Below are 72,089 nucleotides of genomic sequence, written 5' to 3'. Positions count from 1 at the left end.
CAAAATAAAGTCGAGAATCGACGTTTTTCGACGTCGACGAAAATCGAAAATAAAACCATCAAAACGTAGGTAAAGATCTTACCTACTTAGATACGTGATCGAAAAGATGATCGACGCTCGTCTCGGTGCTCAAATCGGAGGTCAAAAGCTCCGTCCAAGTTTAAATGGAAAATGGCGTGTGTAGTGTGTGTTTTAGGTGTTGTGTGTGTGAATATGTGAGTTGTGTGTGTGGTGTGGGCTGATATAGCGTGAGTTAGTGAGGGGAAAGGGATTTTGGGAGGTTTGGGGGTGGTTAGGGGTAGGGTAGGTTAGATATTTAGGATATTAACCCGTTAGTCGTTAAATATCTCGTCTCGTCTCGTCTCGTTTTAACAACTAACAACTCATACTCTTTGTTACTCGCCCTCTCAACCTCTACTCACTTTCATTGCACTCGTAATTCTATATAAATATAGAAAACGCAAGCTCGTTCTCGAAATTCTGATAAACGAGCTCGGTTCGTTTATCGAGAAATCCCGATTTACTATTCACTCGTCGTCCAAAAATAAAAACTTTCATTATTGGACTCGTATCGAAAAACTAAGAATATTTCTCGACGACGTGCACGTAAGATTTTGAAAGTCGACAAAAAGACGAAATAGCCGTATTTTACTATTCATCGTCAAAAAGTCAAAAATTTCAAAAACGTCTTAACGGACTCAGATTTCACTTCCGAGTTCACCGTTCTCTAGAATTATTTGAATACTCAAACTCAAATACGGATATAAAATCCCACATCATTCTCACATCATCAAAAGAACATCTCAACATTTTTAAAATATAACAACAAAACTTCATATAACTCTTCATCTCTTTACAAAGTAAATCAAACAAGGGATCTAAACCCTAATTACTCAAATTCAATCAATTAAACACGTCATCAAAAGCCCGGGTATTACATAAACATACTTTTATGCATTTAAAAAAAATATTTCATTTTCTAAACAAATAAACTAATTTTCATTGTTAATAATTAGTAATTTTACTTTTAACTTTAGAATGGACTCAAATTCAACATTAAAAATTAAATAAGAAAAAAATAGGATAAAAATAACATAAATGTAACAAATCAATGTACAATGTCGAGCAATTAATATGGACGGTTGGGTATATTTTTTCTCCTATTTCTTATTTATTAACGATAACTAACTATCGTAATCCCAGTCATGATCTTAAATAATGACGGAATTCGTTTTATAATGACAAAAATTGCCATAGTTTAAAGTGCTCTTTTTTACAATGTTTATTTTATTAATATTATAAATCACATAAAAAAGCAATTGTACATATTAGTAATAGTATGGATATATTACAAATGAAAAAAAATATAATGATGGAGGTTGGAGGAGTTGGTGACAAAGGCCACTTAAAGAGACATTATGGTGTAACGAAAACTAAAGACATTACGGTGAAGAGCTCTGTCAAAGACCAAATTAATACAATATAGAATGGAGTCTTTTTTATATATGAAGAGAAAGTTAGTTCAAGAGAGCAAGTAAAACTACCAAATTATTACATATGCAATCAAAATTACTGAAGTGGTCTAATATATAAAATTCATGGAGTTTAAAGTATTTGTTTCGACCTAAATTTTTATTTGTGATTTAATTATCTTTTCTATTTGGTTTATAAATTGTTGCATAGATGTAGATATTTTTATTTAGTGTGCACCAAAAATAGCAACAACAGGTTTTCACGATATAAAAATATATATATAAAAGAAGAAAACAAATTCTTGGTAAACAAATTTTGTACTATAGACTCCGGTAAAAAACTTGTATACATTTTGAAGTAGTAAGCACCCACTTCATTAATATTGTATTGCTTCCAAAAGGAACTTGATAGAATTTTTTTTATTTGGCTTTGTACCTAATTTAGTACAATTTCGTGATACATATGTCCTTTTCATATGTATGTGTATCTACACAAAAACGTTAGCAAAGAAGTTGGCGTTCTTAAGAGAGATTCAAAAGGCAGACATCTTTTATGTAAAGGAAAAAAATATCTCGAATTTAATCAGTGCCATTCTTTTTTTAATTTTGAAATAAAGTAAACAAAAATAAAGAGAGAGGGAAAAAGAAAGAAAGAAGTTGGCCGGTGCCCCCACGTGGAAATAGAGCTGTCGTAGACGCGGCCCGAAAATATAAATTTTGAATAAACACTTTGGGCCGGGCCGGGCCGGGCCGGGCTAGCCTGATTTTCTCTTTTCGAAATGCAGCCACTTTTGATAGTTTTAGGTGGGGAGATATATATACTCCTTTGTTTACCATTTGGTTTACTGGATATTCTTTCAATATTCAAACTCAAATCAATTTGATAATAGTTTTCCAATATATTCGAGTTCAAGTTGTATTCGAAATTCAAGGTTCTTTTTCTTCTACTTCTTCCCATATCGTTTGGTTATATTGCGATATTGCGTGTATCTATACTATATAATTGAACACACCCACATTTTGTCGACATAGAGAAAATAACGTAAATACCTTATTAATTAAATATGTAATTAAAAAAATTAACTTAGGTTTTAACCGCAATGTATATTTCATTATATTAAAATATTTTCTGCATGATATACAAATATTTGTTTAAAAATATATACTTCTAAGTATGAATTAGAATATTCAAATATATACAAAACATTCAAGTTAATATTTACATCTATATTTGTCAAATATAAAAGAATATATGAATTACTATTTCTTAAACTCACAAACACACACTCTAATCCTCCAAGTGACTCAAATTCTCGATCTACTTATTAATTGACAGGGAAATAACATTTTAACAACTAAGTCGTACTTTGTAATCCTATTTAAATTAATTAATAGTAATTATTTAAATTATTATTAAATAGAACTTGGTATAAAATTTTGGGTAGTGAATTGATAAAAGTATTTGTAGCTAGAAATCCTAATTTGGGTATTGAAATCCACGTGTGTCTACCGATTACGACAGCACCGATAGCTTTGCGTGGCCTTTATATGCCGAATCTGGACCTAACCTTTATTTATGATTTATTAACCTATCGCCAAAAATATTATTTTAGCCATATAGGACTTTGGAAATCTTTGTACCCACTAACAAAAATATCCACGCTAAAATTAATTTTACTTTTGGCAGTAAAATGATTCATTTCACCCTTTCTTAAAGTATTGGTGTTTTCAGCGCTTACGGAAATGTTTTCATTTTTTGGTGCTCTTTGGATTAGTAGTAAAAAGAGTGTCGTTAATACGTGTAATTAATGGGAGGAAAAATGGAAAATCGACCCACTGATTTCATGGTGTGGCGTGGACACGAGGTCCATGAATAATTTACTTTTGACCGTTTTTCTGCTCTTCGATATTTTCTTATTCTGGTTAGAATGGATCAGATTGACTATTTTAATTTTAGATTCAGGTTTCATGATGATAGGTAGTTTATTTTGATTTATTTCTTCTTTGATGTTCTTTTCTTTGTCTACTGGGTGTGGTCACTTTGGAGCTATTCCTTTGATTGTCTGTAGCATGTTCATTATCTGGTTTTCCTTATTATTTCCTATGAATGTTGTCCCTTTTGGCCAGCATCATGTATGAGATACTGGTTGATAGTTATTTATAGGTTGGGGGATTGCAAAAAAAAAAAGTGAAATTAATGTTATTTTATTTATTAAAAATAAAAAATATAAATATAATATCTAATATATTTTTACTTTTTTAATTAGCAATAATTTGATTTATTTGATTCTATAATCATAATATATTTTTTTAAAAAATAATATTCAATAAATTAATAATATAATAAAATAATAATCTTTTAGAAAACCCTTTACAAATATATATGTCGTGATAATATTTGTATAAGTTAACCCTCCATCCCTCAAACATCTTCCTCTCTTTTCATTTTGGTTCGTCCCCAAAATATCTTCCTAACCTACTTTTGGAAATAATTTCACTCACTATTACTCGTACAATCTTCACTTTTTGTGGGACTCATTCTCCACTCATCCGATACACAACTAATTTTTATTAAAACTCGTGTTATCCTCCCTTAGGAAGATGTTTGAGGGACGAAATTGTTAAAATATTGCGATTACGAATACTATGATAACTTGTTAACATATGAACCATTGAACATATTGTTGAATTATCTTCGGCTTGACCATTATTAGGATATTCAGTAATATCAGTCACAATGAATTGATGGATACATGCATTTATTTAATTTAAATATGAATTATCTCTCATTTGTTTTTACACATTATAACTTGATGTAAAATTATTTCTGAAATTAAGAAAACACTATATATATTAAAAAGTTATTAATTTATCACGAATAACTTTTATTGATATATTAATAAATTATTAATTTATTGATAAAATTCTTAGGTTTCAAAGTTATTAATTCATAGAGGTTTTATTATACTCCTAAGAAATCTAGCGATCATATTGAATTTTCAAGCACATGCATATCAAGATATGATAATATTATACCCCCCGTCCACGAAAGAACTTTCTAGGAGGGAATAACCCAAATTTTAAGAAAAAGTTGCTGAGTGTATTGAGAGTGGTAAAAATGTGTTATAATTAGTATTAAGAGTAGTGAAAAAGTGAAAAGTTATAATCCAAAAATAAGTAAGAGTTATTTCATGGACAGATGGAGTACAATTTAGTGTATACGTGATATGTAACCTGTTATTTATTTATAGTTTAAAATTATTTAAGGCCACTATATATTTTAGGGTGGTTTGCAAAAATAGACCAATATTTTTCGAACTTGCAAAAATTAGCCAATTATTTTAAATTTCAGCATCTGTGAGCCACATTTGAGTCCAATCAGACTATTTTGGGCCACATTTTGACCAAAAAATGTGGCATATAAACACTTAATAGTGCCCAAATGTGGCCCAAGAACACCAAAAATCAAAATAATTGTCCTATTTTTGCAAGTCCAAAAGATATTAACCTATTTTTACAAAACCCCCAAGATAGTGGACTTAAATAATTTTAAACTCTATTTATTTATATAATAGTAAGTTATTGTTAATTTCATTAATCTAGTTAGTTAGGTAGTTAGATTATATAGGATATTTATCTTTTTCATGATTCTAAAAAAGGTCAAGATACATATTAAATAGATTTTAGATAAGGTTATGTAATTACTTATATCTAATGAATTAATATTCTCTTCTAAATATATTATTGATGAGGATGATTCCTCTGATTTGTATCATTTCTCTACTCTGCACATATTCTTTACCTATTGATTTCTGTGGATATAGGGAAAACAGGCCATTGTAAGCCAGAGCCGAATTGTTCTCAGCCAGGTATTTACAGTCTAAAGGCTGAGCTTTGTTTATAGCATTAAGGTGGGCTATAACCCCCAAATCAAAGGTGGAAGGGGGATCGGGAGAGGCCGGCTTATAGGTGGTGTGAGGGTTATGCCATTGCAGCTCCGAAACGAAATACTCGCGCCAAGAACCCGAAAGAGTACGCACATAACAGTATTGGAACATGAAGTTTTTGTCGTGAGAGTTTAGGGAGGAAAGAAAGGTGGTGGGATACTTCTTAAGGCTAGCAAAACTGTACAGAGGGTTGTTCTGCATACGAAGCGACTGGGTCTGGAAGAATAACTGGGCAGTATCTCCAACACCATGGAAGCGGCATAGAATGTGAAAAGCGTACAATCTCCGGATGGCAGAGGGAGTGAGCTGGTAAAAGGGGATACGGTAGTAATTGCAAACTTCGGCCAAGAAAGGAGGAAGAGGAAGTCTTAGACCAGCATCTATCTGGGCTTTCCAGATAGCCACTGTCTTATGATCATAGAGTTTTTCCGGAGGGGTCGACTCTTTGGAAAAGGCGATAAATTGTAAACCTAGGGGGCAGCGACACTTGCGTCGCATTTTGTCCATCTCTGCGACACTGAGGCGGGATTCAGGAATACACTTGGGGGGTTGGGGTGTCTTCTTACCCCTTCTTTTAGGCGGAGAAGAACTGGGAATAAGTGGAGAATCATAAGAGGCAGAGGGGGAAGGGAGGCTCTCGAGATCCTGGAGTTGGGGGGAGGAAGATGAAGAAGCTTGAGGGGAAGGGGAAGGCGAATGCGAGAACTGAGGAGCGGAAGTGGAGGCCATGGTCGGAAATGTCAATCTTAGGGTTTCTAGCACGCTCAATCAGAGCACCAATAATTATACCATTACACTACAACTAATCACAAAAATTAGGAGAAGGAAGGTACGCGAATTACCTAGGTCAAATAAAGATTGACTGTAAATACCGGAACGGAAGGGTCGCGGAAAAACACGCCGGAACAGGAGGGAAGATCGCCGGAAATTGCAGATAAAGGAGTTCGGAAACTTGGAGAAGAAGAATAGTGAAAAATGGAAGTTCGAATCGACTAAGTAAAATGTACGCGGGCAACTACCAATATGCGGGATGCCCGACACGTGGCATACGGAAATGAATCAACGGCCAAAAATCCCTACGGAAAGGCGAAAAGACGCAAAGGTTAAAAAGTAACCTCGGGGTACGGGAAAAAGCACTGTAGATCGGGCAGGCATTTAATGCAGGTGACGTCATCCATGCGGGCGAATCCTCTGACTAGTTGCACTATTCCAGAAGTGAACTAGCCAGACCAGGGGGTGGGAGTAACAAAAACACTAGAGAGCAACTTACAGGACTTACCTTTATTTTTGTGTAATATTAGAGTGTTTATATCTTCATGATTTGCAGGGATCAGGGAAAACCAGCATAGTGTTGATCTTCACAAAACTCTACTGGTTGAACGCGAAGACTACCCGGTTCAACCAGACTAGAGGGGGAGTGGTTGATGAGGAGTGATATGTGCAGAGTAGAGAAATGATACAAATCAGAGGAATCATCCTCATCAGAGGAGTCATACTGGTCAGAAGAATCATTCTCACCAGAGGGATTTCATCCACCAGAGACAACTCATTCGCTAGAGGAATGGTTCTTGCCAGAGGAGTTACGTTCGCCCGAGAAATCATCCTTCGCCAGAGAAGTCATCATCGCCAGAGAAATCTTCATCGCCAGAGAAATCATCATTCGCCAGAGAAGTCATCATCGCCAGAGGAATCACGTTCGTCAGAGAAGTCATCTTCGACAGAGAGATCATCATCGTCAGAGAAGTCATCCACGCCAGAGAGATCACCTCCATCAGTGAGATCGTCAGAAACGAGGGAGACTTCCCGCGTAAAGGCAAAATTACTGTTCTACCCTTCGACCACGCAAGGAGCATGCGTGGGCATTGATTTTACCTTTTTACCCTCAATTGTAATCTATAAATAGACCTCAACTCATGTATTACAATTACGTTATCTTACACTTTTGAATAGAACAACTATTTTCTCTCTAGTGCAAGGTTTCCGATCATTCACTTCGTCTTCTTCAGTCAATCGCACTAGGTATAGTTTATGATTTCACTTTGTAGTTTTAGGTGTTGGTTTCATAAAACACCAATTATATATATAAATTACCTTTAAAATTAAATTTGTATATAAGTCGTAAATGGGTTTGGGACATGGAATGGGACACGTTTTGGAGACAGAGGATCTGAACTTTTTTTTTTATCAGAAAAAAAATTGAATTGATAAAACGGGTACCAGAGGTACCAAAGTTCAGAAAGTCACATAGTACAGAGGATCTGAACTGGACAAAACAAATGGGATTCTCTGTCTCACTATTTTGTGTGTACCACACTTAATTTATCTATTTTATAATTATTTTTTATAAAAATAAAAATATTATTATATTATGAACTCTAATTAATATTTATAACTAAAAAATGAAAATTTTAAAAATTATATACCCTAACTTTGAATTAATGAATCCAAATAATCAATTATTAATTCAAATAAATATTAAAAATAATTATAAACTCTAATTGGATGAGTGAATCCTTGTTAATTATCTTTTTATAATAAATTAAGAGTGGTACACAGTGATACACACAAAATAGTGGGACAGAGGATCCCATAGGACAAAATAAACACTTCATCAAGCGGTGCCATGCCTCGATTAAGTAGCCAAACAAAAGCTCTGGTGATAAAATAAAAGTTATACAAACTGAAAATTTTAGGACATGATAAGCTCTAATGGTTGGAGATATTATTAATAAAATATATATATATATAATGAGATAAATTAAGAAGATTGGAATAAAATTCGTCTCTCTCTAATATTTTATTTTTTAAAATATAAAATTCGTCTCTCGAGTCTTGACTGAAAGAAAAAATATAATTACTTGACAATGTAAGTATTTATTTTATTATAATTTCAATCTAAAAACAATTAAAATGATGTCGCTTTATAATGCAAATGCAGATGTAAGCTTAATTTCTTCAAAATTTTGCAGCTGAATGGAATATGATCGGCCATATAATAGGGATCGGCGGTCAAACTATATATCTAGCTTTCCTCATTCGTTTTTCAAGACTATATAAACTGCAACCCTATATTTCGTGAAAAAAGAGAAAGCACTGACTTATGTTGATTTTATTTATTCAAACATGCATGTGTGAGTATATAAATTCTTTCGTAAAGTTAAATGTTGAAATAACTACAACGTAGGTGAAATAAGTCACTTTCAGTTAGCATTTTTATTCTACTCTTGGTTAGGTCTTGGAATGTGATATGTCTGCCGAAAAAAAAAATCGATGTGCATGTCTTCGCTGCTAAGCAAAGATTTTTTTTTTAATTATATATATCTGTGTTCAACTATTCAGCAATCTAGCTCCAACATGAACCCCACTAAAAGCCAAAACCCACTATCCCTACATAAATTTATGTTTCGTCAAAAGGGACCGATTTTATTTTACTAATACTTTCATAAATATCGTTTTAAAAATCCACATGAAGTCATAGAATGGTCCATTTACATATACAAATACATCTTTGCAGATTTAACTTACATATTTTCCAAAACTCTTAATTCACTGGAGATTTATTATTCTTGAGATCAATCCATCAATGGTGTTTAATGATCTTCGCTTTTCTTGATTCATACCACTATTAATTTTTAGATTAAGAACAAATAATTAATTAATTACAAATGAAGTGCATGCTTTCTTTAGTGAAATCCAAATCAGACCTGCAACATGCACGCCCAATATATAGCCTTTAACTGACGCCACATCCTTCATATATTCTCACGTCTGTTTCCACTTTATTTTTGTGGTGGGATTAATACGTCATTAATGTGATTAAAGTTGAAAAAGTAATTTTGACGAATTTTGAAAATTTACAGCAATATTAATTACTTCACTAACCCAGCTAGTATTAATTGATAGTATTATCATATCCGAGGCTGAGATCGATCGTTGAGGTGGCGAAGGAGTAAGTATTGGTCTCGAAATCTCTTCCAAGAAATACAATACTTAGTATACTATCATACTTGGATATATATATATCTAAGAATTGATATCTCAATCACTATATATTTGAGGATGATCACTAGCTAGCTAGAATAATTTCAGAATTTGCACATTAAATACATATGCACATTTATTCATATATTTGGAACTCAAAAACTATGTTTTCGTTTTATCTAGTAAAGTATAACATTTGGGGAAGAACTTAAGGTTGTACAAATATTAATTTAGCTCTAAATTACAAAAAGAAACAGCAACAATATTGATATATCAAGCTCTACTATGATCAACAACTTTAGCTTCAAACAATCTTTGCTTGTTAACTCTTGCAATGAAATCTTCAACTCTTTTGTTCAACATGTTGAGCTGTTGCTCCTCTTCTTCTTTGGCCACTGTTTTCCCCAATCTCACAATTTCACTTTCACTCCATATTTCACTTCTGCAACTCCTCATACCCATCTTCTTCTTCTCTTCATGATGGGTAAATTGCTCCTCTTTTTTACCTTTGCCTTTCTCACTTTCACCCCAAACTGCACTTCTGCAACTCCTCATCCCCATTTTCTTTTCTTCATCGTTCACACTTGTTTGTGTAAATATTTCCTCCTCTTTTTCACCCTCAGCTTTTTTACTACTCTCAACAATCTCACTTTCAACGACCCTAACTATTCCCATTTTCTTTTCTTCCTCCTTGACAAATTTCTCCTCTTTTTTACCCTTAGATTTCTCCAATTTCACCATCTCACTTTCACCCCAAACTGCACTCTTGCTACTCCTCATTCCGGTTTTGATCTTTTCCTGCTCCTCTTTTTTACCCTTGGTAATTTTTTCCATTTTCACCATCCCACTCTCACCCCAAACCGCACTTTTGCTACTCCTCATTGACTGCTCCTTCTTTTTACTACCCTTGGTAATTTTTTCCATTTTGAGCATCCCGCTTTCACCCCAAACCGCGCTTTTGCTACTCCTCATTCCGATTTTGATCTTCTCCTGCTCCTCTCTTTTAACCTTAGGTTTTTCAATTTTGGGCATCCCAACTTCACTTTTGACGACCTCCTCCTTGTTTTCCTCGTAAACAATTAGGGTTTTCTGGGATGCATTTACGGGGCCGCTGCTCCGACGACTCCTCGCAACGTATTCCTCATAGATATCTAATGACGAAGACGAAGAAGAAGACTGCTTTAGCTTGGACTCTCCAACGAGGATGAAGACGATGAGATTTCCCACGACGAAGAAGCATTTGGCATTGAAGCAAAATAAAACATTGGCTGGCAATGAGGAAAACACGAAATGGCTGGAGATGGATGGGAACCAAAAGGGAGAGGAAAAGAAGAAGCAAGTGATGATAGAGGTGAGTGTGTAGAGAACAAAGTTGTACACAATCTTAGCCCTCTTGTAGCTTTTCATGGCTTTAATTTTTTGGTTCTTGATGGGACAAGGCTCCATGGATGAATTCATATATGATGATGATGAGAAGAAGAAGAAGAAGAGTGAGTGGGAGATTTGTATAGTAGGTTATTCAATTCCCACATGTGTTTAAGGATGGAGAGAGAGGAAAGGGGTATATATAGGGTGTGAAGAAATTAAAGGATGAGTGATGTTGAAATTGAAGACACATGCTTCTTTTGCATGAATTATTTTAAGAAAAGTTGGTGCCTAAAAAAGACTACTTTTTTGAAAAGCAGTCCATATGTATAACAATGTTACGCGGCCATTGGGCTATTGTGGGAATCTGTATATGAATTTAGGTGCTTTGGTTTTGGCCTTGCCCAATGTCTTTCCCGCATCTGGTTTTGCAATTGCTTTTCATCTCTCTCTCTCTCTCTCTCTCTCTCCAATATATCATCATACATGCTACACGAATATTAATTAGTGATATGTCATAGTATATGTTTCGTGCTAATAAGAAATTGAAAATACAATATTTAGAGGGAGAATTATATTAAAATTTCAACTATGTACCGTGTATTTCAATTGTATACTAATGACCAATCGTATTTTATTCTGATCAATATATGTACCGTTTATAATATTCTAACCAACGATGTACATATAAATCAACTGTACGTTCAATGATTTACATATATATGAATCAACCACGTTCATATAAATCAACTGTGTACTTCATTCTATCAAAATAAACATGCATGCTAAAACAAATTCAATGATTGGAAAAATGACTTGGCACAATTTTTTCCATGCTACCTTGTCTCTTAGGATCAAATATTCGATGAGCGTGAAAATAAAATCATGCTGAAGTTCTTGTTTAGGTTTAAAAGAATATTGGGCTTTTCTATTTAATTTGCTATAAATCGGAAAATAACGTTATTATCCAAATAATTTATATAATATATTAATTTAAAGTTATAAAATCTAATAAAAAAATTATGATATTTAATAATTAACCATAAATACCAAAATTATAGAAGTCATTTAGTACCGGTTTGATATACAAGTGAATAAATGAAATAAAAATTAATATAACTGCTTAGAATAATAAATACTTATAAGAAGTAACATGGGGGAGGAGCCACAAAGTTTTTTAGGACAATAACTTATGTTGATTTGAAAATTAGGATAATAATTTTCAAACTTGTAAAAATAGGACACTAATTAATAAGCGTTGCACCCGCAGGACATTTCTCGGCCAATTATCGAATTTTCAGACTTTTCCTCACGGACCAAGCACATGCATGAAGGGGTTGATTATGTGGTAAGCACGTCATTTTTACGACTCCAGATAGAATGTCATGTGCTTGGTCCGTGCAGAAAAGCCCGAAAATTCGATAATTGGTCGAGAAATGTCCTGTGATTGCAACGCTTATTAATTAGTGTCCTATTTTTACAAGTCCGAAAGTTATTGTCCTAATTTCTAAATCAACCTAAGTTACTATCCTAAAAAATCCTCTGACTCCATGGGGAGTGTATACAACAAGTGCAATATATTATACTAGTGCTTTTAAATTAATAAACAAACTCAATTCCTAATCAACTCTCATAAATTATAGTATATCGTACTGAACTATATGTATTCTCCTTAAATAAAATATATTGAAGATAAAAAAAAACTTGTATATATAAGACCGTCTTGATGATTTAAATATCTTAATTCAAGCTTATGTTTAATAAATAGTTGTAATTTTGTTGGTTTTAATATATATGTGAATCTAGATCATATTCATATATGCTTTAACATGTCGAAGATGTTATTTAGAGCCGTATGTAGAAATAGAGTAGAATATGTTGGGTTGAGGGAGTGGGGATATAAAATATGAGGCATATATATATGCTCTGGTGTTAGATGCACGGTGCATCCGTCTTACTTAAATTTTAATTAAAAATTAATAAGTTTTGAATAAGAATTAGCTAACTCCAATTGAAATGGATGCACCGTACATGAAAAAATACACAAGTTTTGTTTTGGGCTTATAATATTTGTTTTGTACGAAAATATGAATTGAAATTCGAAAGTAGTTACACAAATCCTGTTACAAGAATTGTCATCAACAACTCCTATAATTACTTAGTAGTTACACATTAAAAAATCTTGAATAATAGTTTGGGTTGGTACTGTGACCAATGAAAAGTGCCAATATTTTAAGAACACTGTGATTTGAGTGTTAATAATACTCCTATGTATTTAACGCGAGGAGCGAGTCTCATGCTTTCTTACAGTTGAATTTTTTTTTTTTTTTTTGAGAGAAAACCCGCGGAATTTTATTAGCCTAAATCCCGACTAATCAAATCTAGAAGCCATCTCGGGAAAGCTGACTTCCAAACCATAGCATCATTACATGAAATAGCAAAATGAGCTAAAGAATGAGTCACGTAGTTAGCTTCTCTTCGAACGTGACAAAAGTCCACTACTCAAGTCTCCCTCGCATGCAAGAAAGCCGATCTCAAGTCATCACACAGCGCTTTCGAACTATACGTCATGAACTACATGGATCGCAAGAAGCGAATCCAAAAAAAGCATAATGGGGCCTAAATCCAGCTGAAGACAATGGCCAGCACCAAACATGGCCTGGAGTTCTCCCATAAGAGAAGTTCAATTTTCTGCGCTTCTTACGGTTGAATTTGATTTACTATATTTTATCAATATCTCATTTTGGACCGTTCCAACTAATTAATTGATCAATTTTTTTATATGAAATAAATATAAGTAAGAAAATATCTAATTACTTATTTATTTTATTACCAATCACTTAAAATATTAGTTTCCTAAATTTCATGCCGAAAACAAATTGATCAACTTAACTGGAACGGAGGTATATATTACATATCTATAAACCTGAGTCCAACATTAGCGAGATTAATGTGATCGAGTCTAAGGGTGTGTTTGCTTTGAGGTATAAGGAAGGGATAAATTACATTTACCACTTTATACCTCGTTTGCTTTGATGTATAAAAAAATTCAAGTAGGTTGTATAATTTTCCGGACATCTCCTTATCCCTTGAGAAATGGATAATTTTATACCTAAGAAAGGGTGGTATAATTTTATACCACCTTATAAGGGGTGAATAAATATATTATCCTCAAACTAAATAAATATAAAAAATATGATCTCCATTTTAAATGATAAATTTATACCTCATTATATTATCCCTCCATTTAGAGGGATAAAAAGCAAACACACCCTAAAAGAATTAAACATTTATAATTTTCATTTAATAAAAGTGAAAAATGTCTTATTCTAAAATTCAAATGAATTCAGTAGCATATTAGCAAACTTGCAAAAAACTAAAGATTTGAGTTTCGTCAGCAAAAGCTAATTCGTCTGCAATAACAATAAATTCGCACACATATCCTACCACAACAGGCAACATCTCGTGTGTCTTGCTATTTTTTGGTAATCAAGATTTGAGTAGGTGGTGAATAGCTCACCTAGTTAAAATCAAAATTTAAGGGGGAGCTTTGTTATTTTACCAATCCTCTTATTCTTCAGCGTTTGGTTTTGACGTAGAAAGATGAAAAGGAGGAGATTGTTAGAGTTAATTTTTTAACTCTATATATATCTATATTATTTTCAAATTATTTCTCTAAGTTTTCATCGTCTTTTAGTGATTTTTAAGGAGAACTACTAAAGAAATTCGTGCAGAATAAAAGCTTGAAAATAATAAAGGTTATTGGCGCATAATACATTAACTTTGAACCAATTTTAATTTTTAACATGAACTTTAAAAAGTGTGAAAAAAATATATCAACTTAATGATTGTATGTAGTAATTTTAACACGAATTCTATTATCGGTCAAATTAAAGCTTAATTACTTGACATATCGTAATGCTGATCTGGACAAATCAAATTATAGTAATTTTAACACGAATTCGAATCGTTGGATTATATTAAATTGTAAGACATTTATTTTGGTTCGTCTAGAATTGTATGTATGAAAGTAAATAGAATTCGTGTTAAAACTACTACAATTAATCAACAAGTTGATGTATTTTTTGACACTTTTAAAGTTCATGTTAAAAATCAGAATTGGTCCAAAATTGGTGTATTTATGCGCCAATGATGAAAGTAAATAGAATTCGTGTTAAAACTACTACAATTAATCAACAAGTTGATGTATTTTTTGACACTTTTAAAGTTCATGTTAAAAATCAAAATTGATCCAAAATTGGTGTATTTATGCGCCAATAACCCAAATAATAAAGGGATAATTAGCCAAACACCAAGTCAAAGCATAATTTTAGGAATGTTGGTTAGAGCTTGCTAATCAAGTAATCTTTGGCTTCTATAGTATCCAACTAATCCCACGTTTTCTCAAGCCCACAATCTACAACCTTCATCCTTGTTCTCCAAGCATCTCAAACATCTATAAACATGGCGGAACTACTTCATTCAGTATCAATTCAGAAGAGAAGAAACACAAGTATCGAAATACAGGACTGTTAGATTGTATTGTTCCAACTTAGTATAGCTTACCTTGAGTGGGAAACTCACGAGTTTAGGATTAGTTGATAGGTTTGTATATTTGTGATATTGATATTAGTTTCAATATAAGTTTAGTTGTTGCTAGTATATACGACATTCAAGCTAGAATCACTTTTGGCAATAAAGCTCGGAAGAAGAAGGGGAAGCTGCCCCTGCCGCCTGCTTGGCGGCGGAGCGCTCGTTATCCTTACTTTGCTCTCTGTTGGGGTCCTCCAGCCATAAGCTATGGCAGCTCCAGCTCGCAACCACATGGGCTTGCCTTGCGAGGCCAGAGTAGGCCGATGCAAAGTGGTTTATGATTGATCTCAAAGGCATTCTTATCATTTGGGCGTGAAGTAGATCCCGCATCCAACTAAGTCTTTGGCCAAGGAACGGGAAAAACAGGAGGTAAGCGGAAAATGGTTTAACATCTTCTATTGACCTATTTCGACTCGTGCGCTCGGATCAGAAGAGATGTCTTTCTTTATCGGTTCTACTTAATAAGAGAGTTCTATTAAGTAGATCGTATAATTTATTCTAAAAGATTTTTTTATAGTGGATTCACAATTACAATTAATTAACATTGCAATATAAATTTATTATGTTGCGTGTATTTTTAATTTTCGCTGCTTTACTGCTTTTTATACGTTGTTTTGTTTAAACACTTTGTCCAACATCTCTGTTTCGAGAGAGCAAAAACTTTCAATAACTTCACTATCCCCTTACTTTAATTGAAATTTTGAGTCAACTCCTTTTTTTTTTTATAACAATTTTGAGTCTTTTGACCAAGTATTATACTTGAGCTTCGATCCATTACAAGATCATGTTTGATCTCCCATTACAAGACAACGATTATGAAGAAAAACTAAACTTTATTTTAAAAGACTATCAGAGTAAAAAATGAAGTCTAACAACGACAATTGCTAGAATTATTGATCTGTAGAAAGTAAAAAAAAAAAAAAAAAACTTTTAGTGGTGGAAGAATCGTGGAAGGAGTTATAAGTGTGTGTTTCCTATTGATTTCGTTTTGGCTTCTTCCCAAATAATTGAAGTAGGGGGACACGTGCTTTGAATTTCGGCCAAATAAAGATGATTGTAAACTTTATTATAACTAGCTCCATCTTTTTCACGTCTTTTCCATAAATAAAGTTTAATCATTAAGATTTATATATGTACATCACCTTCATTACGAGGATGAGATTCAGTACCCCACAATTTTATGTATATTAATATGTCTCATTCTTATATCTATTATTTTAAAAATATATTTTATAAAAATAAAATTTATTATAATACTATAATTATACTTAAATTTTATTTCAAAAAATTAATTTTTTTTAAATATATACCATGATTTTGAATTTATCAATCAATTATTAACTAATAAAAGTGAAATTAAATAATAAAAAATAATTATATACCCTAATTTGATGAAATAAACGCTAGTTAATAATCACAAAATTAAACTAAAGCATTTAAAATTGAATTTGAAGAAAAAATATATAAGAAAATAAGTAAAATTGAAAGTGGGACATAAAATATGATACATTGAATCTCATTCGATTCATTACTTAGAACTCTTACGTTTTCTTCGAGTTTATCCATATAATCTATTCTTACTCATTTCCTTTAAAACATCATCATTTATTCATTTTGCAACATTATAGGTTAAATCCCTAGCTAGCTGAAGCTCGATTACCTTTCCAACTAGAATTGCACTCAAAGCCCTCAAGATGGAAAGACTAAATTAAGAGAGAGTCTCGTGTGATTTGATCATCAAAATTTGAATTCAAATTAAAACAATGAAACATTAATATAATTTCAAATTAAGTATGTTAATTGGATATGAGTAAATATATAGTAATTGGGATCCAAATATTGACATGTCTTACAAAAATAATGGAGAAAATAAATTTGTGATCGGTTAGCAACTTATTTTTTTTATTTCCATGACAACAATATTACTTCTGAGGAATTCCTTTTCATATATAGAAATTAACTTCCTTCTATAAAGCCGCAAATTTTAATTTGTGCGATAGTAGTTTTCATGAGGTGCAGTGATCAATAATTAACTTGGATCCATACATAGGTGTGACATTTCTAGTGACTGAATTTGGCGTTTATATAATATGTTTGGAGATGAGATCCAGTGTCCCACAATTTTATGTGTGCCACTATGTCTCATGCTTATATCTATCATTTTAAAAATATTTTTTATAAAAATAAAATTTATTATAATACTATGAATTATATTGAAGTTTTATTTCAAAAAAGTAATTTTTTTTAAAAGTATATACCATGACTTTGAATTTATCAACCTATTATTAGTTAATAAAAGTGAAATTAAATGAAAAAAAATAATTATATACCGTAGATTGATGGAATAAACCCTAGTTAATAATCACAAAATTAAACTAAAGCATATAAAGTTGAAATTGAAAAAAATATACATAAAAAATTAAATAAAATTGAAAGTGGAACACGAAGTGGGACATAAAGTGTGATACACTGAATCTCATTCCGTTTGGTTGTCCCATATATGTCCGTTTGGTTGTCCCATATATGTACTCTCAATATATTTGTGGGTGTCGCAACTTTTTGTATTTAATTTGTATTTGTATAAGAAAATCTGGCACATGCTTATCTAACACAAAAACACAACATGAAATTAATGCAATAACATATAATTAAACCTGCGCTATGAGACGGGTTTGTTATAATTAATTATGCGCGACATTTCTCCCTCTCTCTCTCTCTCAATAAAATATAGTAATGCTTAGTACTCCATTTAATAAAATATAATGCTTAGTACTCCATTTAATAAAATTTTGAAATGTTAAAGATCTGGCAAAACTATATTATAAATAGATTAATTTTCCGGTTAAACACGTTGTAACTAACGTAGGTAAAAATTAAAGGTTATTATCAAAAAATTGTTTGAATTTTGACCTCGGATTCTTTTTTGTTTTGAATTTACAAATATACTAGTTTGTACTTTTTTTTTGTTCAGTTTATAGTCCAAATCAAAATTTCGATCAATTGAGACCGACATGTCGATACTGAAAGTTGAATTGACAAACTTTAATTAAAAAAAAAATTCATTCTCCACATCAGCTATCAGAATGTCACTACGATTATGATCTTTGTCAAATCAAATCAGCTTTCGATGTTGACATGTCATCTTCAATTGTCTAGAAGTTTGACTTTGGTTATAAACTGAACAACAATAATAAGAGCATCCACATCGGTTGATTCATTCGGAGGGCTCGAGTTGATTTGTGGATAAGTCGACCAAGGCAGGTGGGGGACGACTCGAGCTCGACTTATATGGATGAGTCGGGCTCATCCGTTATTTTGTGCAAGTGCGTGCAATATACACGCCACTTTTTATATGGATGAGCCGGGCTCAACCAATGCAGGGCATTGACTCATAACTGACTCATCCATTTTTATATGGATGAGTCGATCAATGCAAAGGCATTGACTCATAACCGATTCATCCGTTGATGAGCCTCTAACCAACTTAACGGATGTGGATGCTCTAAGTATAAGCTATGTTTATAATATTGTAAACTTAAGCTAAAAAATGAACATGGGGTCAAAAGTTCGAGCTATTTTCCATTAATATCCCAAAATTAAAATAGCCTTTTTCTAGCTAATTCAAAATTATAATCTGGTCTTCTAATTAACTCGTTGATGATAAATTTGTTAAAGATCTTATACTAGCTAGCTAGCTTTGCGTCGATAATGTTGTGAGGAAAGTTTGGGAGGAGATCAATGTTGTTGGTTGGAAGTGCTTTGTTGTTAAGAAAAAACTCAAGAGCCTTAAAAGAACTTTGAAGGAGTGGAATAAAACTTCCTTTGGCATCATTGATCACAAAATCCAGCTTCTGAAAGATGAATTGCTTGAGTGGGACAACAAAGACGACAACAGCGGGCTGAATGAGACTGATATCATTAGGAGGAATGAAGTTAAAGCTCAGCTCACCTTGCAAATGAAGGACAAGTTCAGTTTATTGAAGCAAAAAAGCCAAATGCAGATGGCTCTTGGAAGGGGATCTTAACACCAATTTTTACCATCGAGCTATCTTGGGCCGTAGGAAGAAAAATGACATCTCTGGTTTGCTCCTTGAAAACCGATGGATTTCCGACCCAGTGGATGTTAAGAATAAAGTCAAAGAGCACTTTGAATCTTTCTTTAGGAAGAAGCAGAGGCAACAACCTTTTTTCCCAAGAGACTTTATGAATAAAAAGTTGTCGGATGAAGAGAGAAGATGGCTGATCCGCGAATTTAAAGAAGATGAGATTAAGGAGGCGATCTGGAATTGCGAAGGTAGTAAGAGCCCCGGCCCGGATGGTTTTAACTTCTCTTTCTGGAAAACGGCTTGGCATACGGTGAAGGAGGACCTGGTACAGATGCTTAGGGAGTTTCATTCTCATGGAAGACTACCAAGAGGAAGCAACTCTTCTTTTATTGTTCTCATTCCAAAAACTGAGGGAGATGGGAAACTGGAGGAATTCAGGCCCATCTCCTTGATCAGCAGTATGTATAAGATCATCGCCAAGATTCTCGCGGGTAGACTGAAACAGGTGATGGGTTCAATCATTTCTGACAACCAAAGTGCCTTTGTTGGGGGTCGGTTGATTCTGGATGGGGTGATTATTTTGAATGAGATGATTGCTGAGGCTAAGAAGAAGATGATCGGTAGATTTTTCTTTAAAATCGACTTTGCAAAGGCGTACAACTCGGTTGAATGGGATTACATTGATGCGATGCTTGATCTCCTTAATTTTGATCCTATCTGGAGGAAGTGGATTTCGGGTTGCCTCTCCTCGGCTTCGGCCAACGTACTGGTGAATGGCTCTCATTCGGGGGAATTTAGGATGGAGAGAGGGCTGCGGCAGGGTGACCCCATGTCGCATTTTCTCTTCCTTATTGCTGCAGAAGGGCTACATTCGCTGGTGGTTAGGGCGATCGATAGACAACGGCTGACGCCGGCGGTGATTGGTAAAGAAAAGGTTCGAATTGCTCATCTCCAATATGCTGACGACACTATCTTCACCCTGGATGAGAATGAAAGAAATGCGGAGGTTGTGAAGAATATCTTGCACCTTTTCCAATTTATCTTGGGCTTAGGGGTCAATTTCTCAAAGAGCAGCCTCGTGGGTGTTGGGATGGAGGCGGATAAGGTGAGGAGAATGGCAGCGGTGTTGAAGTGCAAAGTGGATAATCTCTCTATCAAGTATTTAGGGATCAAAGTGGGAGGACGAAGCAACAGTGTGGTCGACTGGAACGGGCTTGTGGATAAAGTCAGTAAGAAGATCGAAGGGTGGGAAAAAATGGAACTTTCTATGGCTGGGCGCATCACTCTTGTTAAAGCGGTCTTGCAAGCTATACCTATCTATCAGCTCTCGTTTTCTTTTATTCCGAAAACTGTTGTTCATCTCCTTAACTCTCTTTTTGGTTGTTTCTTATGGGGAGGGGGAAGAAGCTCGAAGTCTATTACTTGGGTTAAATGGGGTGCACTGTGTTCCAATAAAGAGGATGGAGGGCTGGGGTTTAGGAATCTAGAATGGTTCAATCGGGCGTTAATGGTGAAGTGGTTGTGGAGGTACCTTGAGGATGGTGAGGCTTTGTGGGCTAGGGTGGTGAGGTCAGTGCATGGAGAGGTGGTCTGGGGGGAAGAGGGTGCTCGCTGCACGGGGGGAGGGGGGTGGTGGCCGAAAATTCTTTCAGTGGGGGGCAGCACGGTCGAAGGGTGGTTTTTAGAGAATTTATCCCGTAATATTGGGAACGGGAGAGACACCAAATTTTGGGTTGATAGGTGGATAGGGGGTAAACCGCTTTGTTTAGTTTTCCTTAGACTTTTCCGCCTTTGCACTGATAGATTAGTATCCATCGAAGAGTCGGGGAGGTGGGTGGGTGGCTGTTGGGTGTGGGAGCTCAAGTGGAGAAGAGAGTTGTTCGAATGGGAGAAGGGGCTTGTTAATGACTTACTTGTACTCATTTCAGGTGTTACTCCATGTGCTGGGAAGAAGGACAGGTGGAACTGGACAGCGACGAAAAGTGGGTCTTTCACAACCAATTCTGCCTATTCTCTCATTGCAGCGAGAAAAGCTCAGGGTCCATCGCCACAGGCTCTCAACAAAGCACTTGCAAAAGTGTGGGATGTCCCGGCACCACACAAAGCAAGAGTGACAGCTTAGAGATGCCTGAGAAATAGGCTTGCTACCTGCGATAACCTTGTCAAGAGACAGATGGAGATCAATGTGGAAGAGACGAAGTGTAACGCTTGCATCTCGAGTGAGGAGACGGCGGATCATCTGTTCTTACTCTGCCCGAAAGCTACAATGGTGTGGGACTCAATTTTCAGTTGGCTGGGAGTTTCAACAGTTAGGTCGAGAGACATCGTCCAACATTTCACCTCGTTTTGCCATCTCGGACAAGGCAAGAAATGTGTGAAGATCCTCAAAGCTCTTTGGACAGGTATTTATATTGGATTTTGTGGAAAAATAGGAATGAGAGTAGATTTGAGGGAAAACCTTGGGATGTTAAAAGAACGGTGCTAGAAGCAGTGGCGGAGCCAGGATTTTTTTTGGGGGGGGGGGCTGAACTGTTACGGGGGTTCGGGGGCGGTAGCCCCCGTTTTTTTTTTTTAGGGCATTCTATACATTTTAGACATTTTTTTACTAAAATACAAATATAATCATAATAATAACAACATTTTTATAGATAATATAGTTCAAAACATTTATTAAAATTTTTTTTGGGGGCATTCAATACATTTTATACATTTTTTACTAAAATACAAATATAATAATAATAATAATAATAATAATAATAATAATAATAATAATAATAATAATAATAATAATAATAATAATAATAATAATAATAATAATAATAATAACAACATTTTCATAGATAATATAGTTCAAAACATTTACAAAAAAAATTTTTGGGGGCATTCAATACATTTAGACATTTTTTACTAAAATACAAATATAATAATAATAATAATAATAATAATAATAATAATAATAATAATAATAATAATAATAATAACAATATTTTCATAGATAATATAGTTCAACATTTACTAAAAAAATTTTTGGGGGCATTCAATACATTTTAGACATTTTTTTACTAAAATACAAATATAATAATAATAATAACAATATTTTTAGACATATTATAAAAAAAAAAAATTCAAAATTTGGGGGGGCTCTAGCCCCCCCTGGCTGGAAGTGAAAGGAAGAATGTGGAGTTGGATTAAAACTTTCGAAATTTCTGGTGTAGACGTTAGCTTCGATGCTTGGTGTTCTGGTGATTTTTTGCTTTCGTCTTGTATTAAGTTTTAGGTACCTCTGGTACCGTTGTTGGTTTTAATAATATCCTTTTTCTTTTCTGATAAAAAAAAAGCTTTGCGTCGATAATTAAGTAATATTAGAAGTTTAGAACTACTAATTAATTAAGTTGAAAATGTTCAGTTTTTTTAATATGTTTGCCCAAACAATATTGTAACTGATGTGGATGGATGAATCGCTCAGAAGAATTATCTATTTCTAGTTAAATCATGTCTACAATTGGCAGAACTTTTAATAGCTACAGGAGCTGACTGCATGCTTTCTTCTTTTATCTGAATATAATATACTAAAACCTATCCCTAATTATTAATTAGTTAGGAACTAATTAATCTTACATTATATTTTCCTCCAAGACTATCTCGCATGATGATCACCACTTCTACAATTATAATGTACATATTTTCTTTTTATGACGAGAAAAAAAATTGCAAATATATTCAATATAAATAAATTTAATCCCTACGAAATAATGTGAAAAATATATAATGGTGAAATTTATACTAATTATTGTTATGTCTTGAATTTCTCCTCTCTGCCCGTGGATGTAGCCAAATTGGTGAACCATGTAAATCTGTGTCTTCTTTACGTTTCTTGTTTGATTGTGCTCTTTAATCCTATTTCGTCACAACAAACTGGTATCAAGAGCCTGGTCGTTTCGATCAAGGTTTTTTCCACGCTGTAAGGGTTTTCCGAGCCGATCGAGAATGTTTGCTTTCAACGTAATGGTTGACAAATTCATCGGGAAAAATAGTTTTGAATTATGGCAGATCAAGATGCGATCTCTGCTGAAGCAGCAGGGTTATGGGCGCCGCTGTCTGGAAAGAAGAAATCTGATAAAGATGATAAAGAATAGTGGAATACTCGGGAAGAAAAAGCCCACTCGACTATCATGCTCTGTCTGTCTGACGATGTTATCATCGAGATTGCTGATCAGGAAACTACCGAAGGTCTCTAGAAGAAGTTAGAGAGTCTATACATGACGAAGTCTCTGACCAACAAGTTGCTTCTGAAGCAACATCTGTTCCGTTTACGCATGCAGGAATGTACTCCCATTCGGGATCATCTAGACAAATTAAACAAAATTTTGCTGGATTTGCGTAATATTGATGTTAAAGTAGAAGATGAGGATGCTGCTTTAATTCTGTCAGTATCTTTGCCTGAGTCGTATAAGAATTTTTTCGAATCGTTTATTACTGAGAAATATACTCTATCTCTGAAAGATGTTCGATCTGCCCTCCACAGCAGAGAAGACCGTCAACAGGCCACTAGCTCGACCACAAAAAATTAGGCATCAGGGCTGTTTGTCACGGGTAGGGATGGCAATTGGGTACGACGGGTACGGATAGTGACTATCCATACCCATACACACGAACTAAATGGATAGTGATTTTTAACCACGAAACTATCCATGGATATCAAATGTTATCCAAACCCGTCACCCGCGGATACCCGCTACCCGTCGGGTATCCGCGAACCCGCTATCCGGCGGGTATCCGTCACCCGCTATCCGGCGGATACCCGCGAAATAGAATTTAAATATAAATTTATAACAAATTTAATACAAAAAAAAAAAATCAACACAAATAACATAGTTAAAATATATTTTAAATCTAAAATGTGGCGGCCCATATCTAATATGTAAATCTAAAGTCCACATTTTAAATATATTTTGTGGGTATTTCACGGATATATGATGGGTAATTAACGAGTATTTTTCGCGGGTAATCGGATTTCGCGGGTATGGATAATAAGTATCCAAACTCATACCCACGAACTAAATGGATAGTGAATTGCAACCACGAAACTATCCGTGGATATCAAATGCCTCTCAAACCCACCCTAATAGATTCGGGTTTTTGCGGATATCCGTTACCCGCGGGTAGATTGCCATCCCTAGTCACGGGTAAGGGACAAAAGAAATCTGGGAAGCAGGACAAGAAGAAGTGGAATCATAAAGGTTCAAAAGGTCCTAAACCCGAAGACATGCATCTACAATTACTGTAAAAAACCAGGGCACTGGGAGAATGATTGTCCTAAGAAGACGAGGAAGCAGGAGCAGAAAGGGGGTACCAGAGGTTCTGCAGTTGTGGCAGAAACTAATACGAATTCTGAAGATGATCTGACCTTGGTTGCAGCTGGATAGTCACATCGTAATGATGTGTGGATTTTGGATTCTGGGGCATCATACCATATTTGTCCAAACAGGGAGTTCTTCTCGACCTATGAGCAGATAAGGAGTTTGGCTTGGCCTTGCTAGAATCTGTAGCTGAGCAGGAGTGCATGTCTCGAGTCCCATAGTCTAATGCAGTAAGGAGTTTCATGCACGCTATGGTCTACACTAGACCTGATCTTGCACATGTTGTAAGTGTTGTCAGCAGGTTCATGGGATGACCTGGAAAGGAGCATTGGCAAGCTGTGAAGAAGATTTTTCATTATCTCAGAGGTACGTCTGATGTTGGTCTCATTTATGGAGGTGATACTCACTGTTCTGTGACTGATTATTCTGATTCTGACTATGCTGGAGATGTTGATAGTAGGAGATCTATGACTGGTTATGTCTTCACTTTTGGTGATTCTGTTGTTAGTTGGAAGGCAACTTTGCAGGCTATAGTTATTCTGTCTACAACTGAAGCAGAGTGTATGGCCAGAGGCTGCTAAAGAGGGAATTTGGTTGAAAGGGCTTGTAGGTGATCTTGGTCTACATCATGATCAAGTTATTGTGTTCTGTGACAGTCAGAGTGCAATCTATTTGACCAAGGATCAAGTCCATCATGAGAGGACCAAGCATATTGATGTGAGATATCATTTTCTGAGGAATGAGCAGAGAATCAAGGTTATGAAGGTAGTTACTGCTGATAATCCCGTTGATATGTTCACCAAGCCGATCCCACATAACAAGTTTCAACATTGTTTGGACTTGCTAAACGTCATAAGCTATTAGTTGCCCAAGGAGGGGCAAATCTGAGTCAGAAAGGAGGAGTCTGTTTATCTGGCATTGTAATGATGCAGCTGCAGGGAAGATTCAAGTCAAGGTGGAGATTTGTTGTTATGTCTTGAATTTTCAGGTACTATATATACTTGAGATCTGGAATCTGTAACCTAGCCGCATAATAAAATATGTTCTCCTCTCTGCCCGTGAATGTAGCCAAATTGGTGAACCACGTAAATCTGTGTCTTTTTTACGTTTTTGTTTGATTGTGCTCTTTAATCCTATTCCGTCACAACACTAATCATTGTAGCTAGATAATGAAAATTAATAGTTGTTCACCACCTGATGTGGAGTAAAATAGGGGTGCCAGCCCTGTGACTAACAGGGTTATCATGAAATATTTAATTATCTTTTATATATTTAATAATGGGATTATACTATTATTATTGTTATTATTTTCCTCGCTATCTATTAATTAACCTAGCTAATTTGCCATTAATTTTAGGGTATTGACAAGTAGAAAGTCCAAAGTTTGGAAGAGAAGAGAAACCACAAAACTCATTTGTGCCCATAGGGTCAAAGAGACGAACAAGTGTGCCATGAATTTGGCGGTAAAGAAAAAGTAGAGCATAGATTAGTATAAGGAATTCACTTCAATGGAAAATTAATAATCTATGATGAAGTTTCGAGGAAGGAGTCGAAGAGGATATTTAGGCAATAGAAAAATATATCACACGATTCCTCATTCATGTTCAAATATTCATTTACATTCTCCCACTTTATTTTATATGTTCCGGTTCAACTTTATTCTTAGGTCACAACTTTATATTTTTGGTGGTAACTTTATTTGATTTCTTGATACTACTAAGTGTTTGAAACTTGAAAGGAAAAATAAGTGAAGGGGAGAAGAATAAGGTTATAGGTTTACATTTCGACAATTGATTTTCCAAAAAGGAAAAGGCGCATATGTGACGTTAACTTCTGTACTAAGGTATGTACCATTATGCAAATAGCCAAATACTATAATAACACTTTTACCTAAGACTTCGTTCTTTGGTGGTAAAATTTTTATTAAAAAATGATGAATAAGAAAAGATGAGAAAATATTATTTTTTTCTCTTTATGCATATATTTATTAGAGATGAAAAGATGAAAATATATTGCAAAATATTTTCACACCAGCTACCATAGAATAATATTATTTAACACTGGAGAAAAAAATGAGTGAAAAGGAGTTGCTCGTGAAAATATTCCACCATGCTGGATTTTTTTATTATTATAATAAACGTATGAAAATGGTGAAAAATGAGTGAGAATCTACTTTTTCTCTTATTTTCCATTAAAGTACACATATATCAGTGATGCTTGAAGTTGCAATTAAAAGGACATTTTTAGATGACACTCCAATTTGTGCACAATCTTTTGTTGTCATTTATCTGTCATCATATTCTTATATTATCTGTAAATTAGTAATTAGTACATAGTAAATTTGCTAATTAGTACATAGTAAATTTGGTATATTAATACAAAATTGACCTTTAGATTTTGTTTGCATGAAAATTTTGGTTTAGAAGTATATATTCGCACCTTTTGAAACAAAATTAGGTCATATTTGCTCAAAACATTTGCTTAGGGAAAAAGTTGCATTTTGACACAAATGTTAGTCACATTTGCACCTTCAGAAAAATATTGTATCGCACCTCTTCGGCTCTTCCTTTCCAAAATCTATCCAAACACAATAATGTTCTGTACATTCAAACAAACATGTTTTAGAAAAGAAATTGATAAACCTTCATAATAATGTATAGTTGATTCATAATTTCTAAAGAACGTATTCTTCAAAACGATAAAACGATGATTATATGTTCATGGAGATTAAAAAAAGAAGAAGATCATTTATATATATTTAATTAAGCACTTAACGACTAAATTCAAACATAATATGCATTCATATTTTCGAAAGAAAACAAAAATTGCAGCATAAAAGAAATACCCTGTCTACGATCAATGTTCTCTTTTTGCCATTTTAATACAGTGCACAATAAATATCCCCTTTCTATTTTCTAAACATTACCCCATGACACAATTAACTAATGTGAGATCCAAATTCCACTCTTTTACCATATATTTTTAAACAGTACCCCACAATAACACCTTGTGGGACATAAACTCCACTTACAACATAATATATTAATGTGGGACCTAAATTTCACTTCTCCATCACACATTTTAAACAATAATATTCCATAATAATATGGGGCCTCAATTCCATTCATAACACACTCACCTAATATTTCTTAAAACTCGCATTCACAAAATTGGAGAACATTGATTGTGGACGGAAGAAGTATAAATTTACAAGAATGAGAGAAAATAAAAAACAATGCATTCCAGAATATGCTTCGAATATATTTAAAAGTGTAATCCAAATTCCAGTGTCCAAATAAGATTTCCGGTGAACTGAACCTACAAGATATGTGTAAAGAGAAAGAGGGAAATATGAATAAGCCTTCTTTAACCAAACTATTACACCAGGATTTATGAAAGTATCAATAATCTACCATTAATCTAACCAAAAACGATAAAATATAAACGTAAAAATTAAAAAATTGGACACCACTATAAGTTATGGGGTGCATCGATTGTCGTGTAATAATATATCAAGAGGGCAAGCAAAGCAAGGCAGGGCAGGCTGTAGACAAAAATTTGATTCTGGTTAATGTTGGCCCTAAATGGGCAACTACGTTGGATACAGCTTGCAAATAAACGGGTGGAGCCCAACAAGAAATTATAAAAAATTAAAAATTTAAATATACTTTTTTTTTGACTGAAAATTTAAATATACTTCATTCGTTTCATCCGTCTCAATCTAAATAAATCACGTTATTTTATTTGGAAGTCTCATTTTAATATATCACTGTGTAAAATGAAAAATCAATATATAATATAAGCACGAGTGAAAATTTAAAATGTCATAATCCTTAAGTTGTATATGAAAAATGCATCTTTTATAAACACAAGCATTCTATGCTCAACATTTAGATACCCTTTGATATTGATGGCTTTGCTTGATTTTTTGTGAATTTTTTTACACAATTGATCGATTTGACACACCTATCAATTAGAATGTGTAAAAAAATATGAAAAAAAGAACAATTTAACAACTATTATACAAACATTCATCTAGCTGGTGGTTAGATTATCTAGTTGCCAGCTAAATTGACTTTTGACTGATAGCTATCAAATAGTGCTATTTTTCAGATTTGTCTTACACATTCGGCCTGACTGATTGTTTATCGAATCGATCAAATGTATAAGACTTTTAGCTGACATCGATGCAAGTCCATCACAATCAAAGGGTAAATTTGGTTGTTTCACTCAAACCTATGTTTATAAGATAGAACATTTATAACTTAAGAAATATGACATTTTTGCCTATTAACACAAACAAACACCTCTACATAAGTTAATTGTCATTGTCATCCATAAATAATTATATCTCATTTCACTTAAAAAAATAATATCACCATTTCTCTCACCTACCTTTTGAACAAATATACCTTTAAAAAAAATTATTTTATCTCTCATGTTTTATTATAAACAATTCATTTTTTAACATCTGTGCTGAGGCCCTATAGTCTATTAAATTGGAACGAATGGAGTATAAAATTGGGTTCAACACGAATTTTAATATAATAATTTGTGGATATGTGGTAAGTGAATAAAGGCCTCATCATGTAGAAATGAATGATTGTGGTTGAATTAAGTGTGAACCAAATGCGATTTTTATTTTTGTAAATAAGAGATTCTTGTAAGATTAAAATATAAGGAGAGAGTGTGAGGTCGTGGCCTATAAAGAATATAATATACTCTTTGTGAATGTCAAATAATCCAATTATTGTATACTCTTTGTAGACATGAGAATATTAATTTGAATCTCAAATTATATCATTTTTTTTATCAAAAAGTGACAATACCCAAAGGCTCCTTTGTAAGAAATTATGGGTTCAATCCTGCCCGCTGTGCGATGTAATTTTCTCACCTTTGTATGATATACTTGTCTCATTTGCCCGTGCTTATTTTTTATTTTTGTATGATGTAGAAGTCCTGCCTATATACAATGTAGTGATTTATTTAATTATATAATATATAGATACCTCTTGTAATTTCAAAAAAAAAATAAATTACTTTTAGATAGTTGACTTCTTATATAGCTTACTTAATAAAAGTAATTTTATAGGCAAAATTATTGAAATGACTAAAATATCATTCATCGTCCCACCAAATAAAATTAATAAAGAATACCTCTCTCCCCTTAATATATGCTCACTCTCTCTTCAAAAATTTATGTCTCTCTTTTAATATTTATTTTTGGCCCCCTTTGAAAATCATGAAATTGGATTGTAGTATGAGAAATAAATATTTCATGAAGAATAAGTAAGAGATCGGTAGGTCTCATTGAATGATAAAGAAATCATACAAAATCTGCGTCTTTTTAAATTTCTCAAATTTCTTAAAAATTTGTAATATTTTTTAAAATTTCTTAATTGGAATAATGTTTGGATAAATTCAAATGTATTTCGTCCCTATAGACATTATATAAGTATGTATATTATAATTTATAATCAGTGCATCCATTGTATATATAATAATTTTATTAATGAATTCTAAGTTTTATATACGCAATATTCTTAAGTACACAGTTGAAAATACCTTGAGATCAACTGTACCATATATGACGCCTGGGGACGAAGTGTAGAGTGATCGTTGGTACAAAAGAGGCACGGACAAGGAACGACTCTGATTAAGACTTTCAAGCGGACGAGCGCAGGGATGATCTGGAACACACCCGAACGAGAGGGATTCCGAGAATATATTAGAATGAGACGACATATTCAAGAAGAACTTAAATGATTTGATAGATCTTACTCATATCAACAAGATGCATCTTCTCTTCTGGTGACCACATGGAAGAAACTCCAAGGTTAAATGTGTTTGGCTTGGAGCAATTTCAAGATGGGTGATCCCCTGAAAAGTTTCTCAGGGAGTGTGCGAGTGAGGACAAAACACATTAACCGAAACACACCTAAACGAAAGAGATTTCGAGAATATGTTGGAATGAGACGACATATTCAAGAAAGAGTTTAAATAATTTGATAGGTATTACTGATATCAACAAGATGCATCTTTTTTTTTTTTTTTTTCCTGTTGATCACGTGGAAGAAACTCCAAGATTAAACGTGTTTGGCTTGGAGCAATTCTAGAAAGCGTGTGAGTGGGGACAAAACACGCTAGAAAAGACTCGTTGTTGGGAACCCCATGGAATATCAGGTTTTATTTTGATGATACCAAAATCCTTAGGTTCAATTTGTAATAGACTAGAACTGTTTTAAACTCAAGTGTTAGAGTTTGCTTCTAGTTTAGTTAGCAGTTATGAAGACTGAAGACTGAAGGACCGAAGGACTGAAGACTGAAGATACCAACTAAAGTATCAGTTGAAGAATCAGCTCAGAACTGATTAGCTAATGCGTGCTCCGTGGACTCAACAGACTGATACTAAAGTTAAGTATCAGTTAAACATTCTTCCTCGGACTGAACTTCCAACGTTCAAAGGAAGCCACGTGCTTACACAGTACAGCCGCATTAAATGCAGAGATCTCAGGATCATCCCTCTCTGCAGAGATCATTTCTATTTGGTGGCTACTTTATCAGAGACGTCACGTCTCCTGTCTTTCAAGAGAGCCGTTTCCACCAAACAAGGAAGCTCGAAGATTGAAGCCTCAGCCCAAATTCGAAATGCACTCCAATGGAAGAAATCTTGAAGACGTTCTCCGCCAACGGATCTATTCAAGACCTCTCCAATAAATAGCGCTCGAGGATCAAATTCAATCTTCACCGATTCAACGACCTAAGCTGAAGCTGTGCCGAAATTGCTACTCAGCTCAAAGCTTAAACTCCCCAAAGCTTGAATCGAAGAAGAGAATTCCAAAGCCTAAATCAGTCACTGCTGATTACACACATTCTCTTAGACCTTAGGCATATATCTGTTTACCCAGAAGCCCAGGTCAAAACTTGCTCCAAAGAACTTGTTCTTTGAAGTCCAGTTGGCAAGTTTTTCAAACCTCCTTTCGTAAGAAAGAAGCCGAGTGTTTGAGTGGAAAAGGAGTTCATGGAAGGTACTCTGACTCCGTGAGATCCTAGTGCAAGGTCGTGCTAGGAGTGAGAAATCCGACGCTAGTGAAGCGTGGGTACTGAAGAAAGGTCTCTTCAGTGGAACAGTTGTGTGCACCCGGCAAGCACACGGTTCGGTTTGCAGTGCACCAGTTAAGCACTTGCGGAGTGGATTGTTGGTCTGATCAACCGACCGTGGATGTAAGAAAGTGTTTTCTGAACCACGTAAAACTCTCTGTGTTATTTACAGCTTTCAGTCTTTACTTACTTATCTGTGTTCTTACTGTTGATAAACTGAAAACTGAATAACTGCAACGAGAAACCTAAGACTAACAAACAACGTGCTCAACCAAGGCTATTACGAAACAAGTTTATTTCTGATGCGTGTGATATCAGCCTGACTAATCTATCTTCTGATAGTCAGGAAGACTTATATCATCTCTATTTTAGCAAACTCGACTAAAGCCCTTACGTGCATCAGTTAAGTTCCAGTAACTTAACTGATAACTCCTTACTGAAGAGTTTTCAGTATCAGTCGTCCACCATGTTTGGTCAAAACTGTTTTCAGTCAACAGGTGACATAGTTTGCGTGTAAAGTTTTGTTTTGATCTCATTCTTGAGATCCCTCTGTTTTTAGAGGAGAAAGTGAAAAATAGCCCATAGGTGTATTCCCCCCCCCCCCATACACCTATTCGAGACCCTCCGGACCTAACACTCGTGTTGATCTATGGGCCGACATAGAAGAAGCTTTCAAGATTAAGCGTTATTGGCTTGGACCGCAATTCCAGAGAACGTGCGAATGAAGACAAAAACACATTAGAAAATACTCGTATTGATCTGTGGAGAGCGTGCGAATGAGGACAAACACACTAAAAAAGACTCGTGTTAGTCTGTGGAGGATAATCATCAAGTCTGGAGCCAAACTGTTATACCATGATTTATTATTTTGAAAACAAAAAAAATAAGTTTTTCGCGTGTAAAATCACATTAATAAATAATAAAGTTAAATAATGTATTGTTAGGAGGACATTAATGAGAGTACACAAATGTGTTCAGAAGAACACAATTATCTATAATTGGATATCAACGTTACGATTTGTTATTTTTTCAAATTAAATGTACATTTATAACCACATTAAGGATAGAAAACTTAAATAATTATGTGCTTAGCAAGACACAATTAAGAGTACACATATGTGTTCTTACGAACACAGTTAGCTATATTTACTTATGAATTGTATATTTACGTTTTTATTTATTTATTTACTAATTTTTATATTAATTTACATATTTATTTACATGTGAAGAGCATATTCAATTTATTTATTTATTTGCCTATTTATCTAATTGTGAATTAATTAGTCATAAGAAACTAAATAGATGAATAAATAAATAAATTAAAATTATACTAATTTATTAGTAAGTAAAGACATAAATACTTAAATGAATAAAAAAATAGCAAGTACATAATTAATTAAATAAATATGTAAATAAATAAATAAATTCATTCTTAGGAGTACACAGTTGTGTTATTAAGGACACAATAGCTATATATTGAAATGAACATTATGATTTGTTATTTTTTTCTATTTAAAATATTTTTTTATCATGTTTATGACTATTTTAAGAATAGAAATGTAAATAAATATGTTCTTAATAAGACAAAATGTGTTACAGATTTTCTAAAACATGAACAACGGTAGGAAAAATAAAGGTTTTCTCAAATAGATTTTATAACTACATTAATGAAGCATGAAGAATGGTAGTGAAACAAAAAAATATTGAAGAGTGGTACAATTTTTTTTTTATTGCGCGCACGGTATACCTGAATTCTGCAATGCCATTTTCTACTGTATATTGTTAAAACCAACTGTGTATGCATATTAAGTACACTAATTATATGATACACAGTTAATGAAAAATTGTTATTATACGTATTTGAACGTTGTTAATGAATTTGAATAATAAAATAATCATTTCAAATAAGTTTGAACAAGAAAAAAAATCGAGAATTGATGTGTAATTCGAATACATAATTAAGTTTAACAATACACAATTGAGTTGAGCAACACAGATGAGTACAAAAGTACAAAATTTAGCTTTCAAAGTTGAGTTTTAACAACCACCATAAATTGTAATAATCAATCAATAAATAACTAAATTAACTATTCATAATAGCCAAAATAAGTAATAAATGTCGGTTTGACAATCCGAAGCCAACAAATTACCAAAATATCGTTCACAATAATCAAAATACTATAGTGTATCACATTTCAGTTACTCAAAAAGACACCAGATATCCTACAAGCTATACAATACATATACTCGCTCAGATACTTCTCAGTTAATGGACTCGCAACAATCCCCCTCAAAAAAAAAATGGACTCACAACAATGCATAGATTTGTTCAAAAGACAATCAATATACAGTGCAAAAGTAGACACCACAAACTCACAAAGCCTACTTGACAAATATGCTCGGATGGTGGCATCACTCTCAACTCCATCTCGTAGAATTGTCGCAATGATTAAATTATGCTTCTAGTAATCTGCTAAATAAAGAAGACGAGGTAGTAGATTAGATATCAAATGTTCAACTGTGTATTAATAATGAAATGTTTACGCTCTATCAATTGTGTAATTCAACTGTGTGTTATCTTAAATGTTCAACTGTGTGTAAATCTATTAATCGTGTACTCAATATCAACTATGCAATCATCTCGACTGTGTATTTTATATCATCAACAATGTATTCTCTATTAATTGAGTATTTCAGTTGTGCCCTAACTCAATTCCAACACCAATATAGGAAGATGTTATCCTAAAAAAACCAATATAGGAAGATGAATACAATATATAGTATATATATATATATACATAAATTAATTTAAAATTTTCATGTCATTAATTGTAAATTTAAGTTTCAAATGCAAATTAAGAACTAAAAACTCACTGGAGACTGCGGGGTCCACGTTCGCTCCTTCGTTGTCGTTGATAGCTCCTCCTCAGACGCTGATTGCTCATTTGTTGTCGTCGATAGCTCCTCCTCAGTCGTCTATGTATCACTCCTTTGTTGTCGTGGATTGCTCGGCATTTGCCTTTCTTCCGTCATTGTCTATCGTGACTTCATCGGCCCCTCTTTCGCCGTCGACTATCGTACTGGTTCAGCCGACGACAAACAATTGTTGTGCATGGCTTCTCTTGTGAACAGAAAATGAATGACAGGAAGAGAATGAAGGTAGGCAGGAATGAGAGTGAAGAGAAAACAAGAGGGAGAAAGAGAAAGGCAAGAGTGTTTACGAGAGAAAAATACAAAAAACTCTAGATGAATCGCAATAAAAAGTTAATTACACAAATATACGATGCGAAAAATTTACGAGGGTTCAACATGAACACAAATTACTAGTTCAAAACAAAGATAATGAGCACATCTTAAAATTAAAAGGAACATCTCTTCTTTTTATTTTGACTTTGTCTATTACACGGACCAAACATATTATACAGATTTAAATAAATTGTATTAAATCCAAAGGTCTAAGTTCAACATAATAGAAGTACGGTTGTTCATTTGGATAATATTTTAATTGCTTATGAGCTAGAAATAGTTTGTCAGCCCGTACCATTTAAATTTTAGTAGGCTTGGTTTTGTTGTATTTATAAATTTTGGTTTATCTTTGTTACACTTTCTAATTGAAGTAAACATAATTTGACATGGAATAGCTCTTCAGGTTAGCATTTTATGTTCCGCCATTTTTGATGTCACGCTATTAATTTTACTACTTAAATGCTCTCTCAGTCCTATTATAAATGCCTCATTTTCATAATGGGATATATCATTACAAATATCTCATCTATTTTTTAATAAATAATTAAAAGACTAATTAATTAATGAGGGGCTCAGCACCTACTCTCTTTTTATACGTATTATTACAAATTTCAATATATTTTTCTCTCTTCACCAACTCACTTTTTGTACTAATTACACATTTTTTAATTTACGTGCTAAAAAGTAATACTAGTACATTTATAGTGGGGTGGAGGGAGTAGCATTTATTATAAGAAAAAAGTTATTATTATGGAGTAAATTATAATTATATTTTTTTTAGAGAGACGAGAGATAATTTATTGAGCACACTAACATGGAACATGGAGATGACCCTCCACAAACATCGGGGGTTCATTTCAAACATGAAGTGTAGATACATTTCTCGCAGCCTTTGCTAAGCAATGAGCTATAGCATTTCGATTCCTTCTAACATGGCGGATCCTAAAATCAGATAGCAACATGAGTTCTCGTCGACAGTGGTCCGCGATAGCACCAAACTCAGTGAGATTTCTTCCCGGCGACTCAATTGCTTCGCACGCCAACTTACTATCAGACTCCACCCATCCATCATGATGCCTAACTCCTTAATCCATGACAAGCACTTCCTTGATACCCAAAAGTTTCCCTTCCTCCACACTGCGTCTTCCCGGAAGTTTGATAGATTTACCTCCAACAAAGTGACCACCATGGTTTTGAATTACAATACCAATACCCTGTCGCGTTCTGATCCGCGAAAAATGCAGCATCAACGTCGCACCGATACCAGTCATCAGGGAGCATCAAATTATAATTATATTAATAACAATTGAAGCTTAAAAACATATATAGGGGTGATGAACGGGTCGGGTACGGGAACCGTACCCAAAGTTCGGGTACCCGTACCCAAACCCAAACGGTATTTGGTTACCGATTAAATGGGACAAGTTATATGGATAGGTTAAACGGGTAATCAAAATACCATTAAAAAAAAATAGCTATGTTAGAGGGTAGCCATTTAGTAGAATTTATTTAATTAATTCACCTTCACGATTCCTCGTGTGATGATTCCATGAACAAGTTAATGATCTCATTGAGTTAAGTTAATACTTTAATAGAGTTTAATAAGTTTATATTTGACTATTTATAAGTGTATTTAATTATTAATTTTTAAATTGATACATTTCCTTTCACATAAAGTTGTAGTTATATTATAAATATCAAATTAAATATATTTATATTAATAAAATTATATTTTATAATTTTAAAATTAATTAAATCGGTTAATCGGGTATATCCAATCGGTTATCGAGTATACCCGATAACCAAAAAATCTCAATACTCATACCCATAACCGTATCATTTAGCCGAATATCGGGTATCGATTACCCGATAATCGACAAATTTCGATTCGATTCGGATATAACCAATACCCAATATTCAAATAAGTAGTCCTAAACATATATGCCTTAATTATGGAATAATCTTCATTATTTAGGATTCCTTTTTGGGCAACAACGGCATCTTGTTCTTATCTCATCAGTTGTTGGATCGAGCTCAACCAATGTTAATTTTCTTTCGTTGCATATCGAATATTGGCACATGGATATTAATGACAATAATTAACAATATCGAATTCTTAGTCTAGTAAACTCGAGTGAAATCTAAATCCCTCTTTGTTTAATCTTACAATGATCAATTAGGAACATCAAAAAAATGAATACAATATCATAAAACAATAATCTAATCATTTTATGAGATTACAAGTCACCAAAGTGCAAAAGGCTAAAAAAAAAAGTTGAATAGAAAGAAGAGGTGAGTCATAGGCGTATCCGAAGCTGATGGAACACGTACAACACAAGATGCCGTTCCAGTTGTAAACCGAACACCACCAAATATAACAAGAAGAAAGAAGCTACCCTCACAATAAACTACATAACAAAAAGCCGCCCTAAAAACTACAACTTCCCACACTAATATGGGCTTACTCCCCATGCCAAAAACAATCATAAATCTTGTCAACCAAAAATTGAATAACTAGAAAAGAATCGATCACAATCTTCCCAACAGCCTACAAAAATGATCGCAGAAAACATTCTAAAGCACCAAGGCTACTTTCTCCGGGGAGCTAAGGACCTGAGCGATGCGCCACCAAAGGTTCGTAATGATCCGCTCCAGCTCCGCACCATCCCGTTCCTTTCATGAACAGAAAGAATGGTGGCTCGCATATTTCACTTCTTGGCCTGTGAGGCAAGAAGAATACACAGTTCTCTTCATCAACCATTGCATCGGATCCGTGCGCTTGCAGCTGCACATATAGATAGAATAGTACCATAGCTCAGCAACATTGTATCTATCAATGGGATGCAGAGTGCAGAAGAGAAGAAGAAATGTATTCTTACCACAAAGATTTCCCTTTTGAACTCGGTGGCGAGGCACTCTATTGCTATATCATCTCCAAAGGCGGCGGCATGCCCGTCTCTGTTCTCATCGACTGTCAGTAAACCCTCCTCTGTGTACTGCAGATTGATGATATCGTATTCATCATCGGCCGAGCCTGATATTGACATGTACTTGGCCCAACTCAGCCCATCATCCACAGCTACACATCTTTCTTTGTAAATAGACTCAGCAGCCATTTCTCTTCAATAATTTTCATTAAACCAACAATCAGTAAAAATACAATGCCCATATATAAACAACATTTCAAGACTATTGAGAAGCAGCTGCTGAAATGAAAGATCTTCACAAATGGCATCCATATTTATCATACATCCAGTATTTCAATATATTGAGGATGAATCCAGAAATATCAAAGAAATTCGTCAGATGTGCAGTTACGAGATCTACAAGAAAGCGTTCATAATTTTCCAAGAAATGTAAATACGTCTCTTATTCTCTTTCATACAAATAATGGTTAATTCAGTACCCAAAAATCTAAATGGGTATCAAAAGTTGATTTTTTGTATTAACATCCAAAAACCAAAACTTGTATTCCCTTCCTCATCTTTCGAGATTCCAACAGCCAAAGGATTAAAGATAAACAGAAAAGTCGTAAGATTTTTTCTTATATCTTTTTCCTTCAAATCAAGAAAATTAAATTAATCTCTGATTCGTTCAAACACAAAATTCGTTAATTCAAAAGACCAAGTTCTTAAATGGGTAGCAAATTTTGCATTTTTCCGAAACAATATCCATAAATCATATAAATATTTATTTTCGATGTATACATTCCCCCCTTCTATCTAGTATCTTTCATAACAACAACAACAACCAGAGGCATTGTCCAAATAGTCAAATCAATTAGTTTCTATTTATTTTTTAAAAAGTCAACAATTATTTATCCACCTTTGTGCAAATCAAGACCAGGGAAGATAAAAAAACTACGGCAAGAAATCACATTCCGTCTTCATACAACATCAAGATCTAAAACAAAACTAAAAGAAAATAACAGATCGGAAAAAACAAGGCATACATACCGTTGCATGCCGAGCTGCACAAGCTCATCAATGGCGGAATCCAAACCCTCCCGATCTTCCTTCTTGGCCAACAGCTTCACCTCCTGGACCACGTGGATCCCCCACCCCGACTTCAGATCCGGCGTGTACATGTGCCTAATCGCCGATTCGATGAACCTCCTCGTATCCTCGTCCACCGATCCAAGATCCTCGACGAAGCGCTTGACCGTCCTGAGGCGCAGCTCACGCGCCGCCGCCTCGACGTCCATGGACTTACGCGCCGCCGTGAAGAGGCAATTGCCGTCCGCCTCGACCTCTCCGCCGTGAACGAGCCTGAACACAATGCTGAGGTTCTTATCCTCAGGGTGTTTCCAAAGGACGCCCTTGGTGTAGAGCCGCGTCAGATGCCTCTTCTGCTGGTCCTCTAAGCCCGGGACGCTCTCCCACGAGATCTCCGGCGGCGGCGGCGGCACCGACGCCTGGTCGTCGAGATCGGAGGAGGGGGTGGTGGTCGGATCGCGCCACGGGATGACCGGGGACGACGCCGTCGAGTCGCAGATTAGCTTCCCCATTTGTTATCTCCTTGTCTCCTTTTTTCTGTGATTTTCGAATTTTTTTTCTTTTTTTCTTTTTTTGATTTTCTTTTTTCTTGGAAAAGAGACGTTGGAGGAGAGAGATAGAAAGAGAGAGAGAGAGAGAGAGGAGGAGAGGGATATTAGGGTTAAGCGGTTAACGGATAGATTTTTACGAGGCGGGAGGGGGTTTGAGACACGTGTGGCAATCGGAGAGGCTATTTAACTGTGCGGGAGCTACAGATCGGAGGCAGGTATGCTCGTGACACGTGTCACTATGTGAGTGGCCACACGTTGTAACGTTCTGGGTGGTTTTCGAGGTAGTAGTTGACTAGTTGGTCTCACCCCGGCGGGAACCCAAAAAACCATTCCGCGCTTTTTACAAATTTTTCGTATTTTTTTCTATTTTTAGGATAATACTAGTATTCAATACAATGGGTATGATACTGTAATTAATACTCCCTTCGTCCCACGAATCTTGATACGGAAATTAAGGAGTTGTAGATTAGAGCATCCGTATCGGATACACGATAGCGGCCTACTCGTGTATGGTTGCTATCGTGTAAGCCGATGCAGCCCTCACTTACACGAGGGCTACACGTTCTATCGTGTAGCCCGATCGACCGTTGAAAACACGTGCCTTTAAGAAAAAAAATTGAATTTTGAATATCATGGCCTCGATTTGCGGGATTTTTGGCCGTTTCTTTTTTTCTTTTATTTTCTCTTCTTTTTCTTCTCTTTTTCTTCTTCTTCTTCCTCATTTTTTTCCTTCACCTACCTCATTTTCATTTTTTTTATGTAATTTTTAAGTTTTTTATTTTAATGGAATTATAATTATTAGTAAAATGTGTTATTTAAATTTGAGCAATTAAATTTAAGTGAAAAGCATAAAATTCAAAATTAAAAAAATCATGTAGGCTATCATGTAACCCCAATGCAGCCTCTTTACATAATATGGTCCCCCCTCATCAAGTAAGCTATCATGTAGGCTATCATGTAACCTCAATGCGGATGCTGTTAGTGTTTTAAGTGTGTAGTTAATAAAGTATAAAAGTAATAAAGTAGAAGAGAATGTAATAGAAGTAATAATTATTACCTTATTTGGAAATGTGTCAAGATTCGTGGAACAGTCTAAAAAGGAAAACGTGTCAAGGTTCAATGTAATACTACTATTCATTACCTTATGTTTTAACCACCCATGTGTATTTATAGCGGATGAGAAATTGGTGCATATATTAGATTTGGTCAAATTCTCGAACTAATTCTAAATTTACAGGCGATTATCTTCATGTATTTTGACTATTCAAATCTATATAATATATAAAACACCAGTTTAACGTAAACTTTTTCCCACCAAATTTTCTCTTTCTTCATCTTTCTTTTTCAATTTTGCTTCTTTTTTAAAAATCATCAATTTTAATGCATAAAAATATATTCAATATGGATGTTAAACTAAAGATAACGAAAAGATCTTTAATTTGATGTAAAAATTACAAAAAATAAATTTAAAATAAATAAGTTATTATCATTTAAAGTCATAAATTTATTTCTTTTTCTCTCTCCTCTCTCATCTATCATCTTCTCTCTCCTAAATCCATTCTTTTGAATTTCACGGTTATATCTTTTCCCTATTTCATTCCCTTTTCTTTATTAATTTAATTTTATTTTTATAGTATTTTTATTAGACATCATTTTTAATATTTATGCGACTAAAAAGATTAAACTTATAATTTGTTCATTTTAGAACTCTTTAGCTTAAAAGTAAATTTTTAAAGGTGATATTTAGATTTGTATAAATTTATAGGAGTAAATCTTAGAATATTATATGATACATAATGATACTCATTATCATTTACTTGCTTTTGATATTTGATGATTTTTGTATTTATACACAATATCAATTATATTTACTTACATTTAATATGTATATTTATTTATTTAAAATATCACTCACTTTTAATATTAGTCGTGCATCGCACGAGCGGGCGTACTAGTTTAGAAAATAAATGAGTTTTTTGAATTAAGTTGAGCCAATTAAGTTTCTTTGATTGTCGTAGTTTTTATAAATTTCTGTATTAATTTCATATTTAATCAATTTTTAAACGAGATCAATGTACGATAGCACTATTATATCATATGTATCATTTAATTAAAAAACCACAAACTATTGACAATATTTTAATATTTAAGTCAAAAGAAGTGAATTCATTAAGAAACTCCCGAAGGAGCAACATAAACAAAATCTAGCAAAAGGCCAACAACATCGACGGAAGCAGAAAAACGTTTATATGGTTATTACCTTCTCATCATTAAAAACTCGTTTTAAAATTGAAAAAAAAAATGCGAAATATCTCGGTCATTGAATAAATAAGATTACGAATGAGATTGAATATTGTATTAGGGCTGTCTAATTGGTTATCGGGTTTTGGATAATCCGTTAACCGAACCGAAATTCTCGGATTTGGGCATTCAATAACCGAATTTTTTGGTTATCGGTTCGGTTTCGGGTATCATCTTTAGAAAAATTTCGAGTATCGATTAACCCAATAACCGAAACGGGTTAACCGAAATAACCGAAAATTATTTAATATATAGTATATTATATATATTTTAATTATTAATTCATTAATTAATTTATTTATTTTAAATAAAATCATTGGTTGAAACCTAAATAAAATCTCAAAACAAAGACTCTTGCCTGTGTTTTCTTGGCGACTTCAACGCAGTGCGTGATCCGGGAGAAAGGGTGGGGAAATGTGCTGTCTTTAATCAAGCAGATGCAAGGTCTTTTGACGCTTTTATTCGGCAAAGTAATCTGCTGGAAATCAGAACACAGGGGAGAAAGTTTACGTGGTATCAACCTGGTGGAGGATGTAAGAGCAAACTAGACAGATTTATGGTCAATGAGAAATGGATGCAGGAATGGCCGGACACAGTCGGAAGGGGGCTTCAGAGATCAGTGTCGGATCATTGTCCGATCTTCCTGACTACAAAAACCAAGAACTGGGGACCCAAACCTTTTAGGTTCCTCAATTCTTGGCTCTCCCACCCAGATTTTTGCGCGTTGGTAAGGAAATCTTGGGATGAAGCTAAGATTGAAGGATGGAGCTGCTTTGTGTTCAAAGAGAAATTGAAATTGGTGAAGAGTGCGTTGAAAGAGTGGAATCTGAGGATTTATGGCAACATTGAGCACGGATTGACAGATCTTAAGGATGAACTTCAGGAGCTGGACATTTTTGATGACACCTTTGGTCTTGAGGAGAGTGAGACAATCAGGAGAAATGAATTACGAGCAAAGATTTTCCTTAAATCCAAAGAAAAATGTAGTCTTCTCCAACAAAAGGCGAAAGTCAAATGGGTCAAGGAGGGCGATCTGAATACTAGTTTTTATCACAAAGCAATTGTTGGGAGAAGAAAGAAGAATGAAATTGCAGGGCTTGATGTTGGGGGCTGCTGGATCGAGGATCCAAAGACCATTAAGGAGAACGTCAAAACGTTCTTCGAGAATCACTTCAAGAAGACGCCGCGCGTCCTACCTATGATACCGGGAGATTTCACTGCTCGGAGAGTTTCTGCAGCGAATAATGCGGAGCTGATCAAAACTTTTTCAGAATCAGAAATTAAAGAGGCCATTTGGAGCTGTGACGGTGACAAGAGCCCGGGACCGGATGGCTTTAACCTCAAGTTCTGGAAAGCGTCATGGGAGATTATCAAGAAAGATTTTTTAAAGGTGATGACTGAATTTCACTCCAATGGCAAAATCCCTCGGGGATGTAACTCTTCATTCATCGTTCTCATTCCTAAAAAAGAAGGAGCTTGCTCACTTGAGGAGTTTAGGCCTATTTCACTTATTTGTAGCCTCTACAAAGTCATTGCGAAGGTTTTGGCGAATAGGATGAAACAGGTCATGGATTCAGTTATTTCGGATAATTAGAGTGCCTTCATTGGCGGCCGTTACATCCTTGATGGGGTCGTGGTTCTAAATGAAGCAATCGCGGAGGCTACTAAGAAGAGAAAAGGGAGGATTATCTTCAAGGTGGATTTCGCGAAAGCATATGACTCCGTCGAGTGGGATTTCTTGGATTTAATGCTTGAAAGAATGGATTTTGAACCATTATGGAGGAAATGGATCCGAGGTTGTATCTCCTCGGCGACGACGAATATTTTGGTGAATGGATCTCCATCTGGTGAGGTGTGTTTAGAAAGAGGATTACGGCAGGGGGATCCGCTTTCCCCATTTCTCTTTCTTATTGCAGCGGAGGGGCTCCACTCTTTGATCACGAGAGCTGTTGAGAAGGAGCTGATTAAGCCGGTAAAGGTAGGAAATGATTACATTTCAATTCCGCACCTCCAATACGCCGATGACACGGTCTTCTTGATGGAGGATGATGAAAGAAATGCAGTGGCAGTTAAAAGGATTCTCAGAGTGTTCCAGCTACTGTCAGGGCTTGCTGTGAATTTCAAAAAATGTTGTCTCTTTGGAGTTGGGGTCGAGGAGGATAAGATCGAGAGGATGGCGGCTGTTTTGGGTTGTGATGTAGGCTCCTTACCTTTCAATTACCTCTGTATTAAAGTAGGTAGCAAGGGCAAAAAGGTTGCTGATTGAAAATACTTGGTTGAGAAGGTGAGAAAGAAAATCGATTCGTGGAAAAATGGGAAGTTCTCTCTCGCGGGCCGAGTGACCTTGGTGAAGGCTGTGCTTCAATCTATACCGATTTACCAGCTCTCTTTTACCTGTTTACCAAAATCAATTGTGAGTTCTCTAAATGCTTTACTTAGTAATTTTCTGTGGAGAGGGGGTTCTAGTAAAAGTGCGATTGCTTGGGTGAAATGGAAGGTGCTTTGTGCTTCAAAAGATGAAGGAGGCTTGAGGCTTAAAAATATTGAGTGGTTTAATCAGGCACTTGTCGTTAAATGGTTGTGGCGGTACCTTACTGGAAGAGACATGCTTTGGGCTAAAATTGTTAGGTCCATTTATGGTGAGGTTGAGTGGGGAGAGACAGGTCTGGAAAACGCGGGGAAAGGTAGATTTAGAGATGGGTGGTGGCCGAAGATCGTTTCTGCGGCGGGAGGGGCGAGCAATTTTTGGTTTGTTCAAAATTTGAAGCCAAAGGTGGGGGATGAGAAGACCTTTAAATTCTGGAGTCAGTGGTGGGTTGGACAAAAGCCGTTGAAGTTTACTTTTCCTAGACTTTTTCAGTTGAGTGCTAATAAAGAAGCTGCAATCTGTGAAGTTGGGGAATGGACTGATACTGGATGGTGTTGGGATTTAAGGTGGAGAAGAGAGCTATTTGAGAGAGAGGGGGAAGGAGTTTCGGAGTTGCTTAGCCTTGTTTCTGGTACTAATCTGTGTGCAGGTAACAAGGACGGATGGACATGGAGTGGCGACATCGGGAGAGGCTTTACAACCAAATCCGCTTATGAAGCTATTAAAGATCAAGCAAACGAGACTACGGAGGCGGTGGAGGAAACTGATATGAGTACGAAGGTGTGGAAGATCCCTATTCCAAACAAAGTCAAGCTTACCGCATGGAGAATTTTGAAGAACAGAATTCCGACGTGTGACAATCTCTCGAGAAGAAATGTGAAGTTGTGTGAAGTCGAGGTGGGATGTAACGCCTGTTTTCATCGGCAGGAATCCACGAACCACTTGTTGATCCACTGTCCAAAGACCTCAAAGGTATGGGAAGCAATCTTTCAATGGCTCGGAGTTAGCATGGCGCAGCCATATGACGTGTCCTCGCACTTTCAGTTCTTTACTAGTTTGAGTGGCCGGAAAAGAAATAAGAAGCTCTTGATGGCTCTTTGGTGTTGTACTACTTGGCTTATTTGGAAAATGCGTAATGAGAGTAGATTTGAGAACAAAATATGGGAGAGTGCAAACTTGTTTGGAGAAATCAAAGCTAGAGTGTGGAGTTGGGGTAGAATTTTTGGTTTTGTTAATGATGGAGTTGGGATTCATAGGTGGATGTCGAATGATGAATCACCGATGATTTTGTAATCTTCTTGGTACTACTGGTGCCTTTTCGTTCTATAATATTTACTTTCCTTATCAAAAAAAAAAGAAACCTAAATAAAATCATATCTATTTGTTTTGGTAATTATTAGTTGGTATTAACATACGAGTTTCAGATAGAAACGAACAGTAACTCACTTTTCAATTGTATTGGGAATAAGTACAAGTATAATTTGATAGTGTGTTTTGGCCGAAAGCAGCGGCGGTGTGGGAATAACTCACTTTTCAATCTCAATTCTATTGTCCGAAAGCAGCGGCGGTGTGGGACCAGATCTTTCAATGGCTTGACATCAAAACGGCAAATCCGAGAGGTATTTTTCAACACTTCATTTCTTTCATTGCGGCTGGAAAAAAGAAGAGAGAAAGAAGACTGCTTAAAGCTTTGTGGGTGGGAACAGTGTGGTTGCTCTGGGAAAGCAGGAATGGTAGTAGTTTTCAGGACAAGGCTTGGGATATTGATAGACTTGTTTTACAGATTAAGGGGAGACTTTGGAGTTGGAACGAAGCCTACAAAATCGTGGAGTTAGGAATTACTTTTACTTCTTGGTGTTCCAAAGACTTCAAACTTGTTTTGTTGTTTTGATTGGCATTCCTGATGCCTTGATCCCTTTTCTTTTAATAAAATTTTTACTTTACTGATAAAAAAAAAAATAGTGTGTTTTGGAATAGCACATTAGAATTCAAAAATTGTATGAACATTAGATCTACCGAGAGTGAAATTTATATAGGATTTTAGAAAATAATGATATAATATTCGAGTGAAAATTTTCAGTTAACTTTCATTTACAATTACAAAGCTTAGTACGAGAGAAATCTATTAATATATGAAAACACAGTTTCTAAAAACTGTTTTTTGGCGCCATTTTTGGAAGTTATTTCTACCGAATAAATTGACCAATTTTTTCGGTGATAATGGCGACACGCGATGAAATGAGCAGTTTTTTTTTGTTACAGTTTTATATCTGCTATGTTTATCTATTATGGTAATTTCAATATTTATCTGCACGTCTTTCACCGGAAAAAAATTGCCCACCTCTCTACCAAAACTGAAGCCCTAAGACTACCCCCAACGGTGACCCCGAGGCGGGGTCACCAGAAACGACAAAAAGGATGGGTTGATTAAATTAAATTGAAAGTCATCCAAAATGGGTGACCTGGGGGATCTGCCGCCCCAGAGTCACGCCCTCCCACTTTTCTCTTTCCATGCCACTTGTCAAATTTTAAGTGGTAGATTAAATATTTGAATAAACAAAATTTTATAATGTTTTTTCTTTATAAAAAATATATTAAAATTATATTAAATTTTTTCTTATTTTTTGCTCTATAAATAGAGCCTAACTTCATTATATTTTTACACCCAAACAAAAACTCTCTCTTTCTTCATTTCACTATATTTTCATTATGGATCCAAATTATCCCAATTATTATTATCCAAATTCTCAAAATCATCAAAACTCCCAAGATTATTCTAATCCTCAAGATTCTGCAAATTTTTCATCTTATCTGAGTCCTTCTTTTTTTCCAAATTTTGAAAATCAACCAAATTCTCAATTTTATGAATCTCAATTTTCTCCAAATCTAAGTCAGATTCCTACATCTCAAAGAATTTCCACACCAGAAAATGTCTCCCGTAATTTGTTTATGGGTGTTCAACAACGCCCAAACAAAAATCATAAAGGGGCAAAAAATGTAGCTTGGTGTGTGAAGGAAGATGTTGCCCTTATGTCATCTTGGATCTATGCTAGCGAAGATAACATTCGAGAAAAAAATCAAAGAGGGGAATCGCTTTGGGCACGTGTTCATAAATTGTATCACAATACCCAAGCAGAAAATCCAAATGAGCTCAACGAACGAAACATTGAATCGATGAAAGGTCGCTGGAAACGTCTTAACGAAAATGGAAACAAATGGGTTGCTGCTTGCAGGGAAGCAAATGCTCGAAGAAGGAGTGGCATGAGCGACAACGATGTTGAGAAAGAAGCTCATTCCATTTACGAAGCAGGTGGAAATAAGTTTCTAGATTTGGTTTGTATTTAATGAAGTTATGAGTAAACATCCCAAGTGGAATGTTCATGATACCACCCATGTTTTTCGTCGTCAAAGTGAAGATGCTGATGACCAGGAAAGTGGTGGCAGTTCGAAAAGATCAAAGACTTCGGAAGATGGGGGATTTTCTATCCCTTCTAATCCAGAAACTCCAACATCTGAACAGTCAACTGCGACTCGTCCCATTGGAAGAAATAAGGCAAAAAAAAAAAAAAATTTAAGGTCTCACAATCTGAATCTACTCATGAATCTGCTGTTGCTGCAGAACTTCGTGCAATGAGACTCACTAGAGACGCCGAAGCTGAGTTAATAAAGACTCGAATCGAATTGGAACGCAAGAAGTTGCAAAGAAACGCAATGAAGATGAAAGAAAAAATGTTGCTTCAATTGTTGGCGAAAGATCACTTATCTCCAGAAGACGAAGAGATGAAACATCAACTAACTAAAATTGTGTTTGGAGAGTGAATGTATTTTAATCATGTGCTTTCTATGTAATTTTAGTTTATGTACTTTTTATTTGTGTGCTTTTAATTTGTGTGCTTTCTATTTGTCTGATTTTAGTTTTCGCAAATTGTGTTATGTACTTGTTTTATGTTTAATTAATGAAAAAGTATATTTCATGTAAACTTGAATAGCATTGGATCCGTTAGGTTCCCAAAGCATTTGACCAAATCTGACAAAGCTTTAAGTGCAGTCACATGCACTTGTCATTTTTTCCTATCCACATGTACTTGTCATTTCATGTAAGCATTGGATCCGTTAGGTTCCCAAATGACAAAGACCAATTCTGACAAAGCTTTAAGTGCAGTCACATGCACTTGTTATCCCACTTTTCAATATTAGTCTATAAATGCCAGATGAAACACATCTCAATAAAACACAAACACATCTCAATCTTTGCTCGAGTATACCTCCACCCTATTATTTTTCCATTTCTCATACAAATATGTCTGTGAATGAAAACTCTTCGGTTGATTCAGACTCAAGTTCTGATGTTTCCCATTCCAATGAACTTGATGAATGGGAAGAACGAGTTTATCAACAAAATCGTCAACTTGATAGCATCATCCAAAATATGATCATAAACAATCATAATCGGATTGTAGGAAATCAAATTCCAACAGCCAACAGGAGATATTGTGATAGGGAACGCGAGTTTGGTGCAGAGCGTTTGATCAACGACTACTTCAGTGACAGCCCAACGTATACTCCAGAAATCTTTCAGCGGAGATTTCGCATGCAGAAATCGCTATTCATTCGAATAGTGGAAGCTGTTACTGCTAATGATGAGTTTTTTCAACAGAGACGAGATGCCACCGGCAGAGTAGGTCTTTCATCATTGCAGAAATGTACTGGAGCCATGAGGGTGTTGGCGTATGGGACATCTTCCGATGTTGTCGATGAGTATCTGCGAATGAGTTCATCTTCTACAAGAGATGCTTTAGTCCATTTTGTGGAAGGTGTTATATCTTGCTTCGGTGGTACGTATCTCAGAAGGCCTAATGAACAAGATTTGGCAAGGCTGCTCTATGTTGGAGAACAACGTGGTTTCCCAGGCATGATTGGCAGTATTGATTGCATGCATTGGGAGTGGAAAAATTGTCCTAATGCGTGGGCCGGCCAATATACTGGGAGAAGTGAAAAACCAACGATCATTTTGGAAGCTGTTGCCTCATACGACTTGTGGATATGGCATGCGTTCTTTGGAACACCAGGTTCGTGTAATGATATTAATGTACTCCATCGATCTCCTGTTTTTAATGATGTCTTAGAAGGTCGAGCACCAAAGGTTAATTACGTAGTGAATGGCCGTCATTATGATATGGCATATTATTTAACTGATGGTATATACCCTTCATGGGCTGTATTTGTCAAGTCAATTACTTCCCCACAGATTCGTAAACACAAGTTGTTCGCTCAACACCAAGAGTCTGTCCGAAAAGATGTTGAGCGAGCATTTGGAGTCCTACAAGCTCGATTTGCATTTTTACGACGCCCATGTCTTGTTTGGGATAAAGTTTTGATGGGAAAAATTATGATGGCTTGTATCATCATGCATAATATGATAGTCGAGGATGAACGAGATACCTACCAAAATTATTATGATCCAATAGAATTTTTTATGGATACACCTACAAGAGTACAAACAGAAGATGGCGAACATTTTCGCTATTCTACTGAACGTATTGCGAGCTTGTCTACTTATATGACTAATAGAGATCAACTTCGCAATAGAGAAGCTCATAGGACTCTTCAATGTGATTTGATTGAGCACGTATGGGAAAAATTTGGCACTGGCAATTAAATATGTAATTTGCATTTTCTAATTGTATTTTTAAATTTCACGTATTGTACTTTGCTATATTTAATTTCAGTTATATGTTTAATTCTTGTAATCTTCCTTTGTGATTGAGTTAAATATCAATTATAATATATGACAATGTTTAATTATAATATAATTACAATTTTGTTTAAAAAAATATTTATTTTATTTATTAAATATAATAAATAAATATTTAATTTATATTTATATTTTATTTTAGATATTAAGATAATTTAAAAATAAAGTGAAAAGAAAAAATATGTAGGTTGGGTTGGTGTCACCATTGGGAGTAAAAATTGTGTTAGGTTGTGGGTTGTGTAGGTGGATGAGAGAGAAATGAATATTTTATTAAAAAGTGGAGTAAGGTTGGATTGGGTGAGTGTCACGACTATGGGTAGTCTAAAGCTTTTCCTCTCATTTTTGGGAAAAACAATTTCGTCGCTTATGTCTCAATCTTTCGTGGAATGTTTTCAGCAACAATTTTATTTCTTCTAAAGTTTCTCTCTCCCCACATCTCCGATGACAATCGCTGTCACTTTCTACGGTGGATTCTACATGAGAACAAGTCTAATAAGTCGCTTCTTGTCTTACAACAAAGGGAGCAACCTCTTTAAACCTCAAATCATACTCCATATGAATGTTTCAAATCCGATTGATTAACAGCGCCAACATTTGTTTTTGATTGGCTGCATTGCTGCTCCAATTTTCTCACATGGTAACATTTATGAGTATATATATATATATATATATATAGATATATATATATATAGATATATAGTATATATGTTTTGCTTTTCTTTTTGTTATAAGAGTGATTTCTCTTAGAACGATATATTCAGTTGCAATTCTGATCTATAAGCAATCTTTTTTTAGTGCAATGATGAGTACTTTGTGGCTACATTGATGAATTTGGTTGAAGTGTTCATGAATGTTTCTTGATTAATGTAGCAGAGTTGTTAAGAGATTAGTAGAAAAGGGGCTTGGAAGGGAAAATCAAGGCGTCATAGGATATATCTAGGTGAAGAACACCCTCTTATCTATTTTAATATCGATAATTAAAATTGATGTGATATTATGTAATGTTGTGCAGTTTTTTGTTTATAAAATAATCTATGCCTACAACCGTAGGACATATATCAATTGCATGGGCTTTTGATACAAGCCACAGTATTCTCGACAAACTAATTTTATTTACATTTATTTGATGTACTTTGTCCCTTACAAGGACTTTTAATTGAATATTCTTCAAATTATATTTTGACAGTAAGTGATTCTCCACCGGAAAGATGATCATTAATGTACTTCCCTTCAACCCCTCTACTTGTCTTCAACAAGACTAGGCCGCAAGATTGCTTGATATTCCCAAAAGGAAATCTTGATCATCAACATCATGGATGATGGAGCATAGAGAGGCCAGGCCATCACCTATTTCTTGTAGCTTGTGCCCCTCGAACTTGATTCGGAAGGAGACCTCGGCCTCACCAAATGTGTGCTTGTGATGCACGAGGGATTAAGCAGCAGCTCCATAGATGGAGAAATAAACTGCAGGGATACTTTGTGATGCAGCAATCTTGGTAGACCAAGGCTGGAAGAAGTTGTAACTACTGAATGAGGTTTGAGGGTGATGATGATGTCCGAGAAGCTGGTGTATGGAAGGCTTTGAGGAAGGTGGGTAATTGGTGGTGAGGTGGTCACGAGGGAGATCTTCAGATGGATCTAGATGGATCTATACTAACTCGATTGAGCCGTGTATATTTTTTTGATTTTTAATTACTTTTGTACTATTTAAATTTGAACTTTAAACAATGATACAGTTTGAACTTTTAAGAACCCAAAATTATTATATTAAATGACGACTATTAAATTTATTATATTAACAGTTTAGTGTTATTTGCTCAAAACGAGATTGTCTTAAATTATTCGCTTTACAAACTATAAAATTAATTATTATTATTATTATTATTATTATTATTATTATTATTAGATTTAGTATTATACTCATTAAGTTGATAATATTTTTATTATACACTATTTTAAATCAAATATTAATATTTAAATTAACATACACTACTACAAAAAAGCTCATAGACTACAGTTTAAGACCGTAGTCTATATGTAGTCTATGTGATTTAATAACCGTAGTGATAGATGGTGTAGTCTATTCCCATCAATATAGACTACGTTTTTATATACGTAGTCTATAGTTACTTAAGACTACACTTTTAGACGCACATATACTACGTGTGGAAACCGTAGTCCATGTGTAATCATTACTACAGTGGAAACCGTAGTTAATTCTGTTTGAAATTGTAGTGTATTGAAAGAAAAGACTACGGTTTGTCAACTAGAAATGGTAGTCTATAGTATTTAAAGACTACACATTTAGTGATCTTACTCTACGCCTATTGTCGTAGTGGTTGGCTATCGTCAACTAAAAATTATTGTTATTTTATTTAAAATTAACAAAAAATGAAATACAAATATTGATACACTAAAAAATTATAATTGTCATATATAATTTCACAATATTTCATATTCTGTTAATGTACATTGAAATGAAGCTAACAACGACATGAGATTAAATATACAAAACAAAGTGTACAATATTTTTTTTCAAAACAATATCTACTAGTCTATTGTTGAAGAATCTTCGTGGAAAATTCAGCAAAAGTCTCCTGTTCTTGCTTCATTTCCAGCATATCCTGGCACAAAATTAAAACAAGATTTGCCATGAAAACATATAAAACAATCATGTCAACCAAGCATTTCTTACATTTCAAACAAAATTCCAGCTAATTGCAACATATATTATTTCAAAAGTATATTTCTTTCATTAAAATCAATAGACCAAATAAACTTATACTAGTATATCTATAACACAAATCCATATTAATAAACCAAAGTTGTAGAATATTACCTCTACTTTTTATATGTGACTAAGAATGAGATTCACTCACTCAACACAAACTTCATCAATATCCTAGTTAGTATAACTCCGATTGTTAAACTATAAAAGATAAACTATTGTTTTATATGAAAAACGTATAATTGAGAATTAAGACAAATTACTTACATGTGAATGTATATGCAAAAGCGACCATTCTTCATAAGCTCTTCAATAATTTCTTTCATGTAACGCATCCTGAAAAATCCACATTGTGTGAATGTACAGACATGTTAACATCATGACAACACATGATATATATTGAGATATATATCTCAATAGTTTAAGAGATGAAGTCAACAAAGGAATTGCTCAAAACAAGATAGAAAAATCCATTAACTCACCTGTATGTTCACAATAAAAAAGAACTCGGGACCCCCCTTAGCAGCATATTTCTGCACGGTAAAAATAGTTTCATTTTCATTTACACAAACCAATAGCAATAGTGATTCGAGGCAAATTCTGAAGAGGTGACTGAATGTCTATAATTTATATTTTATAAAAGGCAAAGTGCAAAAAGTAACACTGACCTGAACTATGCCCCCGTGACGGCCACCAAGATCATCTTCTCTCTTGTCAGATCTCAACCAGTCAGCACCAACCATTTCCATCAATGTGCCTTTTGCTTTAATCTGGGTAGACAAAACATATCAATGAATCGTACACAGATGGACAATTTCACCACTGCGGTATTCACAAATCAAAAAAGAAAAGCCAAAGCAAAAACAAAACATTTGGGCCTTGTTAGCACTAATAGTTTCAACATCAGCAACTGCAACTGCATTGTATCATGATTCATATTGCAATAATCCAATATGTCTCTAAAAAGAAAGGATAAAACTAAGCAATCACCTCCCAGGATATGCACATAATCTAACAAAAAAAATTACTAAAATAGAAGCAGGTTAAATGACCTCCCAGGATATGCACCCATTGTCTTGATGGTATGCTGCAGCTCAAGAATTAGCTGCTCCAAAATATCAGCCTATACAAGAGTTGCAAATGAGTACCTTCGTCAAGAAGGGGCGAACATAATTTTCAGCAGCCGAACGGAATCTTTCATCACTCAGAAAATCAAGTGGTATTCTCTGTTCAGTATGAGTTCAGAAACAAAAGTACAGCATCAGAGGGTGTATCGGCGACATATGAAAGAAGCAGCACAAAAAATTAAAGCAAGAGTTGGATTGTAAATTGATACTCACCTAAGCAAAAACTACAATATTTATCTCATTTACAGCACATCTACTATATATTTATATTTATATATATCCGTGGTTGAACTTGTACCTAATGCTGCTTCGATCATGCCGGTTCGCCCGGGCAACGGGCGGACCAGAGCGAGCTCAGCGTCCTCAGACGCTGAAAATACTCCCCGAACGCAACCAATCCGGTGGCTGCTTGTCGCGTAGTTAATATACGCGACATGTGCTGTAGAGTTTGCTGTCGCAGATGATCCGCCTGTACGTCGAAAATCCACCACATTAGTATCCATTATACACTCTGCATTCGAAATTATAAAACAAAAAACACACCTGGTTTATGAAGCTCTCGAGAGACTCCAAGTTCTCGAGGGCAAAGGCGGCCTGGGAGCAGTAGTTTCCTGCTCCCGGATGCAGGAAGGTGACGCTCTGCGCGAGGGTCTGCTGGAGCTTCTCCATCCCTTGCGACAGGCGTCCTCGGCCTGCATACACGAGTGCTTCAAGTTATCAACATCGGCGGTTTGCTGGTCGGTGAGTGGCTGCAGCTGAGGCATAACCACCTACCACCAAAAACATGTATGATTAAAAGTGCAAGAGGTTGGGTGTAAAGCATGTGTTAGAAACAAAAGTACAGTACTACGTTTAACACAATTCGCTTAATAACATCAATTGTCTGCCCTTGCATCGCCTCCATAAACCATCTGCTATCCTCCTCACTAAATTCAAAATTATACCAATTAAAGCACACATTTTGAATCAACCAACTAAGCATATGAATTCAACTGACAAACATTTGCTCACAACAAAATGAGAACCAAAATAAAATGGAAAAAATGAGCAATTGGATTAAGAAATTGGGGAAATAATAGCGAATGGCTGCCGAATCGGCAGTTGGGACCAACCTTTGTCGATGAGACAATCGAAAACAATAGCGAATGGCTGCCGAAACGGCAGGAGAAAAGGCGGCGTCGAACTAGGGCGGCGGTTTGTGATGGGAGGACTGGGCACGACCCTTGCCTCCGTCGGGTGCGCGTGAGTGAGGATGTGAGATGTGGAGCAGGGGACGGCGCTGGCGTCGCCAATTTCAGAGGCGGCGACAGCCGGCCTCACCGGAGCTATTCGCGGCGGAGATCCACGGGGAAAGAGAGAAGGGCGAGCTCCATTCGCCAGCAGACGAGCTCTGTTGTGAACGGGAATTGAGAGAGAAAGACACTCCGGTGCACGGCGTCGACTTTGCCGGAGTTTCAGAGCCGCGTAGGGCGGCGATGCCGCCGGAAGTTGTAGCAGGGCGGCGACGATTTGGGCAGAGGAAGAGCTAGGGCACGATTCAGATGAAGGAGAAAAATTGGGGCTTTTCATCTTCGCCTTTTCCAGAGGATTTGAGGAAGAGCTAGGGCACGATTCAGATGAAAGAGATGGTCGACGGCTGCGGCGCCGGATTCCTCGCCGGAAACATATCGAGAGAGATGAGGAGCTCTCAGCGTAAGGAGAGAGAGAGATGTATTTAAAACATAGACCATTCATTTTTTATAATAAAAATAAATTTATTTTTATTAATATACTACAGCTTCTAGATTAACGTAAAGAAAAGTATAAATACACACGCACATACACTACAGTTTGAAGATGACGGTAGAGAAAAGTAAAACTACACACACACATACACTACGTTATGAAGAAAAAATGTAGAGAAAACTAAGAAAAATCACGCTCATACACTACGATTGATAGAACCGTAGACTATGCCTATGATAGACTACATTTTTTATGTTATCGTAGTGTATAATCACGAAAAAAACAAGCACATACACTACAGTAATGGTAAAAAACGTAGTATATTAGTATAGACTACGGATTTTACAAAAAATCGTAGTCTATGCAATGTAGAGAAAGACCAAATTTGTAGTAGTGATAATTTTTTATTACCAATTAACATTACTCATAAATGATTATATTTTAATATTTTTACAAAATTTAAAATTTTAAAAATAAATAAATATATTGTCGCCCGTGCATCGCACGGGAGAGCATACTAGTATAACAAAATAAGAAACTTAATAGGAAAATTCCAAATATGTTACTCATAGAAGACAAGGAGGAAATTTATGTATAATTGCAAAATTAAAATAAAAAATTAAAAAATTCAACGAATAGACGACGGACGCATGTCTATTAGATAATAGACAACAGGCGCGTGCGTGTCGTCTATCAACTAATAGACAACATGCGCATGCACGTCGTCTATTATCTAATAGACAACCGACGCGAGCGAGTCATCTATTAGATAATAGACGACATGCGCATGTTCGGCGTCTATTAGCGCCCTCAATAGACTACATCCACATTTATGATATGCGATTTTCAAATAGATAACACGCTTCGCATGTTGTCTATTAGCATTTTTCTTGTAGTGGAAAGACATAAAGAAGGTAATAAAAATTATAAATAGAATAAAATATAGACATGAACTACCACATCATTGTTGTTCATTATTATTGGGCAACATATGAGTTTATGTATGTATACACACACATATGTAAAGATGAAAAAACTAGTTGTTTTAGTTAAATGAATATTATTACACATGATATTCTAAGATTTGATGATTTAAATATAATAATCAGTCACCACTTTATAATGACTAAAAAATGAATTTTTGGCCAAAAATGTAAGTCTTAATTTTCAGAGCTGATTAAATCTTTTTAATGCAGGAGTGCCTATCAGTATCCATTCCATATGATATGATAATGCAGCTTGTTGTTTATAACAAGAAGACTAAAATCAATTTTGTTTGCCACAACTGATATACTATCATAATTCATAGGATGAAATCATTGCTAACCATTTAGGTAATATCATTCTTTGTTTACAAGCATCACCACACTAAATCTGAATCTGATCACTTATATATACCATATACACACATTGAAATTAAACTCCCCAATTCTGTACCCTTCATTATCCTTGTATATGTCAAACCACGCCTTAATTAATTAGCCACTTATCTCTAACAAATATCATGTGATTAATTAATATCTACATTTTTGTGAGTTGATAAAATCTTCACACCACAGAACAAGAATTGGGATCCTCATCACTAAATAGTTGAGGTTCATAAACTAGTTGTGAAGCATAGCAATAGCAATGGCAGCAGTCTCCCTCTCTTTCACCATTAATGAATTCTTCATCAATTTGCTCCACAATTTCTGCATTTCTTCCACCATTCTTGCTGATCAACTCCACAAGTTCATGTGGATCCATGCTTCCCTTCACCCTCACCAGATTGTTCTCCACATCAACATCAACCATTTGCACCCCTAAATCAATTATTTCCAATCATCTCTTTGCAACAAAACTCTTCATGTTTAAGACAACTGCTACTAATGCAATGAGCTATTAATTGGAACAATCTACTAATTAATTGATCCACATTAGTTAAATAGCATCAAAATTTTCTAGTAGAAGCATGTAGAAAAACGCGCTACCTTCCATGCCGTGGATGCAACACTTGACCTCTTTCGCGCAGCCATCGCAAAGCATGTTGATTTTCAAGACAGTTTCAATCACATTAGGAGGCTGAGAAGCAAAACAAAAGGGTAAAATGATGAGGTAAATTAAATACAGAGAAGAAAAATACTAAAATTTGAAGGGACTTCCACATTCTCCTCCTCCTTGTTCTCTTGTTTAACAATAGCAAGCTTAGGATGAATGAGTTCAACATATTTCTAGTTTTCTTCCTTAATCTCTCAGCCACTTTGATAGGATCGGCGTTTTCTCCCTTAACTATCACTTTCTGATTCTTGGCATCAATCTCAACCCCCTCAACACCTACAAAACAAATATACACACACACAACACAATATGTATGGTCACACACACACACACACACTATATATATATATATATATATATATGTCCTTGATTTGTACAAACCTTGGTATCCACGAAGATATTTGAGCACTTCATCTCGGCAGCCATCACAATGAATATAAACGCGCAAAATGATCACTCCATTTGGATAGTCTTCCATTTTCCACTTATTTGCTCTTCAACGTTCAACAAACTAATAATTCTGCTGTAATAAAAAAATTATATAAGAAAGTTGATCGAGTTAAAGCCTGCCTTGAGAGAAAAAACAAATTTTTGGAAAATTATTTACCTTAGCTTCTAAGACTAATGATTTTCACTTGGAAAAATGCTGAGATATATTATAAGGATTTAGGAGCTATAGCAACGCCCGCATGCTAATTTTTTTTACGCTATTTGTAGTCATATTTATATTTGCGTGACCGATTCATACAAATTTGCCCATTTTTAGACTTCAACTCTATATACGGTATGACCTCGCGTGCTGTGTTTTTTGTGATCTTTTTTTGTATGAGAAGAAAAAAAGCATAGACATATTAGCATATGATTTTCTGCCTAGGCACAGTTAACAAATGATTTAGGAGCCATAATTTCACATTAAGAATGTGACTATATCCCCTAATCAAATGACAAATTCGTGAACTGACGACAACTGCGACTATTTAAAAGAAAATAATGAAAATAGAAGAAATGTGAACTAAAGCATGCAATTAAATCAATAGTTGAAGAAAATATATAAATTCTTTGTGGAATTCCAAAAGAAAGGGATCGATGTGTTTTGGGGTTGAGATGGAAATATGAGATGTATCCATTTCTTTATACAGTGGAAAAGGAATTAAAAATAGAATGTGATGAATTATTTGTGAGCCTTGTTTGATAGTCACCACATCAAAGATTGTAGGTTGTTTGAAGGCCCAATCATGTGTGAAGAAAATGAAGCCCAGCACAAGGGGCCCAATCCGTGAGTAGTGAGTGGTGACTTAGGATGGCGCCACGTATTAGTAGTGGAACACGTGGCCCCATAGTATATCTCCACGTGACCTACAATCTTTAGTTTCGGTGCATTTTCTCAGGATCTCATCAACTTACTCAGCTCTCCTCTTTTTCTTTTATTTTATTTTATGTATCTCTTCTCCGATCCTCGTACGTTTCTTCACTCGATTCATGCATTTCTGTGATTACAATTCTCATCTACAGATACAGATCATCAATTAGGTAATTAAGAATGTCGGGCGTGTCCGTAGGCGTGGCAGCGCCGAAGCAGCAGCCGGCGTCGGCGGGCGGCGTGATGGGGTCCCTCCGCGTGATCGAGCTGCAGCTGGTGGCCTTCATCATGATCTTCTCGGCGAGCGGGCTCGTGCCGCTCCTGGACCTGGTGTTCCCGGCGCTGGCCTCGGCCTACTTGATCGCGCTGTCGCGGTTCGTGTTCCCGTCGGCGGGGAAGGGCGGCGGGGAGTCGGCGGAGATATTCCACGGCAGCCGGGTGTTCCGGGTGTACGTGGTGGCGGGGACGACGGTGGGGCTGTTCCTGCCGCTGGCGTACGTGCTGGGGGGGTTCGCCCGGGGGGACGAGCACGCGGTGCGGTCGGCGACGCCGCACCTCTTCCTGCTGTCGTTTCAGATACTGACGGAGAACATCATCAGCGGGCTGTCGCTCTTCTCGCCGCCGGTGAGGGCGCTGGTGCCCATGCTCTACACGGTGCGCCGGATCTTCGTGGTGCTGGATTGGATCAACGACGTGTGGGTCAACAAAACACTCCCTGCTAATGCCCAATTAAGCGTAAGCTACCCATTGCATGGCATCTTCTTATATATATGAACATGAATTGGCGATGAATTGATTTTTTGATGTGTTTCAGGAGGTGGGGTGGTTCTGGTTTGGGAGGTGGTTGGCGGCGTTGAATATGGCTTATTTCTCAGTGAATTTGTTTTGCTTTCTGATACCGCGGTTTTTGCCGCGGGCGTTTGAGAGGTATTTTAAAGAGAGAGACGAGACGCAGGCCAAGATGGCTCATGATAAGGCTTCCGCTAAGTTGAATGCATCCCCTAAATCAGACAAAAAGGCTGATTGATTATCAAACTCTCTCTCTTTCTCTAGTGGTGTGTGTGTGTGTGAAGTTGCATTGTAAGAAGTTGGTAGTTTCGTTTTGGCGACTAATGAATGTATCTACTTGTATTTTGCTCCCATTTGATTGCTTTTGAATTAACTAGCCTTTCGTGAATGGGGATTTTTGAGCTACTATGTGGAATTTGTTTACTTTCGATTTCATGTCACCAACATGCTAGCTACTTTTGTGTGCTACTACTAACTATTTCGAGTGGAAGTTAACCTCCCAAGATTACATTACAGCAAAATTATCAAACGATAACGTAATTTTAGTGACATTAAGTGATGTATTACAAAATTCTAGTGACATTAAGTGAGTATTACAAAATTTTAGCGACGTCAAGAAATGTGTGGGTGTGAATGTGTCACACATTCACAAATAAGGGTCTTATTTCCTGTTTGGTCATCTCATAACAAGTGTTTTATTTAATAGTTAGGGCCGGCTTTAAATTTTATTTATTTAACAGTTCATTTAATTAAATTAAGCAATTTTAATTATTCTCATTCTAATACTTTTATTTCTATTTTCGATTATGAACGCCGCCGCTCTTCTCTTCTCATTTGAATCAACGAATTTTCTCTTTCCTACGCTATTGCTCCTCTGGACTTTCCTTCTTTGATATTTTTCTTAATCTTTTGTTGCCCCACGTTGTCGTGATAAAATATAATCTTCAATTCAGTAGCCCTAAATCCAATTTTCTGAGCCGTGTTGGTTGGTGATCATGTTATATAATCTCTCTTAGATGAAATCGTTGATTTAGATGCTACGCTCTCCCCTCCGATAAATGGATTGATTCAGACGCAACACCTCTATTCTCCGATCAGTGGTTCGACTCTTATGCTACATTCTCCCTTGGATGAATGGGTATGTCACCTTCCACTGTGATGAAACGTCGCTCCCCTTAGAAGACCCACGCCGCCGTATCGAATTTTGAAAACGTGGATTCAGTGCATGTCACCTACCGCAACTCAATCGGAGGGTGGGACTATGAGAGTGAGGAACATGGATAATGCGGATAGAGTGTTTTGGACGATGCTCTCGGAGTAGTGACCATAGTTGTCCTAATTTACTAAGCCTATACTAGGTCTACCCGGCCCCCCAATGTCGAAGCAATAATACAATACATATAAAGCAATAAAAAAACAAAGTAATTAAATTTAAAACAATAATTTGTTGGGAGAAGATCCTTAAGAAATAATCAATTTCTATCCCAAAAGGAGAAGATCCTTAAGAAATTGATTAAACGGCAAAGGTGTAGATTGGTCCCTGAACTCGACACCCCTAGAGCGTTGAGCCCCCCATACTCAGTCAATGCGCGTTGACCTCCCTGAACTACCGAGAAAAAGGTACAACTAAACCCACGAGTTTAACAGCAGTTTAACGCTGTTAAACGTTTTTTTTTTCTAGTCAACTTCTCCAGCTGGATTCCTTCAATTTTTCGGCGAGAACCACCGGCTCGGACTGCCAAGGATGGAGCGCCATCACCATCGCTCGCCTTCCCTTCTTCTCTCGCATTTTCGGCAACGGATCTGTCCTCCCTCTCTTTCTCGCATCTCTGATTGCGGACGACCAAGGATGGAGCGCCACTGCCGCCGCCGCTCGCGTCCCCCTCATCCCTTTCTCGCGTTTTCGGCAACGGATCTGTCCTTCTTTTCTCTCTCGCATCTCCGACAGCGCCGGACGGCCAAGGATGGAGGACCTGCAGGGGTGGTGGTTGGCCGGCGGCGGCTGGGGTACGGCGGATCGGCGAGCAAGGGGGGTGCGGCGTGAAGAATGGGGGAAGGGGGTTTGTGTGCTATGCGGCGTGAAGAAAGGGGATCTGCGAATTTTAATTTACTAATAGCAGAGGCAAAATGCCGTCGGTAATTACCGGCGGCAATTTTAATTAATAGCTCAGTTAAAATTTACAATAAATTAAATGATTTTACAATTACCGGAGGCACACTGCCGGTGATCACCGGCAGTTTACTCACCGCCGGTAAAATAGAAAAGGTGGGTCGGCTTGTTTGCCGTCGTTGTGCCGCCGGTAATTGTCGGCGGCAGCTCCGCCGTCGGTATTTTGGCGTTCTTTTGTAGTGTATCCATTGCTTTCTTGAGATTCTTTTTTTCCCACTTTATTAAATTAATTGTGTAATTTAATGAAAATTAATTGATATAACAGTAAAAATAAATTAAAAAATAAAATGTGATTAATATAGCTTTAATCATATGGGCTAACACACTTTATGTAGTAAAACACACTCGCATAAATTTACGTGTCGAAAACGATTAAGACACATTGGTGAAGATGGTTTCTACAACTGATTTTTACTATTTTTATTAGTACATTGTAACCTGGTTCTGACGGATATTTGACACTGGTGAGTTCGGTTACTTCAACGATGTGCCCTTCTACGTGCTCGACGTCCTTCTCGTTCCTTCTTTCTTCGTTTCCTCCTCTCAACGGTCGTATTTTTTTATGAATGGGGATGCTTAGAGCGTTATTTTAGAACTAGCTGACATTGGATCAGGTAAAACATTCAAAAACCAAGCGTCTGTATGAGCTGATACTAGTGCTATTTATAGGCTACATGGCGGGGGGGGGGCATCTTAGTATTTTCTATTCCGAGTACGGGAGGGTATTTCTGTCATTCTCATTCTTTTTCTTTCTCACGCCTGAGGGCAAGGGAGTTTTTTCTACTTTAACGAATCTTCCACGTTAGCCGACAAATTGTTAGTTAAGGGTGGCGGTCCTTGCAAAAAGGAGGACAGTGGTCGCCTGCCATTCAGTTATAATGATTGCCTTGCAGGTGCACTACTTTCCCTTAGTACAAAGTTACTTTTCATCCGTATTTCACTGCTCTGAAAAGCACATCAGCTTTGCGGCAGCTTGCCAATTATTCCAGATCGCATTTTATTCTCTGAGACGACCGAGCTTACTCCCTTCATACATTGGGCTCTACTCTGAAATGGCAGTTCAGCTCTGCCCTACCTCAAAGGGGTTATATTCTGCTCTGACTTGATAGAGCTCCTTCTGGATAGATGGGGTATTCGGGATATTCTTATCGGGGAGGCCAAAGTCCCGAATACCGTCCTCATCACACATGTTATATTGTTATGGGATGAAGGGAGTATTATATTACTTTATCAATTAATAAAATTATTTGTTTCAAATAACTAATTATAAATTATATTATTATAAAATTTGCTACATATTCACATGTCACAAAAATAATTATTTTTTATATGTCATAAAAATAATTATATTTTCAAATATTATTAAATTTAGTTACATTTTTCTTATTTTTTAAGACACACATAAAAACTATTCAACTATATAATTTTATTTAGTTATATTATTATTTATAAAAACTTATGTCACTATAGAAACATTTTGTTGCAGTATTAGTAAGATATCCACTGATAAACAATAAAAGTGACCATGGTACTGAATTTGATGTCGAAAACCTTATTAAAAGTTACAATTACGGCGAGCAAAATTAACGTGAGACAATAATTATATCTTTTTTTTTTTTGAGGTAACAATAATGATATCTTTATTATAGACATAAAAACAGAATAGCCGGTGAATGATTGGCTCTTCAAAAAATTAACAAATAATCTATATATTATATGAAAACACAGTTTTCTATCATTAATATCGGTAAAAAATTTGACAGTTTTTTTCTCCAAAATTTCAGGCATTATCTAAATATACATGATTTCAACAACAATTTCAAAATTTCAGATGTAATTTGAGCAACAATTTTAGTCATAAACAAGGATTTCAGTAATGAAACCAACAAATTCACTCAATCAATGTCGAAATACCTTTTTTTGAACCTCTCTGAAAACGGAAAGGAGAGAGGGTTTCAATTTGTGCAGTGAAGAAAAAGAGAAGGGTTTGGGCTAATTCATGGCCTATATTAAAAATGAAGAGTGGGCTCATACTTAATCTACTAATAATACAATAATAAAAGATTAGCTCGCTTAAATTACATTGACTCAAATTCTTCCATCCATTTGCATTCAGTTTAGCTTTACTTTTAGTATCATGAAATTATTGGTAGATGAGTATGAAATATGCACATCCTTTCAACATTTGGTTAATAAAGTTACAAGTCATTGTGTGCATGTTTTATTGGTTGCAATAATTTAGCGATCAACTCATATATTCAACTCATAGCCTAAATTATGTATAAATCGGATTACCTCCTTTTTCTAGAATTGTTATTTCTCTAAATAAATTGAACTAAAATGATTATTAAGTTATATTAATATATCCTTTTACTGAATCAATTGGCAATTAATTTTTTTATTATATATAAAAAATAGTAGTATGTAAATAAATTGAATTATAAGAAAGGTTAATTAAATTTACAATCCATATATTATAATTAAATATTATTAAAAAAATTAGATATCGTATTTTTTAAATCTCGCATCAAACACCTAATCATATAGACCAAATTTAATTTCCATAATTAATATCTCTCTCCCTCCACTTTTACTTCATCTTAATCTACATCCTTCATCCCATAAAATTAAGAGGGCATAAATTTAAAAATTAAGTAAATAAAAATAAAAGAATTATAGAGGTATTATGTAGGATCACAAATTAATAAAGAACTTACTAATCGTATTAAGGATCGCAAAATAATAAAAGAGCTTCAATTCAATTGATAATATTATATGGTGAATTTTCTCTTTTAAGGAGTGATGTGCCTAATCCTAATAAGTGAGAAATCAGATCGTATTATTATATGGTGAATTTCTATTTTTATAAACTCTTTTAAGGAGTGATGTGTGCCTAATTCTAATAAATGAGAAATCAAAATTTTGAATCTACTTCTTATAGGTAAAAATGGACAGTTAATTGTTTACCAACACCGATCAGATCCTTAGTTGTTCTTAAGCAATAGTGGGCTTTTCATAGGGATTGGAGTGCATCTATCTCACCTAACTAATTTTGGTCATAATTTTTAACGAAAGCGCCACTGTCCTGTCTAAATAGGTTACACTTTTCTGATAACACTGGATTTTACTTACCAAACATAATTGTTAAAGTATTGGAAAATAATATGCATCTTCTTTTTGAATAACATATGAAAGAAATTTCAAATTAAGCATACTCGACTTGGAGCTATTTTATAATGAGTGATTCTTTGGGAAGTTTATCATAGAATATATGAGTGAAGATAACACATGCTAAAAAACACTCGTGTTGATTTATAGAGATAATCGTCAAATCTAAAGTCAAATCTTTTAGTCGGAGAAGATGAGCTCGATCGGAAGAAAGCAATTGATAGTGAGAGAACCGTCGCGGCCGCGATAGTTCATGTGCAGCATGGTGATGGCACCGGAATCAAAGGATCCGTAAGTGGACTTCACAAAAGTATGCATTTTTAGCATTTTTGTATGTCTCAAGAGCATGCATTTTTCATTTTTGAACACTAACTCACCACATAACATTGCAATAAAGTGGATTTCTTTCTTCACACACAACGCATTTATTTAACATTTATTAAAAATCGTGTCCAAAAGGTGATGCAAATTTTGAAGGGAGGAGGGAGTACAATGTAATTTCAATTTATTTTCTTTCGATTTTTCGGATTTTTCAGGTTTTATTAAGTTATTTCAATTTTTCGATTTGATTATACCATTATTCTAAAAAAATCGGGTTTTTTTTTAATATGAATATAAATTTGATTTAGTTCGATATTAGCCAAACATTGAACCAAAAAACGAATGCACACACCTAATTGTTGTTGCGGTATCTACTAATGGATGATCGTAAGATGAGTTATGGATTCACCGTCAGCGCGTTTATGGATTTGCTTGTGGGTTTTGCGGCAATTTGGTTCAAAGAAGAAGACGAAGATGATGATGGTGCAGTTTGTGGTATCGAATCCACGAGTACTACGATGTATCGTCTGCGTCTTCTTTTTTCTCTTTGTCTTCTTCCCATCTCTCTCCTCATATATCTAAGAGACAATTATATTTTATTCCCTTAAAAATACGTGAATAACTAAAAAATGTGAAAATTTCTCAATCATCAATTTTTTCAGATCAATATATTATCTAGACTTAAGGTATCTATATAGCCAGCTTCTCTCTCTCTCTCTCTCTCTCTCTTCTATGTGTATATATATATATAGGATCGCGTTCTACAGAAACAGAGCTTATACAGAAAAATCAGAAACATTAAACGTGACAGATAATGTTGTTGAACGTACGAATACTTTGTTGAACTTTTGGGGGCTGGGGGGTTCGATGGATGTTCATGTTCAACAAAATTTCGCGTTGAATAAACGTTGACCGTTAGATTAGATAAGATCAACGGTTGAGATTCCGTCTCCTTTCTCTGCCTATATTTGCGTTTCTTTAAAATTTTGTCCTATATATATATAGGGGAGCGTTCCAATGAGATCCTCTTATATGTGGTGAGATCTTAGATTGATTTGTAGGTGTTGACGAAATTTTTTACCAGGATTCAAATCTTGGAGAAAGCGAAAATTTTGCCAATTTTTTTAGGGTTAATTGCATATAATATCACGAATTTTGACCGAAATTCATTTTCCCCACGATCTTTAAAAAATCCATGTTTTATCGAATACTTTGACATTTGTTCAATTTCTCCACGATTTTTTCCCCTCAAATCTGAATCTGTGTGGCGCTGATGTGGCTCGCCGGCACACGCCATCCCGGAAAATGAAACGCTGCGTTCGATTGGGTTGATTGCATAATTTCATATAATATCACGAACATTGCCTAAAATCCATTTTCCCCACGGTCTTTAAAAATTCTATTTTTTAATCAAATACTTTGACATTTGTTCAATTTCCCCACGATTGTTTTTTTTCATTAGCAAATATATGTTTCCAGTTACTTCACTTTGTAGTACACCCACTCCACTCCTAGCTAGTGACCTTTCCTTCCTTATCTGAGTTGTGGATGATGAAGATCCACCAACTATCCCGGCTGTTCTTGTTGATCTTGTTGTTGTTTCAGTTGAAGAATTGAGTGGAAGCAATGGCAGGAATCAGCCAATTCAATTAAAAGAACTTAAATATGCTGATTCTGTCACACCACAAGTTATCGGCGTATTTCTCGGCGAAGTGCCGGCCAACAATCAGCAGAAGATGTGGGCGAAGCACCGACACCAACAATCGGCACACAAGTTCAGAAGATTGGAAACAGGAAGCAATCAGCGCCACTTTTGATAAAACATGGGATTTTTAAAGATCATGGGGAAAATGAATTTTGAGCAAAGTTCGTGATATTATATGCAATTAACCCATTTTTTTAATATCATTATTCATCATTATTTACTGCCTTATTCATTGTACTTATAATTTCACGAAAAATAACAATCTCACCGGAGTGCATATATATATATATATTTATATAGGATCATGAATTATTCCAACAAGGTGATGAATTAATCGTAGATTTTGATGATCCAAGGGCTGAAAATGGTTCCTATTTTATAGTCTAACTTTGATTTTTATTTTAGCCTTCCCCTATATATATATATATATATATATATAGGCTAAAGTTCAATGAAGAAGGCCTAAATGTAATAAAGAAGAGAGAAGTAATCTAATCCGTTGATCTTATCTAATCTAACGGACATGATTTATTCACGCCATGTTCAACGGATTTTTTCGTTGAACATATGGGGGGTCGAAACCCAGAACCCCCAAAAATATTGTATATATTCACGAATGTTCAACGAAAAAATCCGTTGAACATGGCGTGAATAAATCATGTCCGTTAGATTAGATAAGATCAACGGATGAGATTACTTCTCTCTTCTTTCTTATATTTAGGCCTTTTTCATTGAACCTAACCCTATATATATATATATATATATATATATATATATATATATATATATATATATAGGGAGAGGTTCAAATAAGAACCACTAATAAAATAAGAACGGAGAACCATTTTAAGCCATTCGATCATCAAGATCTACGGTGGATGCATCATCTTGGTGGATGGATGCAGGTGCTGGGTTCGAATCCTGAAGGGAGCAAAAAAATTATTTTTTTCGGATGCATTAAATTTAATAGCGGATGCATTAATTTGTATAGCAGATGCAGTAATTTTATTGGTTCTTATGTTCTTACGATAATTGTGGTTCTCACTATAACCGCACCATATATATATATATATATATATATATATATATATATATATAGGAAGAGGTTCTAATAAAAACCTCTGTTAAAATGAGAACTAGAAACCTAATCTTGACCTTTTAAATATTAGATCTAATGGTTAGGATTTAGTCAACAAAAGAAACTGTGCATCTATTATATTTTACTGTGCACTTAAAAAATATGTAATTTATGCAATTGAAACCAACAATGCAAAATACTCAAACAAATCTAAATTGTGCATCTATGCAATTGAAACTGTGCATCTATGCAATCGAAATTGTGCATCTGTAGTTTAATCTCAGTCCTCTATTTTATTTAAATCAATGGCTTTAAATTGGTTCCTAGTTTTCATCTTAAGAGGGATTTTTATATTAACCCTACCCTATATATATATATATATATATATATATATATATATATATATATATATATATATGAGATGGCTAAAATAGAACATATTTGTTTGTATAAAATAGGAACCGCTCTCAATCATTCATTTATCTAGATCGTAGGGCCTGATTACATCCTATTTTCTAGCCCTTAAATACACGTCCAAATATTAAGAGGATATTGTTGTAGTTTACATTAATAAAAAACGATTACCATATCTCATTAATTAGTAACATATTATTTACATATCAAATCAAATTTGCATATCTTAAATCTTAACCTAAACATAAAAACTTTTTAAAGCTGAAAGCTATCGTGAAGACCCTTCACGATAGTTTCCTCTTTCTCAATTGAAATCAACAACCCAACCACTACAGTTCTTCATGTTATAAAACCACCAATATCATCCCTCACTAATGTTTTTCAAAAAGTATTTTCAACACTAAATGTCATTTATTATTTACATAAAATATTAGAGAAATACTCCCTCCGTCCCACGAAACATGACACAGTTTTCTTTTTGGTCTGTTCCACGAAGCATGATATGTTTCTAAAAATAGTAAAAAATTTACCCTTTATTCACATTTTCACTTTTTCACCTACCACACTTAACATACAAAATATCAATTTCTTAATTCTCGTATTGAAAAGAAGTGTGTCATGCTTCATTGGACGGATGAAGTATATAAAGTGAAAGATATAAGAAAATCACGCTTAGTAGCATTCATTAACCATGGTATGCAAAATCAAATATAATAATCATGAATTAATTCGCCACTAAAAGATGACGCCCACTCATAAAAACTTGCCTTCAAATGAGTACGGGTACCTTAAACGACTATTCTAAGATGCCTAAGTCACAAATGAAGCTCAATTCATAAAGTTAATATAATTTTAAAAAATAATGAAAAAAAAACATTTTGCACGCCAATTTTAAATTTATATTAAATTACTCAATTATTTTTTTTATTTTACTATTGTTGGGAACCTTGTGGAATATCCTAACCCTTGTTTTGATGATACCAAAATTCATAGGACTTATATGTAATAGACTAGAATCGTTTTGAACTCAAGTGTTAGAGTTCATTTCTAGTTTAGTTGCGGTGTCGAAGACTGAAGACTGAAGACTGAAGAACGAAGACTGAAGACTGAAGACTGCAGATACCAACTGAAGTATCAGTTGAAGAATCAGTTGAAGACTGATTATTTAATGCGCGCAAAGGACTGATACTAAAGTCAAGTATCAGTTGAACATTCCTCCTAGGACTGATCTTCCAACGTTCAGAGGAAGCCACGTACGCACAATTACGGTCGCATTAAATGCAGAGATCTCAGAATATCTTATCTCTGCAGAGGTCATTCCTATCTGGTGGTTACTTTTCAGAGATGTCACATCTCATGTCCATCAAAGAGAGCCGTTTCCACACAGACAAGGAACCTCGAAGATTGAAGCCTCAGCCCAAATTCGAATTGCTCTCCAACGGAAGAAATCTTGAGGACGATTTACGCCAACGGATCTATTCAAGAGTTCTCCTACAAATAGCGCTCGAGGATCACTTCAACCTTCACCGATTCAACGACATAAGCTGAAGCTCTGCCGAAATTGCTACTCAGCCTAAAGCTTAACCGCCCCAAAGCTTGAATCGAAGATGAGAATTCCAAAGCCAAAATCAGTCACTGCTGATTACATACATTCTCTTAGACCCTAGGCATATATCTGTTTACCCAGAAGCCAAAGGTCAAACTTGCTTCAAAGAACTTGTTCTTTGTAAGTATAGTTGACACTCGTTCAAACCTCCCCCCCATAAGAGTGTTTGAGTGGTTCGGAGTTCAGGAAGGTACTCTGAACTCTGAGTGAAAAGTCTGAGCACGAGGTGTGCTTAGCAGGGAAATCCTACGCGAGGTGTGTGGGTGCTGAAGAAGGGTTTTCTTCAGTTTACGGTTGTGTGCACCAGACAAGCACACGGGTACGGTTTGCAGTGCACCAGTGAAGCACTTGCGGAGTGGATTGTTGGTCTGATCAACCAGCCGTGGATGTAGGAAAGGATTTTTCCGAACCACGTAAAAGTCTCTGTGTTATTTACAGCTTTCAGTTTTACATTCTTACTTGTGTTATTTCTATTGATAAAACTGAACACTGACTAATAGCAAAGAGAAACCTTAATCCAACAACTTGCTCCACCGAGGCTATTACGAAACTAAGTTTAATTTCCGCTGCGTATGATATCAATCTGACTGAACTATCCTCTGATAGTAAGGAAGAGTGATATCATCTGTATCTTTGCAAACACGACTGAAGCCCTTACTTGGATCAGTTAAGTTCCAGTAACTTAACTGATAACTCATTACTGAAGAGCTTTCAGTATCAGTCGTCAACCCTGTTAGTCAAAACTGATTTCAGTAAAACAGGAGTCCTTGTTTGCGTGCAAAGTTTCGTTTTGATCTCTAACTGAGATCCCTCTGATTGAGGTCAGTAGATTAAGTCAAAAATAGGCTATAGGTGTATTCCCCCCTCCATACACCTATTCGAGACCCTCTGGACCTAACAACTATATCACCGAATTCCAACGTGGTGACATGACATATATGCTCACCAACCATAATAATATGCTTGTGTAAAAAAATAAAGGCAAAGGTGCAAATTAGCCCCTGAACTACACCCCCTAGAGCCTTTAGTCCCCTATACTCGGTCAAAGCGCGTTGACCTCCCTGAACTTCCGAAAGATGGGTGCAAATAAGTCCATCCGTTAAACGGTGCCAAAACGCTGTTTTCTTTTTTTTTAAAAAAAATAATTTTTAGTGGGTCCCACTCTTCTCTCTCTCTCTTCTCCACCGCCATTGTCATCTCTTACGGGATCTCCGGCGAAGATGTCGCCCTTGTCTGCATCTCTCACAATCCAAATAAACTTCTGGTCGCTCTTATCCAACCCTTCGCCATCAACCCCCACGGAACCGCCGCCTAGGATTCCATAGCTTTGGAACTTCAGAAGAGGACATCGGAGGCGGTGGACGCGGAGGCTTGCTGCTAACGGTGGCGGCTTCACTTCTATCGGGTAGATTCAGGGAGAAAAGGGAAGTAGGGGTGGTGGGGGTTTTGTGAGCAGAGCGAGGCGGCGGCATCTCCGCCGAAGGCGAGGAAGGAGACGGCGCCGCCCTAGGCGGCGTCGATACCCAGATCGAAGAGTGGAGTCGGGGAAGAGAGGGGTTCAGGCGGCGTGTTCGTCCAAGATACAGACGGCGGCAATGATTGAAGAGGAACGGTTGAAAGAGTGACGGGTTGCGGCTCTCTGCAACTGCCGGAGCTGGGCACGCGGCGACGTTTGGCTCCGCCTGCTGCTGTCGTCTGCCATAGGAAGGGGATGAGTGGAGTGCGTTTCTAGTTTGTGTGTGTGTGTGTGTCGTGTGGCAGCTTGAGGGAGAGAGCATAG

At 35.5% G+C, this 72,089-nt stretch overlaps 6 protein-coding genes across 7 annotated transcripts; 3 read left to right on the top strand and 3 right to left on the bottom strand.

The window, feature by feature from the left end:
• Window positions 1-37,319: 37,319 nt before the first annotated feature.
• Window positions 37,320-40,084, bottom strand: LOC130995658 (uncharacterized). Its single transcript, XM_057921025.1, has 3 exons — window positions 39,068-40,084; window positions 37,991-38,231; window positions 37,320-37,896 (listed from the first exon to the last, which is right to left on the bottom strand). The coding sequence occupies exons 1-3, from the start codon at window positions 39,616-39,618 to the stop codon at window positions 37,717-37,719; spliced, it is 972 nt and encodes a 323-aa protein (XP_057777008.1). The 5' UTR covers window positions 39,619-40,084; the 3' UTR covers window positions 37,320-37,716.
• Window positions 40,085-47,275: 7,191 nt separating this feature from the next.
• On the top strand, window positions 47,276-48,145 carry LOC130993912 (uncharacterized). Its single transcript, XM_057918947.1, has 2 exons — window positions 47,276-47,636; window positions 47,946-48,145. Exons 1-2 carry the CDS (start codon window positions 47,276-47,278, stop codon window positions 48,143-48,145), a joined length of 561 nt encoding a protein of 186 aa, XP_057774930.1.
• Window positions 48,146-48,597: 452 nt separating this feature from the next.
• On the top strand, window positions 48,598-50,015 carry LOC130995657 (uncharacterized). Its single transcript, XM_057921024.1, has one exon. The coding sequence runs from the start codon at window positions 48,627-48,629 to the stop codon at window positions 49,983-49,985; it is 1,359 nt and encodes a 452-aa protein (XP_057777007.1). The 5' UTR covers window positions 48,598-48,626; the 3' UTR covers window positions 49,986-50,015.
• Window positions 50,016-54,114: 4,099 nt separating this feature from the next.
• Window positions 54,115-55,683, bottom strand: LOC130995656 (transcription factor TGA4-like). 2 transcript variants are annotated; one of them, XR_009092236.1, is made up of 3 exons: window positions 55,049-55,683; window positions 54,480-54,706; window positions 54,115-54,405 (listed from the first exon to the last, which is right to left on the bottom strand). XR_009092236.1 is itself a non-coding variant. In XM_057921023.1 (3 exons), the coding sequence occupies exons 2-3, from the start codon at window positions 54,603-54,605 to the stop codon at window positions 54,250-54,252; spliced, it is 282 nt and encodes a 93-aa protein (XP_057777006.1). In that variant the 5' UTR covers window positions 54,606-54,706; window positions 55,049-55,676; the 3' UTR covers window positions 54,115-54,249. The 2 variants fall into 2 exon arrangements, 1 of the variants encoding a protein (XP_057777006.1); XM_057921023.1 differs by having other exon boundaries at window positions 55,049-55,676.
• A 1,526-nt stretch (window positions 55,684-57,209) lies between these two features.
• LOC130993910 (heavy metal-associated isoprenylated plant protein 8-like) lies at window positions 57,210-58,176 on the bottom strand. The gene is made up of 4 exons (XM_057918946.1): window positions 58,080-58,176; window positions 57,901-57,974; window positions 57,632-57,722; window positions 57,210-57,463 (listed from the first exon to the last, which is right to left on the bottom strand). The coding sequence occupies exons 1-4, from the start codon at window positions 58,174-58,176 to the stop codon at window positions 57,210-57,212; spliced, it is 516 nt and encodes a 171-aa protein (XP_057774929.1).
• A 678-nt stretch (window positions 58,177-58,854) lies between these two features.
• LOC130995655 (uncharacterized) lies at window positions 58,855-60,282 on the top strand. The gene is made up of 2 exons (XM_057921022.1): window positions 58,855-59,793; window positions 59,873-60,282. Exons 1-2 carry the CDS (start codon window positions 59,239-59,241, stop codon window positions 60,083-60,085), a joined length of 768 nt encoding a protein of 255 aa, XP_057777005.1. The 5' UTR covers window positions 58,855-59,238; the 3' UTR covers window positions 60,086-60,282.
• Window positions 60,283-72,089: the final 11,807 nt, after the last annotated feature.

The sequence above is a fragment of the Salvia miltiorrhiza genome, chromosome 7, assembly GCF_028751815.1.
Source record: "Salvia miltiorrhiza cultivar Shanhuang (shh) chromosome 7, IMPLAD_Smil_shh, whole genome shotgun sequence".
NCBI lineage: Eukaryota > Viridiplantae > Streptophyta > Magnoliopsida > Lamiales > Lamiaceae > Salvia > Salvia miltiorrhiza.
The sequence above is the reverse complement of the archived record's forward strand: the minus strand, read 5'-3'. Positions and strand labels throughout refer to the sequence as shown.

Bases quoted from the DNA above. Each gene is read 5' to 3' on its own strand.
- LOC130995658 (XM_057921025.1), bottom strand. From the start codon at position 39,618: ATGGGGAAGCTAATCTGCGACTCGACGGCGTCGTCCCCGGTCATCCCG. The intron at 38,232-39,067 runs GTATGTATGCCT...AAATTATTGAAG, and splicing joins GTGCAGCTCGGCATGCAACG to AGAAATGGCTGCTGAGTCTA. The intron at 37,897-37,990 runs GTAAGAATACAT...CTATATGTGCAG, and splicing joins TCAAAAGGGAAATCTTTGTG to CTGCAAGCGCACGGATCCGA.
- LOC130993912 (XM_057918947.1), top strand. From the start codon at position 47,276: ATGGGTGTTCAACAACGCCCAAACAAAAATCATAAAGGGGCAAAAAAT. The intron at 47,637-47,945 runs GTGGAAATAAGT...CTGTTGCTGCAG, and splicing joins TCATTCCATTTACGAAGCAG to AACTTCGTGCAATGAGACTC.
- LOC130995657 (XM_057921024.1), top strand. From the start codon at position 48,627: ATGTCTGTGAATGAAAACTCTTCGGTTGATTCAGACTCAAGTTCTGAT.
- LOC130995656 (XM_057921023.1), bottom strand. From the start codon at position 54,605: ATGGAGAAGCTCCAGCAGACCCTCGCGCAGAGCGTCACCTTCCTGCAT. The intron at 54,406-54,479 runs GTGTGTTTTTTG...TTCGACGTACAG, and splicing joins TCGAGAGCTTCATAAACCAG to GCGGATCATCTGCGACAGCA.
- LOC130993910 (XM_057918946.1), bottom strand. From the start codon at position 58,176: ATGGAAGACTATCCAAATGGAGTGATCATTTTGCGCGTTTATATTCAT. The intron at 57,723-57,900 runs GTGGCTGAGAGA...TTTGCTTCTCAG, and splicing joins AAAACGCCGATCCTATCAAA to CCTCCTAATGTGATTGAAAC. The intron at 57,464-57,631 runs GTAGCGCGTTTT...TAATTGATTTAG, and splicing joins TTGCATCCACGGCATGGAAG to GGGTGCAAATGGTTGATGTT.
- LOC130995655 (XM_057921022.1), top strand. From the start codon at position 59,239: ATGTCGGGCGTGTCCGTAGGCGTGGCAGCGCCGAAGCAGCAGCCGGCG. The intron at 59,794-59,872 runs GTAAGCTACCCA...GATGTGTTTCAG, and splicing joins CTGCTAATGCCCAATTAAGC to GAGGTGGGGTGGTTCTGGTT.